The sequence below is a fragment of the Procambarus clarkii genome, chromosome 24 (genome assembly GCF_040958095.1).
Source record: "Procambarus clarkii isolate CNS0578487 chromosome 24, FALCON_Pclarkii_2.0, whole genome shotgun sequence".
Lineage (NCBI taxonomy): Eukaryota > Metazoa > Arthropoda > Malacostraca > Decapoda > Cambaridae > Procambarus > Procambarus clarkii.
Window position 1 is genome coordinate 18,212,450 of NC_091173.1, and position 72,089 is coordinate 18,284,538.

At 45.0% G+C, this 72,089-nt stretch overlaps 1 protein-coding gene across 1 annotated transcript; it reads right to left on the reverse strand.

Moving 5' to 3' along the window:
* Nucleotides 1–11,477: 11,477 nt before the first annotated feature.
* LOC123761580 (uncharacterized) lies at nucleotides 11,478–38,122 on the reverse strand. Its single transcript, XM_069330242.1, has 3 exons — nucleotides 38,029–38,122; nucleotides 35,197–35,419; nucleotides 11,478–12,111 (listed from the first exon to the last, which is right to left on the reverse strand). Exons 1-3 carry the CDS (start codon nucleotides 38,120–38,122, stop codon nucleotides 11,478–11,480), a joined length of 951 nt encoding a protein of 316 aa, XP_069186343.1.
* Nucleotides 38,123–72,089: the final 33,967 nt, after the last annotated feature.

Here is a 72,089-nt window from a genome sequence, read left to right on the forward strand (position 1 = left end):
TATACACAGATTACGGGCAATTCATGCCCGTGCCACCTCTTGGGTGGCTTAATCTTTGTCAATCAATACATAGAATCCTACGGGATCTCTTATCTTGAGATGATTTTGGGGCTTAGCGACCCGGCGGCCCGGTCCTCGACCAGGCCACCTTTTTGTTACACCACCCCCCCCAGGAAGCAGCCCGTATAGCAGCTCTCTAACTCCCAGATACCTACCTATTTACTGCTAGGTGAACAGAGGTATCTGGGTGCAAGAAACTCTGCCCATTTGCTTCCGCCTCCACCGGGAATCGAACTCGGAACCTGAGGACTACGAATCCCGAGCGCTGTCCGCTCGGCTGTGAGGCCCCTGTCAGGATATATATATGCCTGGGCCACCTATTGGGTGGCTTAATCTTCATCAATCAATCAATCTATTCAAAGAGTGATATAATTGTCGGGAAAGTCGACCAACTGGTGCTGAGATTAGCGGCTCCGTCTGTTCTTCAATTATATTATTTAGATGTGTTTTTGTGGTCCGCAAGGAGCACTGTGCACCTGGGCCAGGATTTACGCCACCACCTACGAAACCTTTACATCTTTCCTCCCTCTTCGCAGCTTTGTGGGGGGGGGGGGTTATTTCAACTGTTGTTGAGCTGCGAAGTACTTCGAGGTTGTCTATAATAATAATACCAACGTTAGGTTGTGAAGTTTCCAGCCTCGTAAAGTGTTTATTAATGTAATGTCAGATTTTCTCCAGTTTTGTAAAGCAGCGCTGCGATTGATGCCTCAGGCTGAGATCAGCGGCGTCTAGCAACAGCCTGCTTGACCAGACCACCTACCGGGCTGCGGGGATGTTGATCCTGAGAAGCAACGCAACCCGTTCTCGCACTTGCCTTCAGTCAATATTGGCTTATTTAATAAGTGCATATGTGACATACTAATTGATTGTGAATATTTTAGTTTACCTTGAAAAGCTTCATAAATTACAAAATTACAATTATTACTTAACCTATACCGTTGATAGGTTAAGTAATAATTGTAAATAAGAAGCAATAAGATGCTTATCTTAACATACTAAGAAGGTTAGGTGAGGTCGGTGTTTTCTATGAAGCTTTTCAAGGTAAACTAAAATATTCACAATCAATTAGTATGTCACATATGCACTTATTAAATAAGCCAATATTGACAGTAAGCAAGTGCGAGAACGGGTTGCGTTGCTTCTCAGGCAACGACAAACAACAACACACGTTGTGTGTTGTTCAGCCTGTAAGAGACTCGCGCCTCAGGTGCTCGATCGTAACTATATGGAGGATGGAGTCGGAACTAGGTACGATGGACCTGCGGGCCGCTCCAAGCAACAGCCTGGTGGACCAAACTCTCACAAGTCAAGCCTGGCATCGGGCTGGGCTTGGGGGAGTAGAACAACTCCCAGAACCCCATCAACCTGGTATCGATCCTTTAAACTGTACAGGTCTAGTATGACAGGGCTGGACGGTAGAGCGACGGTCTCGCTGCTTGCATCTTGGCGTTCAATCCCCGACCGTCCAAAGTGGTTGGGCACCATTCTTTCCCCCCCCCCCCCATCCCTCGTCCCATCTCAAATCCTTACCCTTATTTTTTCTAAGTTCGATATAGTCGTTCTGGCTTAGCGCAATCAGCTGATAATTACGTCACCTTTAAATGATAAAGCTGTTTCTGGGAAAGTTTTACTCGCAGTTAAAGTTTTACTTTACTTTGCTTTACTTTTTTACTTTACGTCGTCACTCGGTGTGACGTCATGTGTAAGTGGGTCAATAATCAACGTAAACAATTACGTCATTGTTCACGTAACATTTATTTATCATCATTGGATAAAGTTTGATCATATTTTGGCGTCAACCTAATAAATTTGTTTATTAAATATGTCATATTTTCAAATGTTGGAAAAAAAAACAATCCCATAAATTCCTGAAGTTATACTTTTAAAATTTTTAACTGATAAAAAATGATTTCTGCAGAATCTTATTTCAATGTATTGCTCAACATGATAATTAATGGTCTGGTGTGAGGAAAGTTGCAATAAGGGTAATTAGTCTTGTTGCAAGCCTCCTGAATAAATTAATTAAGCAGTGCACTAGAGATGTAGTTTTATTTAATATAATTTACTCTCAGGAAAACTGTTTTCTTTCAGTTTTCTTCTAACGTTCCTGACGGGACCAGTCTGAGAAAGTTGTACCTATTATTTATTTGGCTAGAAAATTATACAGTTTTAGTGTTTTATTTGTAAGAAAATTATACAGTTTTAGTGTTTTATTTGTAAGAAAATTATACAGTTTTAGTGTTTTATTTGTAAGAAAATTTTACAGTTTCAATGTTTTATTTGTAAGAAAATTTTACAGTTTCAATGTTTTATTTGTAAGAAAATTATAGTTTCAATGTTTTATTTGTAAAAAAATTATACAGTTTCAATGTTTTATTTGTAAGAAAATTATACAGTTTCAATGTTTTATTTGTAAGAAAATTATACAGTTTCAATGTTTTATTTGTAAGAAAATTATACAGTTTCAATGTTTTATTTGTAAGAAAATTATACAGTTTCAATGTTTTATTTGTAAGAAAATTATACAGTTTCAATGTTTTATTTGTAAGAAAATTATACAGTTTCAATGTTTTATTTGTAAGAAAATTATACAGTTTCAATGTTTTATTTGTAAGAAAATTATACAGTTTCAATGTTTTATTTGTAAGAAAATTATATACAGTTTCAATGTTTTATTTGTAAGAAATGTATATATTGACGAAGAGGCCGTTTGAGTTCAAGTACGTTTATTGAGACAATAAAATATATCTCAAAGAGACAGAAGTAGCTTAGGCTATTTCTACCCCCCCCCCCCCCATCCTCGGGTGAGGTTGAGAGATCCAGGCGAGCGCTGACCAGCGACTACCAACCACCAGCGTGGTGAATACCTCATAAACAGTTTCAAATAAATATGATCAAAGCCAGTAGGCTCGGGAACCTATGATCAACGTTGATTGACATTTGAGAGGCGGGACCAGAAAGTCTAAGCTCAACCCTCTCAAGCGCTATTAGGTGACTACGCACACACTGGACGCTAAAGCTGGCAAATAAATCCAATCTGAGCGTTAACTAACACAGTGACAATGTCGTTATATTATTTACTAAACGTGTTTGGATCCTAACTTTGGTAGCGTTGCCATCTGAAAACAAAAAAAAATGAATGGATTCATTTGTCATCTAATGGAATCCCACTCCATTTGCAGTCATGACTGGCATTTTGAAACTAATTGGCAATGTCGCTGAATATGAATATTCAAGAGGAGTGTGTGCTGGTTTTTGGACACTGGTCGCAATAAAAAGTCTCCTTCATAGCCGGACCATTGTGAATTATGTATTGTGATTGGGGATGTGTATGACTCCAGTCCTCCCCTCCCCCCTCCTTCTCCTGGCTGAGATGGGGTGTAGTGTGTGTGTGTGTACTCACCTAGTTGTGCTTGCGGGGGTTGAGCTCTGGCTCTTTGGTCCCACCTCTCAACCGTCAATCAACTGGTGTACAGGTTCCTGAGCCTACGGGGCTCTTATCATATCTACACTTGAAATTGTGTATGGAGTCAGCCTCCTCCACATCACTTCCTAATGCATTCCATTTGTCAACCACTCTGACACTAAAAATGTTCTTTCTAATATCTATGTGTGTGTATGTGTGTGTGTGTGTGTGTGTGTGTGTGTGTGTGTGTGTGTGTGTGTGTGTGTGTGTGTGTGTGTGTGTGTGTGTATGTGTGTGTGTGTACTCACCTATATGTACTCACCTATATGTGCTTGTAGGATCGAGCATTGACTCTTGGATCCCGCCTTTCTAGCTATTGGTTGTTTACAGCAATGACTCCTGTCCCATTTCCCTATCATACCTAGTTTTAAAAGTATGAATAGTATTTGCTTCCACAACCTGTTCCCCAAGTGCATTCCATTGTGTGTGTGTGTGTGTGTGTGTGTGTGTGTGTGTGTGTGTGTGTGAGTGAACAAGACCACCATCACATCAGGGGTGTCCCGCTGCACGCTCCAAAAGTAGGTAATTTGACGTTGGGGTGGACAAGGGTAAGGAAGATAAACATCTGTGACCGGCAACAGTCCGGGGGCATTTACCTTACCTCCCGCCTGGACAGTGCTCAGAATAAAGAGGTTACGGGTAGCATATTATCCACCCCCTCCCCCTCACGACCCGCTGTAGCATTCTATAAACAGCGTTACGAGGCGATCGCCAGCGCCTGAATATTTTCGGAAAGTTACGATCTTCCCCCGCGCCATTTTAAACATTTTGCGATAGTAAATTATCGGAGTTGTTCCTGTGTGCAGTGGCTCGGTGCTCTGTAAATTTTCACAGAGTCGAGCCACAAACCACAGCGCGTGGAAATATTAATATGAAATAAGTCAGACTTGTTCTGATGCTCTTCTCATCATGGGCTTCGAAAAGGGTCGAGGTTATTTTTTTTAATTCCGGTTTTTATAGGGTGGAATGGTACTTAGACACACACACACACACAGGGATCCAAGAGTCAATGCTCGATCCTGCAAGCACAAATAGGTGAGTACACACACACACACACACACAGCTCGACCAAAGAGCCAGAGCTCAACCCCCCTCCCCCCATAAACACAACTAGGTGAGTATACACACACACACGCGCGTCCTCGGTCGTTGACCTACACTTAAAAAACTGAGCTCTAAACAAATGATATATACTTAAGAATACTCCATATACTTTAAGAGAAAGAAAGCGGCAAACTTACTCAAGAATAACTCTTCGAACTCAAACGAAACTTCCTTCAAATAGACGAATATCATCTGTGTCTTTACATACCCGCTTGGGGACCGTCAGCCACCAACCCAGCCTAATGTTGAGGTAGTACTCTTTGTAACTATGTGCTCCATAGTCAAAACATTGACATACTAAGCAATTAGATAGTAGAACTTTGTACTAGTTCACCTTATAGAGTCCGAAAAAATGAAGCTAAAAAACAAACTTAAAAATTCCTAGGCCTAGTATAGCACATTTATATACCCTATTAGGCTTTAGATGTATTTAGGCCTAGGAAGGTTAGGTTAGGTTAGGTTGTCTTTGCAACATAAGTAGAGAATCGTTTTCCGGTTTGTCCCAATTCAATAGTACCGATTTATACTTTCTAATTGCTTTAGTACGTCGGTATTTGTTCTATGGTCCTCATCCTTCCTACAAGTACTACCAAAACAGGAGGTTGGGCTGCAGCCACAGTGATCTTAGTGTATTGGCAGGACGATAGCGTCTCTTTCAATGCGCCTGATACTGCACAAACAAAGCTCTGTCGAAGATAGAACTTTTGATAGAAGTATTTGAACAAACAAACCATCCTCGGGGATATATTTTCAACGTCATAGGTGGTTTAGTGCATCAGTTTACTGACGTTGGGAACGCTCGAGGGATGGCTGGTTGTCGTGGGTGTGTGGCGGGTGCCAAGGAAGGTAGAGTGGTAGTTGCAGCATGAGATTGTGGGAGTTGGGAGGGGGTAGTTTTTCTGTGTCAGATAAGAAACTGTTTATTGCCTCGTCTGGCGTGTCGGCCCCTAGGCCTCTCTCCCCCAGGCCTCTCTACCCTGGCCAGCCCCGCCGGCTTCCAGTTTATAAAAGTCTAATATTTCATGACTTAGATATTTTTTTTCGGTGGCAAGCGAATTTCTCCGAGGTAATATTCCCGGGTTGATAAAATGTGTTCCTTCCTGTTATATTTTTGGTGTATTTAGTTCGCTGAGTTTGTTTATTGCCTCGCTATTGTGTGTCTCTCTTACCAAGTTGATAGTTTCGTCTCGTGTGAAAAATCACCCGTTTCTTTGTCGCATATATTTAATTTTGTATTCATATCTTACAGGGCCAGGATACATCAAGCACGTGTGCTCCCCTAAACAGCTAAAGCTCAACCCTCCCCAGCAAGCACAACTAGGTGAGTACTTGCGAAACCTTGTACATCCTTCCTCGACCATGGCGGCTTGTTCTCTATAGTTGTCAGCCCTCGAAACTACACAACCAGGGGTTATTATTGTTATAGACAACCTCACAGCACTTCGGAGCTCATAAACTACCTCATGAATACAAACTGTAACCCGCTTTGGTCGAGGACAGATGTGTACAGGTTTGGTAAATAGTTAAGTGCAGGTGTGGCGGCCGTCGGCTATGATCAGTAATCTAGGGGCAGTTCTAGCACCTTTCCGCTTGTTGTATTCATCCGTCGCGGTCAGGAGAGTTTTAGTCTACATTTTCTGTAATATTTATTAGAGATGGAACATATATTATCACTGGACATAACATCCGGCTGGTGTGACGGCGAAGGAGTTATCACCTTTGTGTTTAAAAGGCTGTTTAAGACTTGATAATCGCTGCAGACGCTAGAAAGTCTGATCTGTCAACATTCAGTCGCTGCCGACGCCAGAAAGTCTGATCTGTCAACATTCAGTCGCTGCCGACGCCAGAAAGTCTGATCTGTCAACATTCAGTCGCTGCCGACGCCAGAAAGTCTGAAGATCTGTCAATATTCAGTCGCAGCGGACGCCAGAAAGTTTGAAGATCTGTCAACATTCAATCGCTGCAGACGTCAAAAAGTCTGAAGATCTGTCAACATTCAATCGCTGCGGACGCCAGAAAGTCTGATCTGTCAACATTCAGTCGCTGCCGACGCCAGAAAGTCTGAAGATCTGTCAACATTCAAATCGGTCTTTTGATTGCTGTGGCGTATCAGACTGAGCTCCATGCATCATAAAGGCAGCGCTGTGCACACACTAGTCTTTATATTTGCCACTCCGTAAAGAATGCAACCGGTGCACCCAACTAAAAACGTGCGAACCCAAGCAATCCACCTAACCTATCGAGGCCAGTGCATAGGAAACGGTCATTATTACGGTGCTTTAATTTTTATTCATGCGTCGCAATATTAACCGATCGGTCGACTCCGTTAATAATGCGACGTATTTGAGGCGAGGACGGCCACAAGGTGAAGAGGGATAGAGGCTATAGAACAGTCACGAGTACCGCAATGTTAGCTAAGCAATATTCCTCCAGATTGATGATTGATGAAGATTAAGCCACCCAAGAGTTGGCACGGGCATGAATAGCCCGTAAGCGGTCACTGAAGGTCAGGGGATCGGTTAATGATCCGTGAAGTGTCAAAAGGCGCGTTTCCTACCGTTGTTCGAGAATGCCAGAGACTTCCGTTCTCAGCGAGAGCTTTTATGATGGTCTGTCAGAATTGATTGAAGTTTGGCCTTCAGGAAAGATCAAAGGTTTTTGAATCCGGGTGGTGGTTGTGTCTTTTTTCCACTCAAGCTTTTAACCGAAAACTGGAATTAGGTTTATGATTTCTGGTTGAATTATGTCGGGGGCCTAATGATGGACTAATTTAAGCTATTGTGAGGAAATATTGTGGTCTTTGGATCTCTTTCGTCCAGGGACGAGAGTTCGATCCCGTTGTATGATCTCAATATCTTCTCAGAGATACATTCTTGTGATTTCTAGGTGCTTAAATGTTATTGATTTACTATTGACCTGCAGGGACCAAGTATGCCCGTATTAGGTAATAAGTATATAAAGTATAAGTAAGTCAGATAAAGTGGACGGTCATATTATATTTTATGTTTAGTATTAAGGAACACGTGAATTGCTTTCTCAATATTCAGGCACTTGTTCACAGGCTTGTGAAAAAGTGCTTGAATATGAGAATATGAACCCCCCCCCCCCCAGGGATCGTTTGCTCATGTCTAAACAATTTGTATTCTCTGTGTAGGTGAAGAGCAAGAGAATGTGTTGGTAAAGTATTCACATGATTAAGAGGTTATAACAAAGGTGTTGGTAGGTTATAGCAAAGGTGGGGGGGGGGTATCAGTAGGGTGATCGCTATTAACTCATAAATATATATAGGGGCGCCTCGTGTTTAGAAACGTGTTTCATAAGTCTAAAACTGTTTCAGAGTGAGGTATTGTAGGTGTGTGTGGTTGCTAGAGTGTTTGACCTATATATATAATAATAATAATGCAGGCGATGAGTCACAATTACGTGGCTGAAGTATGTTGACCAGACCACACACTAGAAGTTGAAGGGACGACGACGTTCGGAACGTCGGGACGGACGTTCCGAACGTTGGACGGACCGAAACGTCGTCGTCCCTTCAACTTCTAGTGTGTGGTCTGGTCAACATAATAATAATAATAATAATAATAATAAGAAATATTGGTAAATGATGTGTAACCTGGGGCATGCATGAAATACAAGGTAAGTTGCCCACGGTTGGAGGGCCAATCAGAGTGCCGCACGCTGATTTCTGTGCCGAACCCTCACTGATTTCTGTGTTTATGTAGCGTCCTGTCCCGGATGGCCAGGCTGCTGGAAGAGGAAGCAGGAGTGAGGAGCCTCCAGGGACACTGTATCCCATCACTGTACACTACCTCCTCGACGGAACATGAACGGTACAGACACGGAGGATAACATACCACAGGGTACACACTACGCACGGTACACACATATGGTACTCCATCAACTGGCACTCAATATTGGGAGAAAATTGCCCAAGAGGTCATCGTTGGAATCTAAAAACACAAACGAGTCGAAGTTTTGTTCTTCACAGAGGTCAAGAAATCGTCTTACCCTCTCTGGGTTGTCAGGTGGAATACACTCAGAGAGAGAGAGCACGGCAGCCGTCTCCATCCACGGCTTCCACAGCAGCAGCGACTAAGAACTCTTGACGGCAAGAGATCCATTGAGAACACTCACCAGGGGACAGTGAGGTAGGAGTCGGGGCTTGAAGAACTTGAAGAGTGGCTCCCCTTAGCCACTGATAGGTATATAATTGAGAGGTATTTGATAGGTAACTAAAAGAAAGCAAATACTGTACAAATATGCACCACATTTTATCTCATCTTCCTTCTTGCCCTATACCGACGGTCTCTCCCACTCTCGGATTCACGACCAAAATCACATTCACTCTAAAAAAAAATCGACCACTTACGGGCTATTCATGCCCGTGCCACCTCTTGGGCGGCTTAATCTTCATCAATCAACCAATCCATCACTCGGTAAGGGTCCACGGCGGACCAAACCGACCTCCCTCTCATTTCACACCCGTGTTAAATCACGCGGTACACACACCTTAGGAGACCGTCGCCGGACACCAGGTATAGTATAAGCCACTACCACAAAGCTACACACAGACATAATTTTTATTTCCTACAGGTTACACCATAACCACAAGGTGCCAGGCTGGTATGGTAACTCCAGCTGAATACACAACATTTTGTTAGTTGGCCGCGGCCAACTATCATCTCTCAAGCGGTGCATGTGACACACTCTACACCTAATTCTCCTAAATATCCTCACATAAAATCTTATCGTGTTTGATTTAGGGAAAAAACACAGAGCGTAAAAAGGTTATATTTCATCGCGGACGTCAGCGTTCGGAGAGCCCGAGCCTCATAAACACTGAGATGTTGGCGTTCACGGTTGTGTGTTTCTCCCTGGCCCCCACCCAGGCGTGGTGGGCACTCCTGCACCCCCACACCCTCCCACCCAGGCGTGGTGGGCACTCCTGCACCCCCAAACCCTCCCACCCAGGCGTGGTGGGCACTCCTGCACTGTTATGATTCCCCGAGAGAGCGAGAGAGAGAGAGAGATAATAAGTGTAGCAAGCACTAAGGACCTAGACACTAACGTGGTCACAATTAACAATATCGTCGTGATATTGTAATAGAGAACAAAATGAGCAGGCCACGTACTTGGCCGGTTGACCGAGGACTTACGTTTCAAGAATTCTTAATTTGACTTGAAATATTCCTAAGTTTCTCATTAGGAAGTTGAAAGGAGTAATTCAGTGATTGACGAAGCAAAATCTTGCGGTGGAATTCTTGCATTTTATCGCGCCCCAAAAATTCTCTGGGGCAACTCCTTTTTTTTTCCTGCAATTTAACAGCTGAACCTACCGTGGCTGGCTGACTGACTGGCTGGCTGGCTGGCTGGCTGGCTGGCTGGCTGGCTGGCTTTCTGGCTGGCTCCGTGTCCTTCTCCCCTTGTCTAAATTGATATCTAGCCACGACGGCAACTCTCTTCCCGGGAAGGCCACAGTCCACCCGGCACTGTGGCTGGAACACCACACTGCCCGGCACTGTGGCTGGAACACCACACTGCCCGGCACTGTGGCTGGAACACCACACTGCCCGGCACTGTGGCTGGAACACCACACTGCCCGGCACTGTGGCTGGAACACCACACTGCCCGGCACTGTGGCTGGAACACCACACTGCCCGGCACTGTGGCTGGAACACCACGAGTGAACATCATTGTCAATCTTGCTTTTGATATATCTGCAGAGAACGTGCAGGTGTCTTCGTTTCTCGACACAAGATAGAAGGTTCCCTGGTTCGAATCCCCAGTGGGATGGAAATGGTCTTAAAGGACTTAAAAGGCGCGTTTTAAGAGCCTCTATTCATCTAGCAAGAAATAGGCAACGGGTGTTAGGCAACTATTGTGGGGTTGCATCCTGGAAAGGGTCAGTAGCTATGCCCAATATTACAATATATATATTGGCATAATTCTTAAATGTGTCGGTCCAATCACTTGGACTGGTTGGTAGAGCGATATCATTACCTATTGCAGGTCGACGTTCGATGCCCGATGGTTCAATAAGTGGCTTGGCACCATTCCTTCCCTACGTACTTTCCCGGATCCTTCCCAAGTGCAATATAGTCGTTCTGGCTTGGCACTTTCATTAATTACCTTGCCTTAGTAAATGCATCGTGTATATTGCAAATACACATCTGCAACGCTTTTTTTATTATTTTACAATATTTCTTGCAAATCTCTTGTATTATTTTTCATATCAAGCCGTTTACAGTTTTAAGTAATTAAAAAAAAATCTTTTAACGCTGCATTTTCAAAGATAAGGATAAACATGAAGATGACAACCCATCCCATCTTCTGCCACCATTGCTCGAGATATTTATATTGCCGGTGTAAAACGTAAGGCTTTTATACGCCGTCCTGTGATTTATTCAGCAGCCTTTCCCTTATTTCCGTCCTCTTCTGCATGGCTTCTTCCCAATGTCCTCCCTGTTTTCAGGAGCCTCGCGTTTTCTCGCTTGAATATTTTTCCAAACTTTCTGAATCTCTCTTTTTCCTTCTATACCATAAAAGAGTGTTGTATAATGTATATAATTTACTTGTATAATTCTTCTACTTGAAATTAGGAGTTTCATTGGATTAAGGATTATTTTTTACCCAACATTTTAAAGAAATATATCGTGTAAAATACCTGAAAAAATATATGTGCGTTATTATTCTGCTTTCTAGTTGTTGGTCCTCATCCAACATACGCGAGAGATCTCTATATACACTGCCTGACGTGGCGGGGCTTCACAACATCTTTCCCAAATTATTTTCATTTCCAACAGCAGGTTATATATAGTATGACGGTGAGCTCCGAATATTGGCTTCACTGTGCAACAGTTGTTTTCCGGTCTCTGTGTGGAGGTTTCCGGTCCCTGTGTGGAGGTTTCCGGTTCCTGTGTGGAGGTTTCCGGTCCCTGTGTGGAGATTTCCGGTCCTTGTGTGGAGGTTTCCGGTTCCTGTGTAGAGGTTTCCGGTCCTTGTGTGGAGGTTTCCGGTCCCTGTGTGGAGGTTTCCGGTGCCTGTGTGGAGGTTTCCGGTCCTTGTGTGGAGGTTTCCGGTCCTTGTGTGGAGGTTTCCGGTCCCTGTGTGGAGGTTTCCGGTGCCTGTGTGGTTTCCGGTCCTTGTGTTTAGGTTTCCGGTCCCTGTGTGGAGGTTTCCGGTCCTTGTGTGGAGGTTTCCGGTCCCTGTGTGGAGGTTTCCGGTGCCTGTGTGGAGGTTTCCGGTCCTTGTGTGGAGGTTTCCGGTGCCTGTGTGGAGGTTTCCGGTCCTTGTGTGGAGGTTTCCGGTCCTTGTGTGGAGGTTTCCGGTTCCTGTGTGGAGGTTTCCGGTCCTTGTGTGGAGGTTTCTGGTCCCTGTGTGGAGGTTTCCGGTTCCTGTGTGGAGGTTTCCGGTCCCTGTGTGGAGGTTTCCGGTTCCTGTGTGGAGGTTTCCGGTCCCTGTGTGGAGGTTTCCGGTCCCTGCACAGAAACCCGTGGCGTCACCTTCACTCACACCCCTCCCAGTGGCGTCACTTTCACCAGTAGCGTCACCTTCCCACCCCCCCCCTCCCCCCTGTGGCGTCACCTGTCGGTCATCTTCAACATCCAATACTGGTATAATAACCGGGTAATACTGGGCGGCGTCTCCCGTGGCAGCTGTAATATTCCCAGAGAGCGACTGGGGTAATATATATTAATGAATATGTAATGTCTCCTGTGACTTCAGAGTATGGACAAGACGCCTCCAGAGCCCAACAAAGCGACAATAGTCATCACGGTACATATTAGCTCCTGGTGTAAACCTTCATCACGTCAAAATATATATATATATATATATATATATATATATATATATATATATATATATATATATATATATATATATATATATATACACGGGTTTACATATAGGCCGCGACACATGACCATTGGACGTGTGGTCACTGCGCTTATTGACCACATGTCAATAAGGGCATTGACCATCATCGTGTCTTGATTCACATTTGTTTCATCTAATGTGCGCTCAGTACTCAGGTAGTGTGTATTGAGTACACGGTTAAGGGAAGTCTAATGTTTGCGCTCATAGCCACGGCCTTGTATGGATTAGAAGCAATCGTAAAGATTGCTGCGAGATTGGCGGGCTTCAAGCAAGAGTTGTGTGAAGACAGAGGCCACAAACACCGAGCGGAAATCCCTCAGGAATGTATATTATTGGTAAGCATGTGTTGCTAGGAAGGACTTGGTGGCTGCCTTCTCGCGGGTGCCACCAGAAGGCCTTCCCCCTCCAACCAGAAGGCATCGCCTCGTACCAGAAGGCCTCCCCCTCCCACCAGAAAGCATCCCCTCCCACCAGAAAGCATTCCCATCCCACCAGAAAGCTTCCCCCTCCCACCAGAAGTCATCCCCCTCCCACCGGAAGGCATCCCCTCCCACCAGAAGGCCTCCCCTCCCACCAGAAGGCATCCCCTCCCACTAGAAGGCATCCCCCTCCCACCAGAAGGCATCCCCCTCCCACCAGAAGGCATTCCCCTTCCGTCGGAAGGCATCCCCCTCCCACCAGAAGAGACAACCAATCAGAGTAAGCTATTCCTACCCAGCTCTAGGCGTGATTTCCGGTATTGAAGTTAAGTTGTAAAAAATATTCTTTTATGCTGTCGAATTTTTTCCAATATTTTTTTGTTATTAAATTTCAGGTAAAGGTCAGCTTAGCTTTGAAACGCTAAATGAACATATGAAAATAATTTGACTCTTTCAGTTTGACAACTCTCTCTCTCGTAGTGGAAATGTCAATAACAATATATGTTACTGAGAGCAGTTCGATTTAACTGGAAACACGTTATTTGTTTACACACACACACACGCACACACACACACACACACACACACACACACACACACACACACACACACACACACACACACACACACACACACACACACACCTGTTGTGGGTGGCATCCTGGGGAATGGTCAAACACTGCATATATCCCAGGTATACTCCAGTTTCCCACAAACGCCGCAAGGCACAGCACGAGGGAAATAACCGGAAGGTTACACACGAAACTGCCGCAAAGGCAAAGAAACTTACCCCGCAAGACCACGGCAACGAGTGGGCCGGAAGGTCCCATATAGCACAAAGAAAGGGTTCACGCCCAAAGTCAAAGAAAGGGTTCACGCCCAATGTCAAAGAAAGGGTTCACGCCCAAAGTCAATGAAAGGGTTCTCGCCCAATGTCAAAGAAAGGGTTCACGCCCAAAGTCAATGAAAGGGTTCTCGCCCAAAGTCAAAGAGTGGATTCACGTCCAAACAGAGTAACCACACATAAACCTACGTACTCGGGGTCATAGAGTCACAGTGAAGAAGACAAGAAGCCAAACTGGCGTAAGGTAACAATTAACAGAGTACATCAAGGATCGGTCTGATCACGGGTTCTCATTTAAGTGAATGAATGACCCATTTACAGGAGTCACGTTCTATGTGTCGATGTCTGCAGACCGCGCACAATTAACGAGAAGAGATGAAACCGACGAGGATTGTAAGATTTTCCAAGATTATTGAGACAAGCTACAGAGTTGGCTTCTGAAGTTCAACACCAGCAACTGTAAGGTGATGGAAGTGGAAACAAGCGACAGGAGATCAAAAGAATTGTACATAATGAAGGCAAACTACCTCCCAGTACAGTCTACACAGCACCGCTCCTGTGCCAGGTAAGTCCACTACGGGCTCACCATAGCCCGTGCTACTTGTAACTATTTGTTCCAAGTAGCTGAATCTTAAACAACAACTACCTCCCAGTAACGACTAGCGAAACAGACCTGGGAGCGGACACAACGCCAAGCGTAACTCCGGTAGCACGTATAAATAGGATAACATTTGCAGCATACTAGCCAAAGTCTGAACATCATTCAGGAACCTTAATAAGTAAACATTTAATTATAGGTACACCACCTTCGTGAGACCAGTGTTAGAGTATGCCGCCCTATCGTCGAGCCCCCATGTTAAAAACAACAATAACATGAAACTCGGAAAGGTCAAGAAGTTTGTAACGAGGTTCGTGCCAGAACTGCAAGCGATGTAGTACAAAGAAAGAATGAAAGAACTAGACTTGACGTCGCTAAAAAAAAGAGAAAAAAAGAGAGAGGGGTGCATGATAGAGACATGTAAAACATTTAGGGAGATGGCATGTGAAAAAAAAGAGTAAATGTTCGCAGTGAATTGGAACACAAGAAGAGGGCATTGCGAGGAAGCTTGACCAAGAGATGGCTATAGCGAAGTTAGGAAGTTCTCTTTTAGCGTACGAGTTGTGGGAAATTGGAATGAACGGGAGGATGAGGAGGAGGAGGAGGAGGTTGTAGAAGAGAACTCCACTCATGATTTGAAAAGTTGATATGACAGAAATATGTCACGAGTCATTACATTCGACAGCTAAAAGGCGGGGGTACGAGAGCTAAAACTCGATTCTTTGGGTACAAATAGGTAATTATACACGTATTTTGTGTCTCAAGATAAGGAAATGTTATTACCCACGCTATTGTGGGTTATATATATATATATATATATATATATATATATATATATATATATATATATATATATATATATATATATATATATATTAGTATATTTTGGTAGCAGTCTTTCCTGTAGACATATATTATTAAATGTGACCGAAAAAGTAAGATTAATAATTCTAACACGAATTTTCTCAATTTTTCGTACATTTCTTTTCACTGTTGGTGGTAATTCAAAAATCAATTCTCCAAAAAATAAAAATGAATTTTGGAGAATTGATTTTTTAATTACCACCAACAGTTATTAATCTTACTTTTTCGGTCATATTTTATTTAATAATATATATATATATATATATATATATATATATATATATATATATATATATATATATATATATATGTATATATGTATATATGTATATATATATATATATATATATATATATATATATATATATATATATATATATATATATATATATATATATATATATATAATAAAAAAACACTGATCCAAGTATGCGGAAAAACCCACATGTGAAAAATAGAGAATGATTAACGAGTTTTCTGCTACATCGGTTTCATCAGAGCAAAGTAGAATGTTCATTCTACTTTGCTCTGATGAAGGCGATGTAGCCGAAAACGCGTTAAGCACTCCTTATTTTTCACATGTGGTTTTTCCGCATATATATATAAAGTAAGCATGTTTTCCTGCAGGATTGAGGTGTTAGCTCTTGGACCCCGGCATTCTAACTGTCGGTTGTCTAATGTACAGTCTCATGACCTATTTTCCCTCTTATCGTATCTACTGCAAATAGGCAAAACCATCAATAATCGCTGACCAATTTGGATGCAGATTAAACCACATTTGAACGCTTTAATTTGGGTCTTCTATTGCTGCTGAAGAAGATCCAAATGGGTTTGAGTTCTAGCAATATTTTTCCACCTTTCAAATGTGATTTATTCTGTACCTTCTAAATATTTTTCTCCCACACACACACCTCCCTAGGATGTAGCCCATATCAGCTATCTACTAGGTACCTATTTACTGCTAGGTGAACAGGTACATCAGGTGAAAGACGCTTTGCCTATGTGTGTCTCCTGAGCCCTTATCCGCGCGGGCGTTGTGTGTGTGTGTGTGTGTGTGTGTGTGTGTGTGTGTGTGTGTGTGTGTGTGTGTGTGTGTGTCATTCCAAGATTATTTTTCACAAATGTTTTCGCCAAAGCGTTATATAAGGAGCGGGAAGTTAGTGCGTGTTTAGTATTCAGGAGCGGCCGCCTCTTGCCTAAAGCAATAAAACCTGAGCGGAATTGGGTTAAAGAACGGTGAAGTTTTGTAACTTTCCCCAGACGAGGGTTAGACTAACACTGAGCTGCCGAGGATGACAAGCCAGGCTAGTTTGTTCAGGTTGTTCATCAGGTTCTTCCCGTTGTTCATTAGTGATGATGGGGGGGGGGGGTAACCCGACTGGCAACTTATAGGCGCATGCGTGCGTGCGCAAGCGCTTGTGTTGTGGTTTGTGAATCGGTATATCGAAGTCGCTCAACCCCCCCCCCCCCCAAATGGCCCAATTGCACTAGGTAGCCAGAGACCAGAAGTTCGTTTTCATTGACATAATTCACTTTATATGAGAGAACACGAACTCTAATTGTTCCAGATAAGGCCTTAATTGTCTTAATTGTTTTCTTAATTAAGGCTTAACGGGCCTTAATTGTTTTCGTAAGGTCTCACCTCACGTTCAATAGAGAACGTAAGGTGAGATCTTACAATACCCCACCACTAGGCGTCAGACCCAAATAATTAGTAAAAATTAACTTTGCAGAGTTGATTTTAAATCTTCCTACATCAGTGAAGAAAAAACATAAGGAATATATATATATATCAGAATATATAAACATAAGGAATATATATATATATATATATATATATATATATATATATATAGATATAGATATATATATATATATATATATATATATATATATATATATATATATATGTAGATGCAGAATGCTCACTAGTGAGTCCCAAGGCAAGGTTGATGAAGATTTTACCGCCTTAGAGTTTAAAAGGATTGTGAGCTGACGAACGGACTGCGTGTGAAGTGTTCTTATACTGTTATTAGTGATTTGTAGGAGAAAGAGGAGTACCACCGAGTACTCCTCTTTGTGTAGGTCATACAGGTGACGGTATGTGTGTGTATAATATATATATATATATATATATATATATATATATATATATATATATATATATATATATATATATATATATATATATATATATATACACTCACATACATACATATACATACATTTATCAATGACCCTATAGTTTTCTTCGTAAATACATAGTTTGGCTGTTTTTTCATGGCCAATTGGCCATGTTCGGTACGGTGTTTAAATGATAGCGCCGCTGCTGTGGTGGTGCAAGACATATTGCCGGTGACGGTATGTGTTGAGGATTTCTCCGGTTGCATTAGCAAATCCTCTGTGGCTGCATTAGCCAGCATATTGGGAGATCTCTCGGCCCAGGTACACGGGCACCACTAAGCCAGCCTTTGAGCAACTTCTGGTGATGTATTCACCTGGTGGGGAGGGGGGTCACCACTCTTGGTCTCGTCTTCCTGTTCATCTTGAACTCTGCTTAACAATGGTTCATCTATTGTGTATATGTGTGTGTGTGGTGTGTGGAAAAAAAAGTAGTTAGTAAGCAGTTGATTGACAGTTGAGAGGCGGGCCGAAAGAGCAGAGCTCAACCCCCGCAAGCACAACTAGGTGAATATATATATATATATATATATATATATATATATATATATATATATATATATATATATATATATATATATATATATTGGGGTGATATATCTCTGGTGCAATTGTAGGGACCCACAGCCTCGAAGAAGAAAATAATGAGTACTTAGAGAAGACCCTGTGGATTTTCCCTGAACACTTTAATCTTTTCTTCTCCCGCCACCCCCCTATTATTTTTGCTCGACTACTTAGGTGGTCGTGAGTTCGAGGCTCCTGTGGTACAAGTGAAGGGAATGTATAATTTGAACATACATTATATACTCAGGGAAAAAATTGTATAACTTGATAACTTAAATATAATTGTAGGGTATTAATTATTTAAAAATGCCAATAATAAACGCATTATGCCAGTGATGAAAGGTTGGTGGAAATCACATTAATCCTGCGCTGTCATTTTTTGTCAGGGTTGTGGTAATTAGTGGGGGAGGGTTTGGGGACCTGGTGGGCGGTGATGGGAGGTCTGGGAAGGTGGTAGAGATGAGAGAAAAGGATAAAACAGGAGGGGAAAGTAAGAGAGAGAGAGAGAGAGAGAGAGAGAGAGAGAGAGAGAGAGAGAGAGAGAGAGAGAGAGACCGAGAGAGAGAAAGAGAGAGCGAGAGAGAGGGGTGGTATATAGTAGACAAAGGGGGCGCGGGAAAGGGGTAGATTAAGACGAAACGAAACTTAAATAGGGAGAGAGGAGAGATTGGAATGAATGATAAAGGGGGAGTGGAGGGAGAGGGGGGCAAAGAAAGATACGTAGATAAGCTTGAGTGTGCACGACTCCCTCGCCAGAATGAATTTGCTGCGCCGACCAGTGCCACAGCACGCGAGAGTTGGTGGCACAGCAGGTGCCATCTCTGGAGCGAACTTCCTGGCACTGGGCACCACCACCACCTCCCGCTACATTACCCAGTAGTCGCTCCTCGCCGGATATGTGTATATTTGGCACCATTTTGGACTTGGGAGAGCCTCTTGGCTCGCTAGCGATTAGCATCCCCGGCCGAGCGAATGCCAAGCAGTTTACGTATCGTTTGTAGTCTGGGAAAACAGATAACCTGGAATTGCTTGTGTGTGTGTGTGTGTGTGTGTGTGTGTGTGTGTGTGTGTGTGTGTGTGTGTGTGTGTGTGTCTGTGTGTGTGTGTGTGTGTGTGTGTGTGTGTGTGTGTGTGTGTGTGTGTTTGTGTTTGTGTGTGTGTGTGTGTGTGTGTGTGTGTGTGTGTGTGTGTGTGTGTGTGTGTGTGTGTCTGTGTGTGTGCGTGTGTGTGTGTATTTTTTCGCTTTGCCGCGGTCCCATGCTGGCTTAGAGTGTAGACGTGTTCCATGGGTTCAAGTGCCTGGACTCCGGATCTTCCTAGGGTTGCCGTTTCGACATCACTGAGGTGCAAATTATACCGTTTCACACGCACGCACGCACGCACACACACACACACACACACACACACACACACACACACACACACACACACACACACACACACACACACACACACACACACACCCGACCTCCACCCACATTCCCACCCACTCCATAACACTGAATTTTTTTAACACAATGATGAAATAATTGAAAAATGAACAGTGAACAATAACAATGAACACTGAAAGAGTTTTTTCAGTGTCAGAGTAGTTAATAAATGGAATACACTAGGAAGTGAATAATGGAGGCTGACTCCATACACAGTTTCAAATGTAGATATGATAGAGCCCAGTAGGCTCAGGAACCTGTACACCAGTTGATTGACAGTTGAGAGGCGGGACCGAAGAGCCAGAGCTCAACTCCCTGCAAGCACAACTAGGTGAGTACTGAGATCTCTGGCAATAGGGGTGTTCAGGAAGAGCCTGAAGGTTTGGCACACGAACGCCGACGGAGTTACAAAGAAAGTAGAAGAAATTAAAGAAAGAGTAAGTGGATATGTCCCAGATTTGATTAGCAATTGTTGAAACAAAAATAAATGATATGATCTCTGATGCAATATTCCCAGGGGTGGGGGGGGGGGGGAATATTGCATCAGTTCACTACTGAGCCTGAACAGCTCCCATAGCTAGATAAGGAAGCAGCCCCCTGATGAGAAACTACTAAATATTGAGGTAACAACAGAGGAATTAAGAATACAACTAGCATCACTAGATGTAACTAAAGCTGCTGGGCCAAATAGAATATCACCGATGCATGTTAAAAAAAAAGCAGCAATATGGCTGGCGTTATATATGTGAGGTCAGTCGTAGAGGCTTGACATAGGTGAGGCCTCTTAAGACTAGAACAACCCCAGTTCCAGTCTTAGAGGCCTGGAAGAACTAAGGGCTGTTCCAGGCCCATCGTGGAACCCCCATCTAAAAAAACCCACATAAGGATGATCGAAAAGGTGCAGAAGTTTGCAACAAGACTCGTCCCAGAGCTGCGAAGGGATGAAATACGAAGACAGACTGAAGAAACTAAACCAGACGACGTTAGAAGGGGGGACATGATACAGACATATACAATACTAGTGGGATTGACAAGGTGGAAACAGAGTAAATGTTTACAATGAATAACGATAGAACAAGGGGACACGGATGGAAGCTTGAGACACAGATGTGTCATAGAGATGTTAGAATGTTTTATTTTAGCGTAAGGATAGTGAGTAAATGGAATGACCTAAAGGAGCAGGTTGTAGAGGCTAACTCCATGCATAACTTTAAATGCAGGTATAGTAGAGAAATATGCCAGAAGTCATTGCATTAGACAACCAAGGGCTAGAAAAGCGGGGTCCAAGAGGCAGAGCTCGATCGTGTAGGCACAAAGAGGTGAGTAGACGAAGTTGTATCGAACAGTGTACGAAAATTAATATCATCGTGCAGGCTGAGCCAAACTCACTTTATTATTCAAGGTATAATTAAATTTGTGCTGGATTTAACTCTATACCGATATGCTGGTTATTACTTTATATTAATGTAATTTAAAACTTTGATCCTAGTTACACTCCGCCCTTCCATCAGCACTTCTGTTGACCGCTTTCTTATTTAACACCAGTGATACTAGCACCAGTCATATATAACACCAGTGATACTAGCACCAGTCATATATAACACCAGTGATACTAGCACCAGTCATATATAACACCAGTTAAATAACTGAGCAGGTTGGCGGGTGAAGTAGGTGATGAAGGGAGTACATGATGACGTGGGAGGCTGGACATGGGGCTGCGGGCGGCGGCGAGGGGTTATGTAGTGGGGGGTGAAGCTCCCTTTATGACAGGTGGCGCTGTGAAGTCTCTCTCGCTTCTGTATCTCTAGTGCTCTGGACCCCCTCTCTATCGTGTCTCTTAGTGCTCTGGACCCCCTCTATCGTGTCTCTAGTGCTCTGGACCACCTCTCTATCGTGTCTCTTAGTGCTCTGGACCCCCTCTCTATCGTGTCTCTAGTGCTCTGGACCCCCTCTCTACCTTCATTTGCTGTATTGCTGACGAAACACTTACTTAAGGATCGGCTCTTATCGTTATTTTAGTGTTGTGATGTTTGTGTTGAGCATATCGCTGTGACACCCACCTCGCTCTCACCTGAGGGTCGTGCGTTAGTAGATCGTGGACAGAGATCGCTACGTTACTACACACCACTAATCAACACTGTTTTAAATGCTACTCTGAAGGTGATGACGAATACTCTTGATGGAAGATGTTCCAATCTGGTATTATGTAGAGGTGAAGGCTGGCTGTGGTGAGGTCTAGTCGAGGTTCTCAGTCTTCATCGTGGACTCATCCGCTCATCACACTAGTGAGGAATCTAGCTAATGCGATCCACTTTCTCTTATTTCCGCAAGTTGCATCGTTAGGAAGAGGAGACTCAGCCAGGAGCTTTATGATAATTATAGCGCCAGTTCCCGCCCAATATTTCCCACTTTACCATTTAACAGAATTTTAAGAATTCATTTATATACTAATAATTGTTCTTTTATTCCATTAATTCGTATTTTCCACCCCCATGTAGCCGGGACTGAAGTGTTATGGGTGAAGCTGAATACACTACTGGGATGTGTCAAAAGGCCATTAAGACTCCATCTGCCTGAAGAACGTTCGTGAATGAGTCCTCGTTGGCGCGACTTTTCCGTTCAGGCGACCGCTTCGTCGGGGAAGCCGTCGCTGGAGATCCACTACCTAGCACATGCTGCCTTCTCATCTTCCCTCAAGCAGAGAGTGTTCACATTTTAGCTCGGTGGTCGTGTCAGGGGGCCCACTGGCGGTAGTCTGGGGACACCGGGCGAGTCCCCCGCCACCGGGGGACTCGCCCGGTGGCGGCGCTAGCTAGGAACGCCGCTACCATGCACACATACACGACAGGAAGAAATAGATGGAATTCGTCAAAATTACGGCGCTTTTCCTCTCGCTTAAATAAGTCGCATTTGTGACGGATCGGCCTGTTCGGTTATGCCCGCGACCTGTTGGGTGTGTGAGGAGCGTCCAGGGCGGACTATACGCTTCACCAGAGTAATATGTATCGAGGGTTGTAGACGGTTATCGAGCTGCTGGTGGCGTGGTATTTGCTACTCTCGTAAACCTGGAGGTTATTGGAGCTCGCAGAACTCTCCGCTTTAGTTACAGAATTATACACTCTGGCTACGTTATGGAGGATGGTGGTGGTTGGGGGGGGGGGTCCGGTGTTGTTGGTGGGAGGGGGGAGGAGGAGGTGCTTGAAATCGAACAGCATTATTGGTTAACAGGTAGTTTGTTGCTCCTCGATCCTCCCCCCCCCCCCCCCCCACCATTCTCTCTCTCTCTCTCTCTCTCTCTCTCTCTCTCTCTCTCTCTCTCTCTCTCTCTCTCTCTCTCTCTCTCTCTCTCTCTCTCTCTCTCTCTCTCTCTCACAAAATTGTCATTGGGATCTATTACATTTGAGGAGCTGCATAAGATTCACAAACTTCAAGATTTCATTGCATTATTTTCCTATTCATATTATTTTCTACCACAGACGTAGCCATACATTTACAATGCTAACTAGCATATATACGTTTTCTTGTCTTCCACGGAGAGAAGAAAATGAAAAAATTTTGGTTTTCATATATGTATTTTTTATATTATATAAGAAAAGATTTGCTTTATATATAAACCAAATATATAGTATATATATATTTATTTATATTTAGTATAATAAGTATAATACACTCTATAATTATTCACTTCTTTTTCTTCACCTCGAAAAACGAACATGACTTTTGGAGAATTCCTCTTCCAACTAAACCCTGATGCAAGAGCACCAGTTGAAGGGATAGAAGCCCTAAACCAGAAAATAGTTAATACAGAATATATGCTGTCATTTTATAAAATGACATATATATAAGAAAACCTGCTGCCAGTATACAATATATATATATATATATATATATATATATATATATATATATATATATATATATATATATATATATATATATATATATCACCTCATTATGTCCGGTCGTGATGGTCAAGTGGATTAAGGCGTCTTGTACATACCAGTTGCGTTGCTCCTGGGAGTATGGGTTCGAGTCACTTCTGGGGTGTGAGTTTTCAGTTGCATATTGTCCTGGGGACCATTCAGGCTTGTTCACATTTGTGTTCCTCACGTGTGCCCCAAAGAATGAGGTGATTTGGTAAAATGCTATGCCCAAGATTACTATCCGAGTGCCGGCGGTGGGGTGGTTCAAATAGCCTCGGCTATCACCTCATTATGTCCGGTCGTGATGGTCAAGTGGATTAAGGCGTCTTGTACATACCAGTTGCGTTGCTCCTGGGAGTATGGGTTCGAGTCACTTCTGGGGTGTGAGTTTTCAGTTGCATATTGTCCTGGGGACCATTCAGGCTTGTTCGCATATATATATATATATATATATATATATATATATATATACATATATATATATATATATATATATATATATATATATATATATACATATATATATATATATATATATATATATATATATATATATATATAATTATTATTATACATAAATGTATGTTTCTGGTAAATGAGAGAATTAACGATGGGGAAAACTTGCCAACAATAGTGAGCCATTTCATGCTTGACGCGAAATAATTGTTTCCCGCCGTGAATCATGGCACCATATTTGGCTCATCAGGTTTTGACTGATAACATTGGCAAGCGCCACGAATTAGTTATCCCATTTGTTGCTTTCACCGGCGATGAACCCGGTGTGTTTTCAGTTAGGAATTTCTAGGATATTAAATCCAGTTGATTGTAGCCTACTGTTTATATAGTATATATATATATATATATATATATATATATATATATATATATATATATATATATATATATATATATATATATATATATACTACCGAAGGTATGTTCTGGTATATACTACCTAAAGTATTTGCCGGTATATACAAACTAAAGGTATGTGTTTTGATATATCAGAAGGTAGTTATCTTCCCCTCTCCTCCCTACCCCTCCTCCCCTTTTTTTTTATCTGCCCTTTTCTCCAAGAAAGAGTCAATTGAATCTTTATAGCTTGCTCTTGTACTCTTTTAGCTTGTATATATTTTTCGATTTTCGTAACGAGTTAGTGAAGATAACTTCATTCCCTGCCATTTGCTGGAGGTAAACTCTTAAGAGCCACTTATTAGGATATTATGGAAGTTTGTCCAGGTCTTCTATTGCTTAAATATTCCCATATCCACTGTAGAATATTCTAAATTCTCCACTTACTGTATGTGTTGAGATCTTGACCCGTCCCTTGGCCTTTTTCTTATTAAAACCCAGGCGCCGTATCCTTCGTGTGTCTGTGTTGTATCGCAAATATTCTGTGAAACAACTAACAGAAAATCTCATTCTGTCCACGTTGGGACTCAATTTAATCACCACAGATCAATACCCGACTAATTTTGATATGTCAGGAGTTCAACGTAAATGAGAGATGCGGCGGGTTTAGTAGTTAAGGCTGCAGTGTAACAGGTTATCTGCGTGGTGGTGATGTTCCCTGGGGGCAGGTTGTCCCTGCCTCCAGGGACCAGGGACAGGACCAGGGTTGTTCCTGCCCCTCAGGCTGTGGGGCAGGAACGTCCTCTGACCGGGAAGGGAAATACATGCAGGAAGTTGCCTGCTTATCAAGTCATGACTCGGCATTTGAGTATTCAATGAACTTGATTAACTTTAACGGGTTTCAATGCTACACTTGAACCAGCATGTGTGTGTGTGTACTCAGCTATTTGTGTCTGCAGGATCGAACATTGACTCTTGGATCCCGCCTTTCGAGCGTCGGTTGTTTACAGTAATGACTACGGTCCTATTTCCCGATCATACCTAGTTTTAAAATTATGAATAGTATTTGCTTCCACAACCTGTTCCTTAAGTGCATTCCATTTTCCCACTACTCTCACGCTAAAAGAAAACTTCCAAACATCCCTGTGACTCATCTGAGTTTCCAGCTTCCACCCATGTCCCCTCGTTCTGTTACTATTCCGTGTGAACATTTCGTCTATGTCCACTCTGTCAATCCCCCTGAGTATTTTATACGTTCCTATCATGTCCTTCCTCTCCCTTCTTTTTCCTAGTGTCGTAAGGCACAGTTCCCTCAGGCGCTCCTCATACCCCATCCCTCGTAACTCTGGGACGAGTCTCGTTGCAAACCTCTGAACCTTTTCCAGTTTCCTTATATGCTTCTTCAGATGGGGATTCCATGATGAGGCGGCATACTCTAAGACTGGCCTCACGTAGGCAGTATAAAGCACCCTAAATGCCTCCTTACTTAGGTTTCTGAATGATGTTCTAACTTTCGCCAGTGTAGGGTACGCTGTTGTCGTTATCCTATTTACATGGGCTTCAGGAGATAGATTAGGTGTTACGTCCACGCCCAGGTCTCTTGCGTCGTCATAGGTAGGCAGGTCCCCTTCATTGTGTACTGTCCCTTTGGTCTCCTGTCACCTAGTCCCATTTCCATAACTTTACATTTGCTCGTGTTAAACTCCAGTAGCTATTTCTATGACCATCTCTGCAACTTGTTCAGGTCCTCTTGGAGGATCTTGCAATCCTCATCTGTCACAACTCTTCTCATCAACTTTGTGTCATCCGCGAACATCGACATGTAGGACTCTACGCCTGTAAACATGTCATTAACAGGATGTAACAAACATGTCGTGTGTGTGTGTGTGTGTATATGCTATTTGTGTCCGCAGAATCGAGCGTTTGGCTATTGGACCCCGCATTTCAAACCAATCTATTCTTCCTCTATTATATCTACTACATATATTTCTATCACACACGCAGGCGCGCACACATCCCCAGGAAGCAGCCAGTAGCAGCTGTCTAACTCCCAGGTACCTATTTACTGCTAGGTGAACAGAGGCATCAGGGTGAAATAAACTGGCCATCTGTTTCCGTCTCCGTCGGGAATTGAACCCGGACCATTAGGACTACGACCCTCAAACGCTGTCCACTCAGCCACGACCCCAAACGCTGTCCACTCAGTCGCGAGACCGCCTATGTGTGTGTGCGTGCGTGTGCGTGCGTGAACAATTATAAAATCCTAATATAATAAGGCTCTGAAGGTTTCGAACCTGGGCCTCCAAAGCAGAAGTTCAGTAGTCTATCCTTCTCGACTCTAATTCACTTCTTTGAAAGATGTCTTTAAATCTGGTATTGTGTATTAGTTCATACATACACATAACTACATTAACCCACCATGACATACACCAAGCACTTCACACACACACACACACACACACACACACACTCACACACACACACACACACACACACACACACACACACACACACACACACATAGATATGATAGAGCCCAGTAGGCTCAGGAATCTGTACACCAGTTGATTGACAGTTGAGAAGCGGGACCAAAGAGCCAGAGCTCAACCCCCGGAAGCACAAATAGATGAGTACACACACACACACACACACACACACACACACACACACACACACACACACACACACACACACACACACACACACACACACACACACACACCTAAAGCACTCAGAATCCTACGACGTGAGAATCCGGAACTCATGCTCGGCGTGGCGGAATTTAAGTCGCTGCACCGTAACAAATTTGAATTTGTTTTTGTACCAAGCCTGGTCGAGGACCGGGCCGCGGGAACGTTGAGCCTCGAAACCATCGCAAGGTAACCCAAGTTGTGTTACTTTCTGATTGCTTATGCCTCCAAGGTATAGAAAATGTCTACTGTTCGCCCTCAAACTTTGCTTTGACCTTTGTCTAAACAACTTGTCCTCTTAAAAATAACGTCGCTTTTGGCCGTTTACCAGTATGGCCGAAAGTGGACGTAATTTGAAAAACAAAAAAAAAATTAAAATAAATTTTGGGATTTTTTTTTCAACAACAGTAAGTTAAAGGTCCTCTGATAGGTTAGGTGGGCAGGAAATTCTCATAAAGTTTCAAAACGTTATGAAAACCGTTAATTGAAAGTTTCCTCTCCTAACCTTACCGAGTAAGCCGGACGACTCAAACAGAAAACGGGACAGTACGTCAGTTTTGTGAGTCGATTTCATTTGGTCTAAGACGTCTTGAAGGTACCTTAAAGCTACCGACTTTTACCAATACAAATAATAATATAATTATTAAACAAATATTGGGAAGAACACGGTACAATGGTTGAATGTTTATTTTTATGTTTATATCAAATGCATATTGAAGCCATTAGTACGCTGAGCACATCAGCCATGTGTCACACCTCTAGATAGAGAGTCGGCAGGTTACAATATCCTCAAAGGCGTCTTCCCTCAGCTGTCTTGAGGCTCAGTTCCAAGCTGAGGGGAACAAGTCATTGTCAATACTGTGGAGGCACAATCACTCGGGGAAAACCCCACTTGCATCCAGAAACAAAAAACTGTTACTTTTGTAATTACCGAAGTGCGTTCCTAAAATGACAAAAAGTCGTATTTCTCCGTTTTCTTTATCATAAAGTCTGTTAGGACAGTTTCTAACGGTACGGTGACCACAGTTTGTGGAGCTGTGGTCACCCAGGCGACCTTGCTGTGGTCTTGCTCTTGGAAGGGGGGGGGGAGAGGCTGCCTCGCTGAGAACCTTCATTTCCGGCTGGATTAATCAAAATTTTTTGTGTTATTTCAGCTTGTATAATGAGCTTTAGAAGCCGGTGTGTCGCTGGGGTGTGGAGGGATTTGGGACGCACACGCACGCGCGCGCGCGCGCACACACACACACACACACACACACACACACACACACACACACACACACACACACACACACACAGACAGTGTGTGTATGGGGTATGGTCAGTCGGGTGGGCATGCTGTGGGGTATGGTCAGCCGGGCTGGGCATGCCGTGGGGTATGGTCAGCCGGGTGGGCATGCCGTGGGGGTATGGTCAGCCAGGCTGGGCATGCCGTGGGGTATGGTCAGCCGGGCTGGGCATGCCGTGGGGTATGGTCAGCCGGGCTGGGCATGCCGTGGGGTATGGTCTGCCGGGTGGGCATGCCGTGGGGTATGGTCAGCCGGGCTGGGCATGCCGTGGGATATGGTCAGCCGGGCTGGGCATGCCGTGGGGTATGGTCAGCCGGGTGGGCATGCCGTGGGGTATGGTCAGCCGGGCTGGGCATGCCGTGGGGTATGGTCAGCCGGGCTGGGCATGCCGTGGGGTATGGTCTGCCGGGTGGGCATGCCGTGGGGTATGGTCAGCCGGGCTGGGCATGCCGTGGGGTATGGTATACAGGATGGTTCCACTAAACCTTGATTTCAGATTGTTCGGACCATATATGTTGTTTATTTAGGGTGTACTAACTTGCGCTGTGGTATGCTCGGCTAGGTTAGGTTAAATTAAGTTAGTATGGATAAGGATTTTGTAGGTTTCGGTAAGGTTAGGTTTGGGTAGGGTTAGGTTTCGCTAAGGTTAGGTTTCGGTAAGCTTAGGTTAGGTTTGAGTGAGGTTAGGTTAGGGTTTAATAACCGTTGACGAACCGTTACTGCATCCGCTATCACAGGGATGTAAACTTGTCATATTTACCATTGCATCATTATAATTTCAATAATGATATTCAAGCCTGAAGTGAATAAAACATTTTCATATGAATTTACATACTCGCAGAATTCTGGGACCCTTTTCTCTACCTGTGGCTCTTTGTGTCTAGCTCCTGGCACTAGGTTCTGGTCCATCGGCAAAGAGACAACAAAGCATATTTTCACACTATAGTCCTTCGGGGATCAAACTCAGACCCGTAGAATGCTTGCTGTTAAGAGCCGTGACGAAGACAAACTTGTTCTCTCACCCGAGTTTAGCGCCTTCACTGGAGCACTATGGCTGTGTGAGTGTGATGATCCTCTGGCTTCCATCATGGTGGTGTTCCATGGAAGGGTTTACAAGGATAATACAGGTTAGGTTAGGTTAGGCTGGACTAATTGAGTTGGATAAAGTTAGGCTAGGCTCAGGTTTGGCTAGATGAAGCTTGTCTAAGCTCTGCTAGGATTGGTGTTCCATCAACGGGTTACTATTTTCCCTCATTTTCTCAAGAAAATAAACAGGAATTGGCCCATGTATCCCGCCAGAGGAAATAATCATTTATTACGTATATGATACCCCCTTGTCGTTCTTTTATCACCCCCGTAATGAATATACATATATGAACCAACCTCAAACATATGAAAGAAATTAAATTGCCGATGTTTAGGTCCGTCCTGGACTCTCTTTATCACGCCGTGGTGACTTGATAAGGGTCCAGCACGGACCGAAACGTGGTGATAAGTTTCCAACAAGGACCGAAACGTGGTGGACGACTGGTGTTTCAAGAACACCGTGTACAGTCACACTTCCGCAGTGGTATTATCCACTTGTTTGAAAAGTGTGCTCAAATTAGTGAACAACGGTGTCTGCTGTCAGTGAACAACGGTGTTTGTGTGCAGTATCTGAACAACGGTGTGTGTCGTCATTGTATAACGGTGTATCTCCACAGAATTCATGAAAGTCTCCCCAACACAACTGTGAAGAGAGAGAGAGAGAGAGAGAGAGAGAGAGAGAGAGAGAGAGAGAGAGAGAGAGAGAGAGAGAGAGAGTGAGTTGCCAATCTGGGGTCCGGGCCAGCGTGGCCTCCCTCAGTTACTATGGACGAAGCTTTTATGGTAACAAATTAGTTTTCCACAAACTCATCATTGGACTCTTAGACGCCGGCCTAAACTCCTTTTTCTTTTCTTCACGCAAATGAAAAGACGTGTAGGTGTTTATCTTCGGGTCGACCGCAGCTCCTCGCCACATGGCTGGTTTATATTGATGTTATATTTTGGGGTTAGCAGCGTGTCTTTACTGGTTATTTTTTGGTTATTTTTTGGTTTGACTTCATTCACCGCTGGGTTGTCTTGACTGCATTGGCTGCTGAGTTGTCTTGACTGCTTGGCTGCCTTGACTGCAGGTTTGTCTTGGCTGCCTTGACTGCAGGTTTGTCTTGGCTGCCTTGACTGCTGGGTACACTAGGTACACATGAATATATATATATATATATATATATATATATATATATATATATATATATATATATATATATATATATATATATATATATATATATATATATATACTTTGCATCACGCGAGCAGAGGTCCTAGTCAGATACAGAGGTCTGGCACACTGCCACAGCTTTGTTCCGATCGGTTCCGAGACCCTCGGTTCGTGGGGAAAATGTGCATTGAAGTTTCTGAAGGAAATAGGCCACAAATTGATCGTGGCACAAAGAGAGCGAAAAGCTTCTTGTTCCAGCGCCTCAGTGTCGCAATTCAGAGGGAAAATGCCTGTTGCATCTTGGGCACGAGTCCAACTTCGGAGGAATTCGAAGAGGTGTTTGACTTTCAACACTGAGCGAAACTGTGACATTTATTGATGTATCCCGTTGGTGGGTTTTTAATTTCACTTGTAATGGTTGTGTGTGTGTGTGTGTGTATATATATATATATATATATATATATATATATATATATATATATATATATATATATATATATATATATATATATATATATATATATATATATTATATAGGAACTGCCTCGTATGGACCAATATTCCTTCTGTAGTCTTCTTAATTCCTATTTTCTCACTGGTCTTTTCCCTTCCCTGGATAAATCTCTTACCTACCTAGGCATGTGGGTTCTATTCCTGACTGCTGTGGCATTTCAGCCATTACCTCCTAATGTTTCCTCTTACACTGTGGCCTTCTGTCTCATATCCGGCATGTACTCGTGAAGAGCTGGGCCTCCTTCCAACAGGTCCGCCCTACTCTGGTTCTCCCTTTTGTATTGGAATGTATTTTGCGGCGCGATGCCAGATGTGTTCTATCGTGACACGAAGACGAATTTTCCACATCCCTTTTCCTCACGGTATTCCCGTTATTTAGGTAATAGTAAATATGTCACGGAGGACGGTACTGTATGTTGATCAGAAATGAAATAAATTCTTCCTGGATGTGCCAGTCTAGTAATAGATGTTGTGCAGTGAATGCTGGGTATTGTTACCTGCCTGTTGTTCAACGTCATGTTATCTCCCTCTCTCTTTGCGTTCTACATAAATGCAACATGTGCTCTTAACTCTTTGGCAGTTCTCCCCAGTATAAGGAGACGTTGAAGAGGTAATCTCAAGTCTTAAGTAAGTTTTGTGATTATGTCTTAATCCACGAGGAGATTCTCGTGGTACTGGCGTCTCGGCCGCTATTAGCTCCTCCAGATGTGTCCGTGTATCTGGTGGTGTTCCCTTCTTGTTCAGCGAGGCATTCTTGAGGTGGTGGCGGCCTTGTATGAGCGGGAGAAGCTCGGGTTACTGTTTGAAAACTTCTCGTTAAGGTCTTCAAACTGTTACCCGAGCTGCTCGAGGTTAGTGGGGAGTGTGTGTGTGTGTGTGTGTGTGTGTGTGTGTGTGTGTGTGTGTGTGTGTGTGTGTGTGTGTGTGTGTGTGTGTGTGTACAAATAAACCTACCTGCCTAAATGAACTTTATCAGAAACATTTATTTTATTGATAGATACATTCAACACCTATGATATACATGTGTATATTTTGAACGAAAACGTAACTTAGCGACTTCACCAGCCTAATCACGTCGTCTTATATTGAATAATATCTTGACACTGTTCAACGAAATTTTGGGCCCTGGGTAATGTGTTATTTTCAGGTTACGTAGGCCTCCGGCGTATAGAAAACGGAATGATTCCCTTCAAAGTTTGCATTGACTTTTGCCTAAGACAGTTTAGGGGAAGACGTCTTGGAGATATTTGAAGGCAACGACTCCTTAATTAGAGCTGTGACATCAATAAGTGACAGACAAGTTTTAAACAGTGTTTTACAGTTATTTATATTGTGTATCATTGTAACATTGTCGATAAACTTGAGTTTATTTATGAATGTGCAAATGTTTAACAACAGCCTTCATTCCAAAGACATCTTAAAGTTGTCTTAAGGCAAAGGCCAAAGCAAAATTGAGAATGAATAATACCCATTTTCTATATTTTGACATCATAAGCTATTATATAAAATAACATGATATAGAAAAAGTTTTCTTACAGATAGATTTAAAAAAAAATCCTCTTTAGCAAGCCTAACCTGTCCAGCTAGACTCTGCCTAAAATAAATCACGACATTGGATGAAGCAATATGGCGGAGAAAGGTACAAGAGGCAGTTAGATAAAGTAGCGAGAAGATTGGAAAAGTAAAGAGGCAATATGGAAGATAAAGAAGTTAGGAAGATAATAAGATAATGATAATGACAGGAGAAGGTGAGACGGATGAAGAGGTGACCTAGGCGAGCAGATCCACCAGTCTGGCGCGAGCCGTGGTCGGGGACGCACGCGCCACCGCCGCTCTTGCTCCTTCCTCACTGTCTATCAGCCAATATCCCCGACAACTCTCACATCTCCTCCATCTCATGGACTAGATTGTATTACCGTACAAACGACCGATAAACCCAACACGTCACAATGTAAATCTTGCGGACATTCGACGTGTTTTTGAACTTGAAATAACTTTTTTGTTTTCAAATCAAAAAGTGTTTTACGCAGATTTCTAAAGCTGTGTATAATTTGAATATTGTCAATAAACTTGGGTTTGTTTATGAATGTGTTAATATTCTAAAACACAACTCACATCATCGCTAAGTGGAGAAACCATGAACGTTGTGTGGGAGAGACTATGAACATCTGCAAGGTGCTGAGTATTGTCCTAGCAACAGTGGAGGAAAGACCATAGGATACTTTGGAGAGCCTTGAGGAGTGGTTGTGCAGGGCGTTCCTGACCTTGGGTGGTGGGGGAGAGGAGGCGTCACTCAAGGGTACTCCAGGTGTGGCACTTGAGTGCCTGCGGTGAGTGCCTACAACACAGTTATTTTATGTCAGTGGAGCAGCTAGGATGAAAAGTTTGTGTGTTTACTATTTATATATAATTTATATATATACTATTTATATGTTCTATTTGTATTTACTATTTGTGCCTGCAGGATCGACCTATTAGCTCTGGGACCCCGCCTTTCTAACCAATCTATTTTTTTCCTCTATTATATATACTATGTCTATTTTTCTCCAACATACACACACAGACAGGCAGCAGCCCGTAGCATATGTCTACCTCCGAGGTAGCTATTTTGTGCTAGGTGAACAGGTGCATGAGGGTGAAAGAAACTGCCTGTTTGTTTCCGTCTCCGAAACAAAATTTTATTATTAAATTTCGAAACAAAAGCTTATTATGTTGATTCGATATTTTTCGTAATTAGTCATCAAAGAAGAAATGTTAAGTTTTCATGCATGAATATTCCGTTTATATTAAAATATAACAAATATAATCAACTAATGTACTGTATTACCTGCCCGAGCATTATTTCTGTTTAAGTCTCCCAATATTATAGTAATGAAACCTGGGTTGCCAATCCCGTAGAGTACGTCGCGGGAGCGTGAGTACTCGCTCACGTTTATGCTCGCTGGTTGGTCACGAAGCTACTGTGGTGGCTTCGATAACTCCTCCTGACGCTGATAGGCTTTAAGAAACTCTTGGTATTAACCTATCGACGCATGTGCATGGTAAACGTCAGAGTTACTGTGCGTTTCTTTAGTTCCTTGACGTTCTGTATATAAGTTTTATATAATCTATATAAATAAAAATGGAAATGTTCATTTGTTCAAAATCGCTAATCTCCGAAAGTTCTTCACCGATTGCTTTGAAATTTTGACACAACGTTCCAATCGCATCCGAGCGGGATTTTATATAAATACTATATAGATGTCACGTCTGTGACGGGAAAAAAACATACTTTTTTGAAAAACTGTGTTTTTCATGTGAGGGAAATCTTTGAAACCTTATTACCGATTGCTTTTAAATTTTGACACAACGTTGTATTCGAATAGGCGCGTGTTTTTATATACCTACTATATACATGCCTCACCTGTAACAGAAAAAACATTTTTTTTTTTTAAACAGCGCCGTCTGTTGAACGTAAGAGCAACACACGCGCTAATCTCCGAAAGTTCTTCACCGATTGCTTTGAATTTTTACACAATGTTCCATTCGAATACCCGCATTTTTTATGTACCTACTATGTAGATGGCACACCTGTGACAGATAAAAAACATGTTTTTTTTTTAAACAGCGCCATATGTTGCACGTAATAGCAATACATGCTATAATAAATATGTTGCAATTCCATTTCAATGTTTCCGATTGCATTGATAAATTTAATTTAAATTGATTTTGATTTATTTTCATTTTCATTTAATTATTTTGTGTGACAGTGCGTTGGAATTGAGCTGTGTTGTTTACCATACCGTTTATTTCGTGAATATAGATTCTTTTTATTTTTTATTTTTTCATTTTGTTTTTTTTAACAGTTTTACTTATTTTTCTGATGGGAACATCAGATCATTTGGGAACGTATCGGAAGAGGGAGTAGGGTATGTTGGGGAGTACGAGGGGACAGGGAGTTGGTTATGGTGGGGAGGACAAGGGGAGAGAGGAGTGGGGAATGGTGGAGAAGACCAAAGGACGGGGGGAATGGTGGGGAGGCCGAGGGGATGGGGGGAGCAGGAGATGATGGGGGGACGGGGAAATGGTGGGGAAGATGAGGGGACGGAGGAATGGGGAATGGTTGGAAGGACGAGGGGACAGGGGAGGGGGGAATGGTGGGAGGGGGGGACAGGGAAGGGTTGCTGTGGCTTGAGCCACAGCAACACGTGGCCGGGTACAGCTAGTAATATAGAAATATTATTGCTTAGTTCCTGAACCTATTATTTGCCTCAAATATTTTCCCCGTATCACGCACTGACAGGTAAAGGGTCCATTACTGCCCTTAAGCTGAGCACGGGGTCCATTACCACCTACAGGCTGGGCACGAGGTCCATTACCACCTACAGGCTGGGCACGGGGTCCATTACCACCTACAGGCTGGGCACGGGGTCCATTACCACCTACAGGCTGGCCACGAGGTCCATTACCATCTACAGGCTGGGCATGGAGTCCATTACCACCAACAGGTTCGGCACGGACTGGAAAAAGTAAAAATCTTGAAGTTGTAGATGTAGATAGTGCGCTCGTAGTCCATCATGTTCTGGAGTAGTTACTTGAAGTATTCTTCCAGGTGTTGTTATATAACTGGATATCTTGCTGATATCCACCGGCGCCCTTTGTCACTTCTCTGGTTGGTTCCCACCTGCTCGGTTATCGTTTGTCGTTCTGGGCCACGACTCATCAAGATTTACCTGTCTACTTACGAAACCTCTATATCTTTTTATCGATTATGGCGTCTTTGTATTAAACGGTTTACGATCATGGAAATATCGCATCCCACACCGCACTCTATCCCTGACTGACTCATCTCATTAGTCTTGCATCGTCTGCAAACATTGATATGAAGGAGGCAATTAATATTCTTTGACATAGAAACAGGATGGGTCCTAGAGCCTACCCTTGTTGTTGTACTCCACGAGTAATCTCTCTCTCTCTCTCTCTCTCTCTCTCTCTCTCTCTCTCTCTCTCTCTCTCTCTCTCTCTCTCTCTCTCTCTCTCTCTCTCTCTCTCTCTCTCTCTCTCCACTTTGAGGTCTCTAATCTCACTCTAACCCTTGGCTTCCTCCTTGAAAGATACTCGTTACTCGAAGGACTCCTCAGATATGCAAGCCTGCTTTTCTAGTTTGAGTAGGAGGCATTCATGCGGAAATGTTTCTAGAGAGGAATTAAATAAAATGATAAGTGAGCTGCGCAGTGCTTCAGTTACCTCTTTCAAGTGTGTGTGTGTGTGTGTGTGTGTGTGTGTGTGTATGTATGTGTGTGGGCCCACGCGCGTGCATTCACTGTGTATTTGTATATGCGTTAGAGACGAAGAAATAGAGAGAGTAAATAAAATATCCTGTGGGAGTGTGTGGTGCGTGTGCCTGGGCAGTCCAGAGGTGCGGGCTCGACCCCATTGTATCGCCTCAGTGTGTCTCCTTTGTGCAGACACTCAGCAGGGAGAGAAGAAGGCCCTGGACACGGGGGTGTGTGTTGAGGGCCGGCGTCGGGGGGGGGGCTGATACAAGACATGCTTCGGTACTCTCTGCTCCATCCTGCCTCGCCATGATCTTCCCTCCATCAAGACCATTTCTTTTTCTACCTTGCATGAGGACGCCTGATATATTTCTTCCTTGCATTAGTAAGCCTGATATCCTTCTCTCCCCCTTGCATGAGGACGCCTGATATATTTCTTCCTTGCATTAGTAAGCCTGATATCCTTCTCTCCCCCTTGCATGAGGACGCCTGATATATTTCTTCCTTGCATTAGTAAGCCTGATATCTTTCTCTCCCCCTTGCATGAAGACGCCTGATATCTTATATTTGTCTTGCATAAGGACGCCTGATATCTTTGTCTCTCCCTTGCATCAGGACGCCTGATATCTTTGTCTCTCCCTTGCATAAGGACGCCTGATATCTTTCCCTCTCCCTCACATAAGAACACCTGATATCTTTCCCTCTTCCTCGCATAAGAACACCTGATATCTTTCCCTCTTCCTCGCATAAGAACACCCGATATCTTTCCCTCTTCTTCACATAAGAACGTCTGATAATATGTTAGCAAAAGCTTTTAAACACTCGCGTTGATACGAGGCCAGAGGGGGGTCAGAATTACCCAGTCCGGGGGCGTTCGTTGCTGATGCGTGCGTCTGGCCCTTTAAAGTGCACGTCTCAGGCGACGTTCGTGTGCGTCATCTTCGGGCAGGTGTCACTCTAAACGTTATCGTAAACGTTCAGTCCTCGAACGTTATCGTAGCGGAACGTTTTTTTTTCCTCTGTCCTCTGTGTGGGTCAATGTGAAGGTGGGTAGTGTGTGTGTGTGTGTGTGTGTGTGTGTGTGTGTGTGTGGGTGGGTGGTTGTAAAGTTGGTGGCTGTTTAAGGCGCTGTTGATCTTGTGTTTACTTGACTTGGTTTGAGTTGTTCCCGTGTGTGGTGCAGCTCTCTGGCGGGGCTATGCAGAGTGGGACATGTGTGTGTGATGTACACACACAGCTGTGGCTTGCTGCCTGCACACAGCTGTGGCTTGCTGCCTGCACACAGCTGTGGCTTGCTGCCTGCACACAGCTGTGGCTTGCTGCCTGCACACAGCTGTGGCTTGCTGCCTGCACACAGCTGTGGCTTGCTGCCTGCACACAGCTGTGGCTTGCTGCCTGCACACAGCTGTGGCTTGCTGCCTGCACACAGCTGTGGCTTGTTGCCTGCACACAGCTGTGGCTTGCTGCCTGCACACAGCTGTGGCTTGCTGCTTGCACACAGCTCTGGCTTACACACACCTCTGGCTTAAACACAGCTCTTGCTTTCACACACCTCTGGCTTACACACACCTCTGGCTTACACACAGAACTTTACAAGAACTTGGAACGGTTACAGGAGCTTAAAACAGGTACAAGACCTTGTAATGCAGTACAGAGGGAACTAACACGTTTACTAAAGTCTTACTCGAAGTTAATTAGAAAGAAAGTTAAGTGGAAATTGATATGCAAATTTTAGTAATTAAAGGAAATGGCGCTTTGAGTTTTACGGAAATCTGTCGGAAGTCTAGAGAGTTTTAGAAGGAAAATGGGAGGGGTGCTAATCGATGCAATAACATGGGTGTTGACTTAATTACCATGGGAGGGGGCGTTGATCATTAACATGGACGGGGCTTTGGGTCTGTTCATGAGATGGGCGCCGTGGGCGGGATGGCCGCTGTGGGTGGGCATCCCACCGTGGGTGTGTTGCCCACCGTGGGTGATATAGCCTCCATTGGAGAGATATGTGATGAATTTCGTTCATACGGTCCGCCATTCCTGGCTTTTGTTGTCCAGAGGTGAATGTTAGCACACACACACATTGGCCCACTGCACAACCACTAGACACGATAGATAGCGAGAAAGGAAAGCCGGACCGAATCAGTGACTCACCCGTGACGCAGGACAAGGATTTACCTTGATAAGACGACAGCCGCGTGTGTGGGGCTGGTCTCCCTGAGTCTAAGGGCGCCCCAGCGGGATTTGGGGAGGGCGGGTGACGGGTGACCGAGGTCGGTCTGCCTGGAGAGGAAGGGAGAGAGGTGCTCACTTGGGAAAGAGAGGCGAGGAAGGACAGTTCTCTCGTCTCTGGAGAAGGGTTGAAGTGGGTGCTCTTCTTTATCGGGAACCTGACGTTCGAGCGAAGTCCCTTGCTAAGTTTCATTTACGAGATGGAGAGTGAAAGTAAACTGGCTTTCCTGTAACAGTCTCCGAAAGGAGTGGTGGCTTTCACGCTACAGTCTACACTAAGGAAAGCTACATAGCAATGTTCTTTAATGCTAGTAATGAGTGGCCTGGTTGGTACACGCCAAGTGTCACCCGTGGGCACTCTCACAGCTCCAGTTGCATGCTGGTTGACGAGGAACTCGGTAGAGTTAGACAAGTTTCAGTTAATAAACGATACGCTAAAGAATATGTCGAAGATATCATTAAAAGCCATGTGAACCGCCGTGCAACCTCTGATAAAACAAGCAACATTATAGTATCGGTTTCACCTGTTAAACTATTATACAGCAACATCTCTTCCACGGGTCTCAGAACGGAGGAGAGAGTCAGGAAAGACACTATTGGCGGAAACGTGACTCCTTCCGACATCAACCAGAAGATAGAGCTGCCAGTCTACTACCAGAGCAAGAAAACCGCCAACTTGGTCATGAAGAACTCTCCCGACACCAGACGAAACGCCTTGAAAGAGACGAATGTTGTGTATGCCTTCACAGGCCTATTAAAGACTGTCAGCCTCAACGATCTCGGTATATAGGCAAGACAACAACATCTAATTGAAGACGCTAGACAGTCCACAAACAACAAGGACCTATCAAATAATATAACATTTCTACACACAATTAGATCATCACCAAAGATATTCTTTCCAATAACAACGAAAGTACCGACAGATACAACGATAGAAGATTTGACATTGGCAAAGCACTACATATCAAACACACTAAACCAACTATCAACATCCAGCTCACACTTACATACTTTCCAACACCCTCAGGACAAGACAGAATATCCAGTACAAGCTGCACCAGCAACATAAGAACTTCAAGAATAACCAAACTGCAGAAGGTCCTTGATGACCAGACCACACACTAGAAATTGAAGGGACGACGACGTTTCGGTCCGTCCTGGACAACATACTTCAGCCACGTTATTGTGACTCATCGCCTGCAGAAGGTCCATTGTCCCATTCCACCTACTTCACCTCTCCCTTGTTTGGTAATAATGTATGACTGTCCCAGCTAATTTGTTCCAACTTCACCTTTGCCATTGAAAATGTTGATAGGGTGAACGGAACGCATCTGTTAACGTCTTGGTTATTAAACTCCAAAATGAGCAATGGAGAGTTATGTTTTCAAATTCCTTCTCAAATAAAGAACATAAATGTAGAGAAGATCCGAGCTAGAGTCATTGATCTCGCCATTTTTTGTCATACTCGGTAACATTATATATATATATTTATATTCATACATCTGCATGTATATAAACCACATGAATGTATGTATACAATGTGTGCACCCAAGAGATGAAGGTAAAAATATAATATCCACTGATGGCAGAATATGAAATTGTATATAAATGTAATTAATATTTATGCCAGCGTTTCTGTGTGTCAGGTGCAGAAGAACATCAGAGGATTTTTTAAACATGCCATTCGTAGTGAGAACGTCAAAGCCTTACGGACAATGTTAATTAATATGTATTATACAATCTCCTTTGTAGCCAGAGGGACGCTCCCGAGCAAGGCAAACCTGCAAATATTTTAATCAATGCGAATTGAAAGTTGCGCATATTTTCCACGCCAATCTGGACCACTTTTATTTGCATTTATATATAAATTCACAAACGCCTTTACGAATACTTGTAGAAAAGTTCAATTCCCTCGAAGAGAAAGCTGAGGGGAAGCCTCATTTGCATACGTTTCTTCAACAGCTAAATAGAAGTGTGTGAAGTGCGTATCTTTTTCACAAGGAACCCCCGTGGAAATAACGCGAACAAGATGGAAAAACTTTGTCTCCAGAGGCCGGGGTAGTGATGAAGGGTTTCCCCGCCGCCCACGACTGCAAAGGAACAGTTGGGAGAGAGTGATAAAAAACAGTGTTTATTTTTGTACCTTGGGTCACCACCTGCTCGACAGTGTTTTAAATGCCATTTGCTGTATGCAAAGTTCGCCTTGTGTCTTTTCATTGGATTCTTTTTCACTAACCGTTTGAGCGGCATTTTTCGCTTTCTTTCTCGTGTCTGACTCACTTCCCTCCCTTCCCTCACTCCCTCTTCCTCTTTTCCTCTCCTGTCACCTGACCCTCTCTCCCTCACGTTCCCTCCGTTACTCCACTCACCTTCCCCTCCACAGACAGACACACACACACGCACGCACACACACACACACACACACACACACACACACACACACACACACACACACACACACACACACACACACACACACACACACACACAAACGCACACACAAACGCACACACACACGTATGTGGGCCCCAGAGGCCCTCATCAAAAGAATATCATCAGCGGCATATGCTAGGTTGGCCAACATAAGAACTGCCTTTAGATACTTGTGTAAGGAATCGTTCAGGACCCTGTGTACCACTTATGTCAGACCAATCATGGAATATGCAGCTCCAGCCTGGAGTCCATACCTAGTTAAACACAAGACAAAGTTAGAGAAGATTCAGTGGTATGCCACCAGGCTCGTCCCGGAACTGAGAGGAATGAGCTACGAGGAAAGGCTAAAGGAGTTGAACCTCACGTCCCTGGAAAACAGAAGATTGCTGCTGTAGTTCAGCGCCTGAATTGTAGATGGCGCCGAGGTCCGTCACACTAGATATGATAGGGAAATAGGACCGGAGTCATTGCTGTAAACAACCGATTGCTAGAAAAGCGGGATCCAAGAGTCCATGCTCGATCCTGCAAGCAGAAATAAATAAGTACAAATAGGGGAGTACACACACACACACACACACACACACACACACACACACACACACACACACACACACACACACACACACACACACCGAAGATGTTCTTCAGATGCCGAAGAAATATAAGAAAATTCACTTTCGTAAACAGAGTAGTAGACGGTTGGAACAAGTTAGGGGAGAAGGTGGTGGAGGCCAAGACCGTCAGTAGTTTCAAAGCGTTATATGACAAAGAGTGCTGGGAAGACGGGACACCACAAGCGTAGCTCTCATCTTGTAACTACACTTGGGTAATTACACACACACACACACACACACACACACACACACACACCTCCTTCATACCTTGCTAAAAAGTATAACTCATTATTAACATTAGCCTAATATAAAACAAATGTTTAAATTACAGGACAAATAATAGCAATAATTATGGTAATATTAACCTGAGGCGCGTCAGGCAGCAGCGCTTAGTGGTGGTGGGAGGGGGGGGGCGTCTAGAGGTGGGGGGGGAGAGGAGGGGTGACGAGTGTAAAGTGAGGGGTCAGGTGACCTGGGGCGGGGTAAAAGGTTATTGAGGGGGGGGCGGGACGGGGCGGACCTTGGGGCGGTAGATGGGGGGGGGGCGGACCTTGGGGCGGTAGATGGGGGGGGAGCGCTGAGGTAGAGTGTATGGTGACATGAGAGGGGGGGGGGTAAAGTAGGCCAGGCAGGCAGACCATCAACACGTGTCACCTAATTTCATTATGATGTAATTTGTCCGAAAAATAATTATGAAACACATTTTTCAGCATTATCATATTTTACACAAATCTGTCACGACAAGTTTTTAATATAGAAAATGGGGTGAGAATGTGATTACCAAGCGGGCAGGAATGGCCTTCAAACATTTCGTTAATATTTACCGTGTCGGCTGATGAAAGCAGTTGTTACATTACATAAAAAGTCAGCAGACAGGTCCATAAATCACTGGACGTAGCAAATCTGTACTCTAAGACAGTTTTTTTTTTTTCTACCACAGACGTGGCCACACATTTACAATACTAATCAGCATATATACATTTCCTTCTGTCCTCCATGGACAGGGTTATAAAGATGTGTTAAACATATAGTTCAGAGGTTTATTGAACATGTCCGTCTGCCTGTGCACAGTTGGAGGCCACACGGGTTGGGGGGTTAGCCTCACCCAAACTGGCAGAGGGACTGGTCTGGGGTTCGGGATGAACATAAGCTGGTCACAATCGCTAGAATTTAATAGGGAACATCACCCTCGGGTCATTCAAACACCCGCCAAATTTTTGGCAATGTCCGCCAGCTACACAACTAAATATTTTCAAAACAAACTTTTCAATGCCATTTTTTTTCTTATAGTAATATACACCATTATTTACTGATCTCGGGAACATTAACATTCACTTCCTGCTGTCAATAATTTGACCAAAGTTGCATAAAACAGGTCATTCTGGCTCAGCTTCAAGGGTTTCACAAGCCACTGTTCATGGCCAGAGTAAGGGGTGACTATTCTCCTCCTCCTCCTGTGTTGTTCTTGTTAAAGTTTCGCTACCTCGAACAAAAAGTTCCATGTAGCACGGGCTATGGTGAGCCCGTATATGTATTTCACACCACTAAACATCTCACTGGCGACCACTCGCACATTACACAATTATATTTTAAAAAACAGACAAACACACAGATCAAGAGACACACACACACACACACACACACACACACACACACACACACACACACACACACACACACACACACACACACACAGTACCCTTGCGGGATACACAATGAAAGTACACACAATGTATACAATGAAAGTAGTTTCAAAGCATTATACGACAAAGAGTACTGGGAAGACAGGACACCACGAGCGTAGCTCTCATCCTGTAACTACACTTAGGTAACTACTCTTAGGTAGCTTCACGAGATATAGCGTAGGATAACGTGTAGAGTCCTCCAAGGATCGGTCCTAGACTCCTTGATGTTTGTGTCACTTAAATAATTACAAGAGTAGAGCCCAACGTGTTAATACTTGTAGATGATGCAAAATTAATGACAATAGTCGAGACTTAAAGAAGTCTTCAGAATACTCGATGAAGGCCTAGACATGCTCTAGTATCGGTCCGAGAACTGGCTACGGGAGTTCAATACCAGTAAGTGCAACGTGATCTAAGTGGAGGCTAGGAGCGTACACAATGAAAGGCGAACCATCTCACTGAATTAAGAGAGGAAAAAAAGCCTGAGATTAGACATAACTTCAGACACGTTTAAATAACGTCAGGGCCATAATCTAGACGCGATAATCCGAGCAACTTTCAGAACCCTCAATAAGGAGACTTTCAAAGCAAGGTACACCACCTACGTAAGAGCAGTCGTAGAGTATGCAGGCACGACATGGAGTCCCGCGCCTCAAAAAATACGCACAATGCAACTTGGAAAGGTATCCAAGGTGTTCCAGTGAGGCTCGTCTCGTAGCTACCTGGAATGAGGCACGAAGAAATGTTGACGGAATCTGGAGTGATCTGTCGGAGGTGAGGTAAAATGAGCATGCATGAGGAATTAACACTTTCGTCTTGAGAGGTTGTATTCTTTAGCTGAAGTTCGATCCAAGAGGGACAAATACAGGACGAGGAATCGAGCTATTAGCTCTTGGACCCCTGCCTTTCTAACCAATCTATTTTTCCTCTATTATATCTACTTCATATATTTCTAACACACACATATCCAGGAAGCAGCCTGTAGCAGCTGTCTAACTCCCAGCCGATCTATTTACCTCTAGGTGAACAGAGAATTAGGGGTGAAAGAAACTCTCCCCATTTGTTTTCGCCTCCGCCGGGGATCGAACCCAGGCCACTAAGACTACGACTCCCGAGCGCTGTTCACTCAACCGCTAGGATCCTGTGTGGGTGTGGGTGTGTATTCATGTGCGTGTGTGTGCACAGTATGGCGGATTATCACAATCATTAGTATCCCCTGCACTGCGGGGTGTCATCAGTCAGACGGAAACACGGTACCAACATGACCCATCTATCATCACTGGAAAGGCCGGCTGGTTGCTGGCTCTGGGGAGGTGAGCCGGCTGGTTGCTGGCTCTGGTGAGGTGAGCCGGCTGGTTGCTGGCTTTGGTGAGGTGAGCCGGCTGGTTGCTGGCTTTGGTGAGGTGAGCCGGCTGGTTGCTGGCTCCGGTGAGGTGGGCCGGCTGGTTGCTGGCTCTGGTGAGGTGGGCCGGCTGGTTGCTGGCTCCGGTGAGGTGGGCCGGCTGGTTGCTGGCTCTGGTGAGGTGGGCCGGCTGGTTGCTGGCTCTGGTGAGGTGGGCCGGCTGGTTGCTGGCTCTGGTGAGGTGGGCCGGATAGTTGAATGATTATCTACCAAGCAAGAAGGCAAGCAAGCAAGTAGCCAGCCGGCCAACTGACTGACAAACTGTAATATAGAAATTTCGTGGTTTTATATTCTGTATTATGAAGCAGTTTAGTACACAAGTTTAGTCTAGTCAGCGCTTTGGCACGCAGGAATTTAATGAAGTCTCTTCAGCTTCGAACACAGGTTGAGAAAATTATAAAATGTGACTCAACCCGACTATAGTAGTCGTTATATTAGTTATATTTTGTAGTTACACTTGACGAAAACAGTTTCAAGGATTGGCTCGCTGTGGATAGGCTAGGATAGGCTACAATGGATATGCCAACGTCCAACCATCCTCAGGCTAGGCTCGCTAGCCTGAGGATGCTAGGCTTTAGGCTCGTCCAAGCTGCGCCAATCCCAAAGACACATTCATCAATTTAAAAGTACTGTTTAGTCTAATACGGTATTCTCCTTAATATAATTTACAATTATCATATACAGTATCATAATTTTGTGTAGTTAGAAATGGGGTTGGTAAAGTTTGGCATTTTGGTTTTGTTCGTAATTTAGAGAGGGTGCGATTCGGCGACAGGAAGAGAACGAAACACTGTTCGGAAAAGTTCGAATCTTGTTATCAGCCCGTCCTCATAAACAATTGTCAAATGCTCGTAAATTCAGCCGGTAAACCCACACTCTTTATGAAGAGAAAACACTTCAACACACACGAATACGCATGTGTTCGTAACCACACCATTCTTAGGCTATCCTCGTGTCAACTGTGTTGACTGACCTCCAAACATTTCATTTTGATCATACTGTGTTACCATGACCTAGCATATTGATATGTAATGATAATTTTGTGCATAGCAAGACCTAGGATAGGTTCGATTAATTGTATAAATATATTTATGTGCTACCACTTAACAACCGCAATATATTCCAGTTTAAATCTAGAATACACTATAAATAGTTTATTTGAAAATTTCTGAACATGCATAACTATATTGAGTATTCTAAGTGTTGTCAAAATTGGACAGGAATCAAACATTTTATTTATTTTTCTGGTAATAAAGCATCACGTAAGAGAACCTTCGTCCATTTTTCTATCCGATTTCACTAGGATTTTGTTAAGTCTGTGCTCCCGCTTCTGTGTGGGTTTCTGTGCTACAGCTGTTGGTTCTATATGTCATCGTTGAGATATGGAATTGGATTTGAGGAGGCAGTGACGGCTTGTGGAGATAGTTTGGGCATTTGGGGCCAAATATATTTGCATATCTCTAACGAGCTCCTGCCGTGATGGCCGCTCCTGTCACGGTGAGGGCGGCAACACTGTGCACCAGTAATGCCAACTCTGGGAATAAGCCATGACTGTCACCTGACACAGCCACCCGGGCGAGAGGCTGCCTTTCCCAAAATTGTATAAAGGGATATGTGGACAAATCTCTTCACAGAAAACGACGGAAGAAGGGGGTGACTAGGTAATAGTTAGAAGGGGGCCCCACAGTAAGTTTACTTTATTTTGTTCTCTAATTGTGTGTCCGGTAATCGAGCTCCAGCTCCGGGTTCCTCTTTTTAGATATCGGTTGTGTGGTTCAATGACTCCTTGTTGTGTGTGTGTGTGTGTGTGTGTGTGTGTGTGTGTGTGTGTGTGTGTATGTATGTGTGCGCGCACACACACACACACACGCACACGCACGCATAGACGATAACCTCCGCCAAATGTCGCAATTTCTCTTTCGTTTGAGCTCATTTGTAGCTGATAAACGTTGTGGGTTGCTCTGAATGCGGTGCAGATGAAGCCACGAAAACAGCTTGTAATCTGACCTTGAGTAGCAGCTCAGTAAGAGGAAGTTAACTTACACAGTACAAGTGGTGTTGTCTACAATGCAGGGGCTGTCTCTCGTTCATATTCTGGAGAAATGTGTGTGGGGGGCAAGGCGAGGAACAAGGGGAGGGGGGGGGGGGGGGGAAAGGGTGGAAGGAGGATCAGGTGGATGTGAGGAAGGTGAGTGTGGTGAGGGGGGGGGGAGGCTGAGTGGCTGGGATTGTTGGAGAAACCAACAATTCTCGTCGTCCTAGCCACTTCCTCGATGACGAGGAAGTGGCTAGGAGGACGAGGAATAGCTAGGATGACAACCCGTCTTCCGTTCTATTGCCAAATATTTCTTAAAGTAATCGACCAATCCGTTGAAAAAGTACGATTCGTCAGTACAAATTAAAGCACCGAAATATTCCCGTTGTCACTGTATCGGCCTCGATAGGTAAGGTGGGTTGCTTGAAGACATCATTGATGCTCACGACCATTGGGAGCGCTCACAAGTGCTTAACAACTTAACAAGTGGATCAATATATATATATATATATATATATATATATATATATATATATATATATATATATATATGGAACTGCTGGTATGTTTAGTGGGCCTCTGCATGCAGTAACTCCTGGCGACGGCCGACCCTACCGTGGCCAGCTGCCGTCTGTGGTATGGTCCCCTCTGGCAGGATGTTGGGGGAGGAGGAGGTGGTAGTGTTGCTGGAAGGTTGTGGGGGGAAGGTTACTGTTGAGAGATTGTTGCCTGTTGTATAATAATGTTCTCTGGAAGGTAGCATGGGGGGGGGGGGGGAACATTAATGTTTCTCTAGAAAGCCAATAAGAGAAACATTGTTCATAGTGAAGAACAGCAGACGGAGGCGACATTGGTGAACACCTGGAGACATAAACAACATACAGATGGGACAAAAAGGAACAAGGCTAGTATTCATCAAAGTCATCAAAGGTCAACCGTGTGTATAAACCCACGGTGTAGTTGTCATTGTGTATTGAAGTTTTCTATGTCGGTGCCGCCAATCTTCGTTTTAGCGTGCGAGGCTGACGGTACACTACCTCAGTCCTTGGAGGCCTGGTCGACGACCGGGCCGCGAGGACGCTAATCCCCGGAAGCACCTCAAGGTAACCACCTCAAGGTAAGATAGTCAGTCTACCATCCTAGGAGACACGACTCGCAACAAAGTTTTTGAGTCTTGCAATATTTTGAATTCATGTCCAACACATATATGAAATGATGAAATGGAGTGGTGAACCATATATGTTATGCCATCATATCCTGCTTCACAAAAGTCACCCCATCAAACGGTATGAGCACCAGGATATTGCAGGATAGCAATATTGGTATTTCACGGCCTATACCAACACCAAAATGTACACACACACTTGTGCGTGTGTGCAAGACGTGAACATCTTGCCGCACCAAACAGGTTCACACTGGCACAAATATTCGTGGTTTATAATGATTTTTGAACACGTGTTTTGAACACGTGTTTTGTTCCCCTCCCCCTCATCCAGATTTTGTATAGGGGGGGAGGGGGAAGGCTTTAGCTCTCTGGCTTCGCCTGTAAATCTTTAGTAGACTCGTGAATATATTTCTAGACATATTGGGCTGTCATATTAACAGTTTTAAGCTCCAGGTGGTGTCGTCCTCAACTTAAGTTACCGTATTCTATTTGTTCATTTCTCTGGCAGTTACGCTTTATCTTTGTAATGTTTGTATATCATTTTCATACTTAGTTCCCACTTGCATTCCTCCCTGTTCGTCTATGATTGTTTATCTCACGTGTTTTCTCCATCGATTTCGCTTCTTAACTGTAATATCTGTTTTTACTTCTATCACATCTCTCTTCGTTTAGTCTATTCCCTCTTTGTCTTCCTCTTTTCTTAGCTTTTTCATGTGTTCGCTTTCTGTATTCTTTCCTCCTCTCTCCACTCTCCTCTCCTCCCCTCCTCTCCCCTCTCCTCCTCTCTCCTCTTCTCATCTCTCCTCTTCTCATCTCTCCTCTTCTCATCTCTCCTCTTCTCATCTCTCCTCTTGCGTTTCGTATATCGTCTTTATCACGGCGAATGAAGGCAACATGTGCCAGAGATGTCAGAGACGTGTTGTTGCAGACGTCCTCTTGCAACCCCCTCTCCCCCCTTCTCCCCCCCCCCACTTTTGCCACTTTTTGTTAGGCATAAACCCCAAAACACTTTTGTATTTTTGCGTTTATCACTTTTTTTAACGGGTTCTGTGCACTTCTCGTCATATTGGAACGAGTTATGTTACTTTGTTATGTAACTGTGCGGGGATTTGGGCAAAGTGTGACAAAACCATGTTTCACTAATTTGCATATTTTGGGTATCAAAAGTCGTGATTTAAAAAATCAAATGTGTGCAATCACCCTGAATTCCACTAGAAAATAACGCTCAAGAGTCATATTTCCGATAGGCATCGCATTTCGTTAAACTGTAGGGGGATTTTTGGCAAAATATGACCAATTACGAGGGGCGAGTTTATTGGGCAGCGCCACTCATCCTGTGAGTAGACACACCTCCATAGCAGCATGTACAACACCCTCCCCCTCCCCTCAATACGAAGAAAACCCGCTAGGTTGTTCATCCTGTCACTTGTACCCAGACACAGCTGGGACTTGCTTAACTGTCTCCAGTGAACAGCTTCTCAAACAAGAGGATTATCATTTGTCAACCGTTAAAATCTTACGTTATCTTGCAGGTACAAAATGGGGGAATCTTTTAAGAACAGTATCAATATTTGACAAATGGTATTTTCCTCACTCAAACAATGTGGGGTTTATTATTCTACACATATTTCTAATGACTCTTAGCTGTTCACATTCTCTCAGGTAGTGGTCAAGGCGGTGTCCGTCACTCTCACCACAGATTCTACAACTTCGCTGCTCAAATATTATTTCCGTCCCGAATCTCCATCGATATTTGTATCCAAGACGGATTCCTTTGTTTCCTTCCTTCGGAATGTTACGCAGTTTGGGTATGGGGAGATTTTCCCCAGTTTAGTTGCCAAGCAGGATCAAAAATGGATCTAAGATCCATTTTTGATAGATCAATTAAAGGGCGATTTGAGTAGGATCATTAGAACACATTTGTCTCACTAATTCATTGTAAATATTTACTATCTTATGCTGTTATAATCCATGTGTGGGCCTGTTGGTGGGTATGGATAGGAGCTGCATCGTATGGGCCAATAGGCCTTCAGTATTTCTTGTGCGGCTCATATTTGTGTCCACCTAATTCCCATTCATTTGTTATTGTACCTCACCTCACTCCACCATTCTCTCCTGCCTATTTATGTCCAATACTTGACCTCTAAAATCACTCCTTCTGACGATGTATTAATATGCGAAAGTACTTAAGGAAATTCATGTTTCAATTTTCCTCCGTGGTCTGACATTGTCACATTTTTAATCACGTGTTTATTTTCGTGATTTACACACACACACACACACACACACACACACACACACACACACACACACACACACACAAAGGAGAAGTGGGTGCCATTTTTAGTTTAAAAAAGTTTATACTCTTTCTTATGTAGTGCTTCGCATTACTTCGGAGATTACCTCTCACAAATGAGACAAATTAAATCATTGCCAATTTGGGCTGCAGGAAGGATATCCACTGCCCTTGTGGGCGACGCCTCGCTGCAGCCGTCCTCTCCAAATAGTGGAAATAAGGGCAAGAGTTACTCGTGTGTGTATTGGATAAATCTGATTCACTTTGTCATTCTCCCTTGATGTTCGTCCTTCAGGTGGTCCTCGCTCTAATTCCCGTCACTCTGTCTCCCTCACTTCCCTTTCATCTCTCTTTCTATTTGCTGTAACCCCCCTCATCTCTCTCTCTCTCTCTCTCTCTCTCTCTCTCTCTCTCTCTCTCTCTCTCTCTCTCTCTCTCTCTCTCTCTCTCTCTCTCTCTCTCTCTCTCTCTCCTTATTTTCCCTTTCCTCTTACATTCTCCTCTCCCCTGCTCGTTTAAACGAAGGATAGGGTTCATTACAAAGGATATTGATGTTCCTATTGAAACTGCCAGCTTAGAGCTGTTATCCTACATCAGCTTATCTGAAGCCTGACCCTAGATACTCGTCTAATGATGAGCTTATTTAAATCCATGTAAGGAACACAATGAGTCAGTAGCCCTCTGTGTGCAGGAGCATTCGTATCGTCGGTTGACTTGATATCCTGCGTGTGTAGGTGGTGAACCAGCAATTTCCACTTGTGGGTCACCCGTTCGCTCATGGTGTGATGTTCTTGACAAAATGTATTGCCAGCATGAGGGTGTTGATGGCTGGGGCGCCTGTTGTTACCTGTGCCGACTTTTGGTAGGGTCAGGTGGGTCAATATTCTCTGATGAGAATATTGACTTCACACGGTACAACATCTCGGTGGTGTTGTAGGCTCTGATCTTGTGACCAGTCCAGTCACAATGGGTCAAGACTTGAGGTATCAACCTGTCCTCTCATCTGATAACTCTCATTTTGCCCGTTATGGTAACCAACGTTACATATACAGCCTACAATGGAAAGTAAAGGCTTACATATATCTACATTTCCTCTGCATCGGAGTGATAGATTAGGTGGGTTGCTTGGGTTCGTCTCCTGCTTGTTAGGTTAGGAGGTTGGAGTCTATATAGCGTGGCAAGTTAAGCGAGTGGCCTGAAAGATACTCAGCCACTCCAGGACCACTCAAGACGGGAGCCGTGTGCAATTCTTTGCAACCACTCGTGTCAAGAAGGTATAAGATGCACCATCGGGCTGTAATGTTCTTGGCCGCCTTGTTTTGTTTCTCAGTGGGTTGAGCGCGTGCCTTTTCGTGGTCATTGGAGAATCAAACTACATTCTCAATATATCAACTTTATCACTGAACACTAGGGTTTTGGCTACTGATTTGTATGGCTATCACACACACACATACACAATCACGCCGTCTTATCATCTTCCCCACAAATGTGGCCTATCATTGCCTTCCTCAGGTAGGCATGGCTGAAAGTTGGGTATTAATGAGCCTCGTAGAAGTTGGTATTTCTACTTTTTCACGTGATATCCAGACCACATATCACAAACATGAAGAAAGGACGATGGTTCGGTCCGTCCTTGACCATTATTAAGTCGAGTAATTGTTTTCCACATGTGAAGGTTAGGTTACAGTCATCTTCTTTGAGGTTGTCTCGAGATGATTTCGGGAATTAGCGTCCCCGCGGCCCGGTCCTCGAAAAAGCCTCCTTTTGTTACAACCCCCCCCCCCCCCCCACCCCAAGGAGCAGCCCGTAGCAGCTGTCTAACTCCCAGGTCCCTATTTACTGCTACGTAACAGGGGCATCAGGGCGAAAGAAACTTTTTGCCCATTTGTTTCCGCCTCCGCCGAGAATTGAACCCGGAACCTCAGGACTACGAATCCGAAGCGCTGTCTACTCAGCTGTTAGGCATCATCAGCATAGGCCTGAGCTTTGAGGAATGATTGGTAACAGATCATTAAAGTAGACCTTCCACAGCAAAGAGCCAACCAACGGAACAGCTACAGCTTGTCGCCAGCCGTGGTTCGACTCCGGCGAAGAAAAGTTCCCGCAACAACAGTGGTCGCTTCTCAGGGTGCTGTGCATATTCATAGGTGCTGTGCTCGTTCCTGGGCGCTGTGCTGGAGACGCAGATCTTTCCCGTCTCGCAGCAAATGCAGCAATTTCCAAGTTTCACTACTGAAACCACTCAGACTCCGGTGTTCAGTAAACACACATGACCCGGGAATCTCTCACGAGAGGCAATAACAGTGGGACAACGTCGCCTCCACTTGCTTCTATAGGTTATATCATTCACTCAATGAAAGAAATGCGATTAAAAGAGAGAGAGAGAGAGAAAAAAAAGGTCGAGTTTCGTTGCTAAATGAGTGCGCGAATTTGGTTTTTGGCAGACGCGGGTCAGAACGGCGTGTGTGTGTGTGTGTGTGTGTGTGTGTGTGTGTGTGTGTGTGTGTGTGTGTTTGGTTACTTGTTCATGTGAAGTTAGTCTCATTTTAGCGCTAAACTTGTGTAAGGTTTGACAGGCGTGAGGGAAGTTGATCGGGGATAGTGGTTGTGGTGGTGGCAGGGGTGAAGGTGGGGTGGTTCTTGTTGGTTGTGGTGATTGTGGTGAGGCTTAGGTGGGGGGGGGGGGTTGTGTAGATGCTTCTAATAATTGGAGCGTGCGCACGTGACTGTACGCCACCACGCGCGCAGTCATCTACTCCAGGCTATAATAGGGTAGTTTGGGCACCATTGTACGTAGTTAGCTCACCGTCTTTGACTGTGTGGCTGTGATAATCTTCCCGCCACACACCGTTGAAAAGTCGACGTATTAGTTCAAGTGAAAGCAGTGATATAGTGACGTTTTCTGTGCCCGGGGCTCATTGGGTTAGGTGGGCTGATTGGGTTCGCACGTTCCCCGGTTAGGTTAAACGGTTGCATTATTTTACGGAGTGGCAAGTGAAGAGGACGGGCAGGTGGTACATGAAGCAGGTGGTGCTGACAGCTGGCGGTCGTCTCAGTGTCACGTCCGCTTGAATGTCGATTTCAATCAGCGTGTTTAATTACTTGCACAAGACGTTTGATAAAAATCACAGATGTTGTTGGAGTTATTGGCCCTGAGGCAGTGCGGCGAGGGAGAGGGCAGACGGGGACTTGAGGAGGAGAGAGAAGGAGAAAGAGGAGGAGAGAGAAGGAGAGAGAGGAGGAGAGAGAGGGAGAGAGAGGAGGAGAGAGAAGGAGAGAGAGGAGGAGAGAGAAGGAGAGAGAGGAGGAGAGAGAGGGAGAGAGAGAGAAGGAGACAACAACTTTTCTTCACATGTCTCATTCAATAATCAAAGAGGAAAACTCACTCGCCACGGCCTGTGCGATACACCAGACACAATAGTTGCCAAAATCTGAACACACTCTCCTGACTGAACACACTCCACTCTGACTGAACACACTCCACCCTGACTGAACACACTCCACCCTGACTGAACACACTCCTCCCTGACTGAACACACTCCTCCCTGACTGAACACACTCCACCCTGACTGAACACACTCCTCCCTGACTGAACACACTCCACCCTGACTGAACACACTCCTCCCTGACTGAACACACTCCTCCCTGACTGAACACACTCCTCCCTGACTGAACACACTCCACCCTGACTGAACACACTCCTCCCTGACTGAACACACTCCACCCTGACTGAACACACTCCTCCCTGACTGAACACACTCCACCCTGACTGAACACACTCCTCCCTGACTGAACACACTCCTCCCTGACTGAACACACTCCACCCTGACTGAACACACTCCTCCCTGACTGAACACACTCCACCCTGACTGAACACACTCCTCCCTGACTGAACACACTCCTCCCTGACTGAACACACTCCTCCCTGACTGAACACACTCCACCCTGACTGAACACACTCCTCCCTGACTGAACACACTCCACCCTGACTGAACACACTCCTCCCTGACTGAACACACTCCTCCCTGACTGAACACACTCCTCCCTGACTGAACACACTCCACCCTGACTGAACACACTCCTCCCTGACTGAACACACTCCTCCCTGACTGAACACACTCCACCCAAGCACTGCTGGAGGTGCGATTTGAATATAGCAACAAAGAAATAAACAATGTTCTTATCGTCAGATGATTTCGGGGCTTTAGTGTCCCCGCGGCCCGGTCCTCGACCAGGCCTCCATCCCCAGGAAGCAGCCCGTGGCAGCTGACTAACATCCAGGTACCTATTTTACTGCTAGGTAACAGGGGCATAGGATGAAAGAAACTCTGCCCATTGTTTCTCGCCGGCGCCCGAGGATCGAACCCGGGACCACAGGATCACAAGACCAGCGTGCTGTCCGCTCGGCCGACCGGCTGTCCCTCCATGGCTGGAACTGACCACAGTTCCAGTTCTGTTCTGTTCTGTTCAGTTCTGTTTTAGTTCAATGTTCAGTGATTTGTTCACGGGCTCGTTAATGGCAGGGGGAACAAATACTGAAGAGCGTCCGGAACCTCGCCTCCTAATTGCCTTGTTTGTGCTCCTTCGTTATCAAGCGACTCATTGGAGCTGGTTATTAGTATTCGTGCTCGTTCGCTTATATGTATATTTTTATAATACTGAATGAAAAGATAAAAAGCTTGTACATGTATGTATGTGTTTATAAACACACACACACACACACACACACACACACACACACACACACACACACACACACACACACACACACACACACACACACACACACCCGCAGGTGTTTGAATCATTTTCCTACACCTGAAGGGCTCTCGTCAGTGCTTCCTGAAAAAAAGGTGATATTCCGATGGAAATGAAAGCTTAGCGTCCAGTACAGTCAGGGACTCGCTAGGTCTCTTTGCCCTCACTCCTTCAAGTTCCCCTTTACAAAGGTGTAATTGTAGGGGTCGTGAGGTGCCACTGTGGTGAAGCAACACTATGTTAGTATCACTGTGGTGAAGCACCACGATGTTAGTATTACTGTGGTGAAGCACTATGATGCCAGACTGAAACACCATGATGGGATTACCATTGTTATTAATCCCCAGGGAGCTAGACCAAGGTGTATCCCGAATGGTTAGCATGATGGACAAAGCTGTTGTGGGGTGGCAGCACATCGTGTGAGGAAGCACTGTTCCACACGGCTGTTGTGGGGTGGAGACAAGCACTAGGCCAGGCCTCAGTACTAACACCTGGGGAAATCAGGGGCCCGGGTGTCAGGCTCTCATTATGTAGATCAAAAGGTTGAGAGTGGTATTATGTTCTTTGTCCGGGGCCTCTTCTCTTGTCCCACTTCGCCTAACCTTCCTTCCTCACACCTCTAACCCCCTCTTCTTCTTCTTCTTCTCTCTCTTTCCTATCTGTCCTTCCTTCCGTTCTCGCTCTCCCTTACTGTCTCTTTCTTAGCCTTCCTCTTGTCACCTCCGAGACCCTGTCCACTCTTACGAATTTCCTTACCCCCCTCCTCTGTCGTCTCCCTTACCCGTCCCTTATCCTTCCCTTACCCCGTCCCTTATCCTTCCCTTACACCCATTGTTACCGTCTGTGCACGCAATCTTGCCTCATACCTTACACCCTGTCACCAGTGGAGTGCCTTTGGGCGGTCAGTGTCTGGAGATGGCGGAGGATAAGTTCACCATTGTGGCAATAATGTTGCCACTGGTACACTTGCCGTCTGGAGTCCGCCCGTCGCCTGGTCCGTTGTGTTGCCACTCTGGCATACTTACCCATCTGGAGTCCGTCCGTCCTGTGGTCCGTTCTTGCAATATCTGCAATCTGAAACTCGCATTCATATATGGAAATCAAGTCAATGTAAACAAATTCTTGCAAATTTCTCGCTGAATATTTTTGTGGGCACCAACACGTAACTCCACACCCGCTATATATATATACTTTGTTTCTCAAACTTCGAGCTTGGCCTTGTATACTTACAGTCAGTCTCGTACACGGGACCTATGTACCGTGTACCTGTCCCTCGTGCCTGCCACGGGTACGGTATCTAATGCTCCGCGGTACGATGCACTCCTCAGAATGTACCGTATTGCAGTACGGTACATTCCGTGGGGGCTTGTGCTGCCCATTGTTTATTGGAAGCTTTCGCGAGCTCGGTATTTGACACTTGAGGAAGTTAATTTATTGTTCCTTATGAGTGGTACTAAGGTGCACCTGTTACTAAGGTGCACCTGTCACTAAGGTGCACCTGTTACTAAGGTGCACCTGTGACTAAGGTGCACCTGTTACTAAGGTGCACCTGTGACTAAGGTGCACCTGTTACTAAGGTGCACCTGTTACTAAGGTGCACCTGTGTTGTGACAACCTAGATAACTACGAGAGAAAACAGGAAGGATAACCAATAAAACTAAAGCATTTACTTACAGGAAAAACAATGATCTAAGAGAATGCGAGTCTTGACTGTCCTAAAGAAAATAGAACAAGAAAACAAAACACGGAAGTCTGGCGCGTCTAAGAATTTAAGACCAACAGCAAACAGGACTGCAACAGCTCTGTGGAAATATTTATGTGCTATCGAAGCAATAAAATACAGCTTTTCACAAAGCGTGATATATATATATATGTAGTCTAGAAAATATATTTGTTCTTAATTCTATGCAGTTTCAACATTTAATTACGAGTCTATTCCACTTGCTTTCAGTCCTAAGTCAGAAATCGCTCTGACGAAACACGATTGATTGATTGATGAAGATTAAGCCACCCAAGAGGTGGCATGGGCATGAATAGCCCACAATCTAGGAAAGAAGCTCATCCCTGGCCTTCGACGGGGCCCCTGGAGGGTCTCGTCACAGGCTCTGGCAGAGTGATCTGTAACGCTCTCGACTCTAATCACCATAGAAAACCTTTGTGCAGACTATAGAGCACGCAGAACTCAAGGGGGGGAAACTCCCCTAACTTTTAACCAATTGTAACGTGACGATTTAAATTTAAACCGAATCTGCCGGGACCAATCAGGGAAGCCGGCTTTCAACACCCAGGCGACGACCGTTATCGTCATTGTGTATAACATATACACGCCGCCTCTCCCCGTGTATAACATATACACGCCGCCTCTCCCCGTGTATAGAATGGTTGGCGTTTCACTGAAAATTCAGCACGTTTCGCATCAGACAATTAGTGTTGTCAAATCAAATTTATCACAACAATCAGCGGCGATACTCGTGCTGCGCGTATCCCATACACATACATAAATATATACATACATATACACGCATGCATAAATATATACATACGTAAATGAATACATACACCGCTACACACACACACACACACACACACACACACACACACACGCACACACAGTTTTAGAAACTCTTAGAACGGCCTTTAGAAACTTGTGCAGGAAATCATTTAGAATCTTGTATACCCACATATGTCAGACCAATCCTGGAGTATGCAGCTCCAGCATGGAGTCCATATCTCGTCAAGCACAAGACTAAATTGGAGAAGGTTCAGAGTTGTGCCACCAGACTATAGAACCCGAGTTGAGGGATATGAGCTACGAGGAGAGACTACGGGAACTAACCCTCACGTCACTGGCAGAAGAGACAGAAGAGTTAGGGGAGACATGGTCACCACATACAAGATTCGTGAGACGAAGACTCCCACCCCAGGCTGGCTCAACCTTCACACAGCCCCCCCCCCCCACTAGGGGAAAAAAATTGCAGATCCTCCTACCTTGAGGTGCTTCCGGGGCTTAGCGTCCCCGCGGCCCGGTCGTCGACCAGGCCTCCTAAAGTGGCAAGATATCACGCCGCAGCTCCTTCAACCTCACGCATTCCATCAACGATCCTAATAGCTACGTAGCGCGACTGATTCTTATCCGAATCAGATTAGAACGTAGCAACTGGACCCAATTGTTACAGACACGAGCCAGCTGGCGGGGTGCCGGCTGGAGTTGTTATGTGGACGTGTTGAGGGAGTTGATATCACGCCGCTAGCGACACGCAGACACACACATACTAAAAGATTTTACTACGTTCATCAAGCAAAGATTAGGGATAAGACTGGACCACTGAAAATTAAGATTGGCCAATTAACTGATAATGACAAAAGAAATGAGAGGTATTAAATGCGTTCTTTGTATTTCCTTGACAACTTAATATTTAACTTAAATGTTCTAAGTAGGTAGTGAAATGAACAAGTTGATAAGTGGCTGAAAGGTAGCAATTAAATAAATATTATATTTATGGTTCAATAAGTTCTCTAAGACTCAATGAAGTATTTGCCAATCACCTTAAAGAACGTAAAACTGAGCTTAGCGAGCACCTGTCTTGTATATTTAGTTAATCTTTCGAGTCAAGTCAAAATGGGTCCATATACATTGTTTTGGTTCAGATATGACGAGCCTTCTTTCATGTTAATTTTGTAATGGTACAAAGCCTCTATTCTGGACTCCAGTGTTACCTTGGGAAGGTTCCACTGTATACATGTTTAATGTTCGATGCTTACAGTGATCTGTATTGGTGAGTCAGTGTGATACATAGAGATCTGTGTTGATGGGTCTGTGTGATATATAAAAATATGTATTTGTGAGACATTGTGACAGGTCCACTCTACTCCTATGCAGAGTTATTCATGACACGTAACTATCGTGTTGTATTTTGTCCCTAAGTAGTCATTAGGGATTTCTAACAGCCCACTTAGATTTATAAATGTGAGATATATGCTAATGTACGATAATTTGCGAGCAGTGCGGGTCCTGTGGAACTTAAATAGTGGCAATAATGTTAAACAAAATGTGTCAACTCAATTGCTTTCGTGAACACGATTAAATTTGCATAAAATACTTCAGAGTAAAACGTGAGAGAAAAATTTGCTTCGAGTCAATGAGAAATTATAAGTGTGGAACAGCTGATAGATTCAATTTTATGTGTTTGTAATTAAGGTAATTACATTATCGGGCCAGGATTCGAATTATGTTCAAAATATATTTATCCCTCGAGATTTCGACGCTCGGAAGGGGTTTACACACACACACACACACACACACACACACACACACACACACACACACACACACACACACACACACACACACACACACACACACACACACGCGCGCGCGCGCACGTGAGGTTAGCGCTACGCCAACCCGTCCTCACACCAGGCTGTTTAAAGCAGCGGCCGTCCTCCTCAGACGTATTCATCAATTTTAACATACTGTGTATTAAAAATTGGTTTGTTCTCATATATAAATTGATATTATTATACATAAAAATTCCTTGGATAATTAGGCGAAGGTTAAATTAGGTGCACCCGATTGGTTAAGTGATTCCATCCACCCGCCAAACCCCAGCTGTTTATGAATGAAAAACGGTTTACACACGACTCACAACTGGTTTCGTTCGAACACTTCCGGAACAAGTGCTTCACTGACGAATTTTATTCGAACCACAACGCTGTAAATGCTTCACCCACGTACTTCAAACACAAATAATCGCCAACAGAACCTAAATACCTAACCTAACCTAACCTATGCCTATATATGCACAATACGAACAAAAGAATATTGTGTTATGCACAATATATTTAAAGTACGTGGGTGAAGCATTTACAGCGTTGTGGTTCGAACAAAATTCGTCAGTGCAGCACTTGTTCCGGAAGTGTTCGAACGAAACCAGTTGTGAGTCGTGTGTAAACCGTTTTTTATTCATAAACAGCTGGGGTTTGGCGGGTGGATGGAATGGACTTTGGGTCTTTGTTTGGAGGACGGGCTGGCTGTTATAACGAGCTTGGATCTTTGTGCGTGAAGACGGGTTCGACCAACAGCAAATAGTAAACACCCGCGCACACGCACGCACACAGTTGCAGAAGAGGACAAAGTCATTGATCAAGCAGCAGGTTCAGGAGCAGACCTCACAACAAAGGAGAATACCATAAGAGCATAAAATACAGTTTCATCTTGTATTGGGTGTCGTGGCCTTCTAGCCATTGTTTACAGCATCAAGCTGCACCCACAGCGGGACGAGAGATACATTGTTTAACAATCACATTATATTTTTTAATTAAGCTTTAATGCAGGAATTTGGTATAAGCATTTTAGAGTGGAACATGACGACGGAGACCATAATGGCTGCAGGGAAAAGCTGACACTGAACATAATTGTTGGATTTTCATTGTTGTAAACCTTATTGTTGTTGTTATTGCAGAGTGCAAGATGGCGGTGAACGTGGTGATCCCGCTGCTCATCCCCCTGGAGGAGAACCTTCACAACAGTAAGTGTTGCACTGTGTTGAGGGGGGTTTTGTCATGTTGCAGCCGTCAGTAGTTGGCAATATTCCTTTTCAAGGCAGGCAAGAGAGATGAGCTAGGAAAGGTGCAGAGAGGGAAATTTAAATATTTACAATCGTGTCTTTCATTTCCCATAGGAAGAGTTCAGGAAATTTGTTAAGAGCACTTGAGTGAAGTGACATTTATCCGAGCCTGTTGAACTCTGGTGTCCCAGGTGACCCCTGGGATGGTGTCCCTAAGCCTAAACACAACATTGGGATACATTTGGCTCCTACAAGAAAGCTAGGCGCTGCTCAGTAGTACCAAAGATAACAAATACTATAAACACTGACACGATGTTGGTCTGACAGTTTTCATAAGCTGTTATCCTGCTGCATGGGTAACAGCTTCTCCTCCATACCGACCTGCCCTGGTTTTGCGCCCTGGAGAAGACACTTCATCCTCGACAACCCGAGCAGCAACTCCATAGTCTCCCGGGACTGCTGTAAACACTTGCCTCAGGTAAATTTTGTCGTGACTGATAACAGGTTTTTATCTCTTATATCATGGACAATGCCACCGTACTGTCGCCTGATACATGTTTATGACTCTTTGTTTTGTCTTTATGGCTTTGAAGGAGCGAGCTGTTGTTGTTGTTAAAAGGATTGTGGTTACTTAGGAGAAACGTTCATCGTTGCACGAGTCTGTCATTGCACGAGTCTGTCATTGCAGGCGATGTTTTCTGTGAAGGAATTCTTAGCCCGGATGTATCGCGTGCTTTCCCCTCACCTGGCATGCAAATGTGTCTTGGCTTCGTGGAAACAAAGCGACATTTGGGTTAAATGGTATTGCATTAGGTAGGGAGGGGCGTGAGTCTGTGTAGCAGTGGCTGCAGGCTTGGTACACACTCGTCCCGGTCCTCAAACATTCTGGGTCGAATCTCACTGGTATGCACCAACCTTTAAAATGTTACATATATATCTTTTTCTCTCTCTCTCTCTCTCTCTCTCTCTCTCTCTCTCTCTCTCTCTCTCTCTCTCTCTCTCTCTCTCTCTCTCTCTCTCTCTCTCTCTCTCTCTCTCTCTCTCTCTCTCTGTCTCTCTCTCTCTCCATATTCACTAATTCCTCTTACTTGCCGGTTTAATTTCAATTCTTAAAACTTTACATGTCAATATTGAAAACTTTTTAATTTACATACAGTATTCATTTCACTACTGACGACTTGGGAGAATTGGCGAGTTGGTGCCGGGTGGAGAGAATTGAGATGAGGAGGGGGGAGGGATAGAGAGAATTGGAGATAGGTAGGGGAAGATTTGGGGAGTGTTGGGGGGATAGTTTACGAGAGATGAAGGCGAATTGGGAAGTGGTGGTTGGACAGTTGCAAGAGACGGTCCATTGAGAATGTGAAGTTACAAAGATCAAGAGGAAAACATTGGTGTATGCCAGAGTATGGCGGAAGACGTGAACATAGGTTGGTGTGTACTTCACAGTACACGCCAACATAGAGACGTGTGAACTTCGTCATTAACAGCGAGGATGGAGAGAATTTAGATCTCTGAGACGAGGTCGGGTAAAAGGGGAGGGGCCGAGGTCGGGTAAGGGAAAGGGGCCGAGGTCGGGTAAGGGAAAGGGGCCGAGGTCGGTTAAGGGGGAGGGGACGAGGTCGGGTAAGGGAAAGGGGCCGAGGTCGGTTAAGGGGGAGGGGCCGAGGTCGGGTAAGAGAAAGGGGCCGAGGTCGGGTAAAGGAGGAGGGGCCGAGGTCGGGTAAAGGAGGAGGGGCCGAGGTCGGGTAAGAGGACCAAGGCATGATACCACTAGAGTCGCGGAGCACAACTGGTGCGGGATGGTAATGTTGAATTGAGTGTTTGACTAACTTGGTCAAAACAAGAACTTCTGAAGGCGGGGAAGTGTGTGTTGAAGAAGTCGGAAATTGTATGCAAATTTCAGAAGCCGAAGTGTGTTTATCTTAGAAGAAGCCAGTGTTGTAAGGCACGTGTGTGACGCAGGGGTGGGAGGGGGGCAGCGTGTGACGCCAGGAATATGAGCTATACGCAGGAGAGGGAGGTGACGCAGAGGGTTCAGGAATTGAGTTCGAGGTGAGGTATCTTGGGTCGCTGGCACCCTCGGCAACTGGCGCCCTCACCACGCTACTGATGAGGCTCGCGGACTAATTCACCTAGATTAAGGCTTAATTTGGATACGTAATTTTGTGTGTTACAGAGACAGAGTATATGTTATTACAGTATGAACGAGTTGAGTCCAGCTAGAGAGAGAGAGAATAATTCGATCACTCAACTGTCACAACAACCGTTCCTTTCTATCAAATTAATTCAAACCAAACTGTCTCCCCCTCGCTCTTATTTTCTTTAACGTCAGCACCCGTTTGGACCTGGAAAAGCCGCGCTCTCAACCTTCTCTTAGTGAGCGCTGAGTCACTCTAGGAACCCCAGGGGGGGGGGGGGCGCCCCTCCCCTGGTCATCCTCCCCTCCCACAGCCACTCCTAGTATCATCCATGACTCCTGATCCGCAAGTGATGATATAATTCCCCCCCCCCCTTGATATGGGGTTTACAGGCCCCCCCGAACCTTTTTTTATTTTTCGCGGGCGGCCATGTTGACCCGCCGGTGATGTGGACGCTCAGCCCCAAAAGCAAATTGAAAACATGAAAGTCCTTTTTTTTTTTTTAATTTTTATTTGGTTGTTCTTTTATGTGTTTATTTATTTATATATTTGTAAACAGTCGTAAAAAAGTTGTGTGTTTGTTAGAGATCAAGGGGTTTCGGGAATGAATTTCTGATTTTATTTGTTCTGTTGTGTGTACTGCGCAGTGGACTGGAATACTGATCTCTTTGGTGGGCTGTGAGGAGCTTATTTCATCAGGTGGTGTTTGTGTGTGTGTGTGTGTGTGTGTGTGTGTGTGTGTGTGTGTGTGTGTGTGTGTGTGTGTGTGTGTGTGTGTGTGTGTGCGCGTGTGCGTGTGCGTGTGTGTGTGTGTGTGTGTGTGTGTGTGTGTGTGTGTGTGTGTGTGTGCGTGTGTGTGTGTGTGTGCGTGTGTTGAATATTAATAACTCCACCTGTTGTAGAGTGATGGATACTCGCTATCCTGCCGACTCTACTGCTGATCTGCGCTGGGTACTAGCCATCGTGGTGAGGACAAGGAGATGGTTTAAACACGAGCAAGACAAAGAGCCGAGATGAAGGGCGGGAAGGTCTTGCTTCCCAGAGTACATCAAGAGCCTCATTGTGAAGATGTGGTGAGTTACCTCGCCTTGATCTGTTGCTCTTGCTGCACGGGAGGGTGCGTGCCGTGGGCCGTTGATGGTGCCAGGAGAGAAGGATGCCATTGCCTGTTGCTGACAGGGAAGAGTGCCATGTTGGTGCCGGGAGGGTCCCGTATTCCAGGGGAGGACCAATCAAGTGGTTGCACAAGCTATTTACGCCAAAATTGCACCCGCCCTCACGGTCGGGCGTTCGTGGGGAGCGGGTGGGCGTTCGTGGAGTGCATGGGCGGGTTTGGGCTGGTGGTGGGGCGAGGGGGAGCCAGCACGTTGTCTGCTCTCCCGCTCCGAGGGAGGAAAAAAGGTGATTTGTTCACCTGGCAGGAACGTGAGGAATGGCTTCATAAAACTGATGAAATATTGAATTGTAAATAATGGCGCAGGCGTCCTGGACCACTGCCACGAGGTGAGGTGTGTGTGTGTGTGTGTGTGTGTGTGTGTGTGTGTGTGTGTGTGTGTGTGTGTGTGTGTGTGTGTGTGTGTGTGTGTGTGTGTGAACTGCCCGTGTTTGTTGCGCGTCTGCTGATTTGTAGGTCCATGTGTTTGTAGTTTTGTGTGTGTGTTGTTCCGTGTGTGTTTGTAGTTCCGTGTGTGTGTGTGCGCGCGCGCGCCGGCCAACCATACCATCGTGAGAAAACTGTCAATCTAATTATTCCTCGAATAATTTCTTCTTGTGGAATTTGATTATTTTGAGAAATAAATTATGTAGAAAATGTTTGAAAAAACTCAAAATTAAAGTCAACTCAAAAGCTTTAAAACTAAAGTCTTGTATATAAGTCACCGGAGGCAAATCCTCAGCAGTTTCAAGACCAACTAATGACAATTGAACACTACTTGGAAAACCTCACAAATCCAGCCCCGAACATCATCCTGCTTAGGGACTTTAATCTACGGCACCTGAAATGGAAGCACCTGGCTAATACAGTAATATCAGAAAGAATACCAGGAAGTAGCCTTAAATGAACAGGCACATGCAAATGACCTGCTGCGGATGTGGGAGAACACAGCAAACCTTCAATCAGATGTAAATCAGGTTTTTCAATGGGCTACAGAGAATAATATGGTATTTAGTGAAGATAAGTTCCAGCTACGGAAAAAATGAAAATATAAAAACAGAAACCACGTACAAAACGCATTCAAATCATAACATAAAACGAAAAAGCAATGTAAAGGATTTGGGTGTACTCATGTCGGAAGACCTTACTTTTAAAGAGCACAATAAAGTAGCCGTCACAACTGCAAGAAATATGACAGGTTGGATAAAAAGAACTTTTCACACTAGAGATGCTATACCAATGATTATACTCTTCAAGACGCTAGTGCTCTCTAGAGTGGCATACTGTTGTACAATGACAGCCCTTTTCAAAGCTGGAGAAATTGCTGACCTGGAGAGCGTGCATAGATCCTTTACTGCTAGAATCCACTCAGTAAAACACCTAATCTATTGGGACTGACTAAAATGCCTAAAATCTGTATTCTCTTGAGCACAGGTGGGAGAGATCATAATTTACACGTGGAAAATAATAGAGGGGCCTTCAGAGGTGCAGGTTTGTGTGCAGGCCCAAACCTGCACACAGAAATAACAGCACATGAGACCAGAAGGCATGGCAGGATATGCAGAATACACCCGTTGAGAAACAGAGGTGCAACAGGTACTCTGAGAGAGAACTCTACCAACATCAGAGGCCCGAGACTGTTCAACACGCTTCCACTACACATAAGGGGCATAACTGGCAGACCCCTCACAGTGTTCCAGAGAGAACTCAATAAGCACCTCCAAAGGATACCAGATCAACCAGTCTGTGGCTCATACGTCAGGCTGCGAGCACCCGCGTCCAACAGCTTGGTTGACCAATCCAGCAACGAGGAGGCCTGGTCGAGGGGGGAGAGAGAGAGAGAGAGGTGAGGGTTGGTGTCAGTGAGGGTGAGGGAGACGTCCTTGGCTCAACCCTCTCATTGTTCTCCTGGTGATTCCTTCTGGGTAGTTCTCCCTCGGCAACCAGTCTTGCTCGCCAGTGAGCGTGTCAGCGAGCTCGTTCCATCTATCCACAAAAATCCTGCAACAACATTGGTCTTACATCTCGTACCCTGTCAACTGGGAGCAAGTTAGGGCGGGAGAGATACACAGGGACAGAGAGAGAGACAGACAACAAGACAGTTTTTTCCCCCCCTCCCCTCGACCAGCCAGTCGGTTGTATGTTGTATAGTAACAGCTCAATGGGTTGTATGTTGTATAGCGACACCACCCTGGCCTGTATACTGACACTCATGGTTTGTTTTGTTCCATTATTTGAAGGTAATCAGTGTTTACGAGAAGAGAGTTGTGTGTGTGTGTGTGTGTGTGTGTTTGGTTACAGCACTACAGTCGTATTATGTGGGGAAGCCCTCAGTTATGTGGGGAAGTTCTCGGTTATGTGGGGAAGCCCTCAGTTACGTGGGGAAGCCTTCAGTTATGTGGGGAATACTGAGTTATATGGGAAGCCCTAAATTACTGCGGACAGTAGAGGGCCCCATACCCATCGTCCCCATACTTTTGGACGGTAGTGGAAAAAGGTTACAGAGGTTCAGGAACTGAACCCCAAAATTCCTTTAGCTAAACAAGTTACAATCTGACAAGCTAGTTACACAAGTAGTAGAATATTCAAAACATCGACTCGCGTTTTTCGGAGATTTGTCAACTAACGTCTTAAAAAGTTCATCGTTATAAGCAGCTGTTCATTCTTTAAAGGTAGCTGTTGTAACGTAATGGACATTAAATATTGATGAAATGAGATGTTTGGTACTTGAGGTTTAAGGTTTGATACGTGACAGTAGATCCTACAAGGTTACACCCTCAGTGTGTAACAGTGTGTAGCCCTAGTGTAAGCCGGGCCGGACTGTCTCCACACGGGTCGGACTCTCTCCACACGGGCCGGACCGTCCGCAGTGGTCTCAGAGTCCTGCACCCTCGCATCCGCAGGTAAACGTACAGACCCTGGTGGCTATAGAGGTAGCAGACTCAACTCGCCCCCTACGAGCGTTTTGCTTTGGGTTCGAGTCCTAGCTTGGGAGGATTACCTGGGCGCCACTCCTTAAGTATGCGTTCATGTTCATCCAGTGGTAATTGGTCATCTGGTTGTTAACGGATTGGCGGGTGGGGTTCCAGGTTGAAACTATTAGTGTAAGACTTACCACGAGCTATGGGGAGGGGGAAGGCTCTCAAGCTGTAAACAGGAGCCAGAAGTCCTGTACCCGCCTGTGGTAAAAATATAAAAATAGTCCTTCAGAATACAATAACGTTCTTCCATGGCAACTTGAGGGCTACAAATTGGCAGAGTCCCACATGCAGCGGCACGCCTACACTGTGCCGGTATGCTCCTTCATAACTAACGGAACACAGACACCCACACTACCACTCAGCGCCCCCCACACTACCACTCAGCGCCCCCCACACTACCACTCAGCGCCCCCCACACTACCACTCAGCGCCCCCCACACTACCACTCAGCGCCCCCCACACTACCACTCAGCGCCCCCCACACTACCACTCAGCGCCCCCCCCCCCCTGGGGAAATGCCGCCCCTGTGGCTAGGGAATACGGCCACAGTAAACACCACTCATTGAACTGCCTGAAATCCACTCCTGGAGAAAAGCTCTCTCTCCCATCCCTCCTTCCATCCCATTCCCTCCCCCTCTCTCCTCTTCCTAACCCCCCCCCCCTGTTCGTCCCCTACCACCCTCTTTTGTCCCATCCTCCCTTCCACCCCTTCACTATCCCCTTCTCTTCCACCTCCCTTCCCCCCACAATCCACTCACCTGAATAAGTTTGCTCTGAGAGACCTCAACAACTTGAGGTTCTCGTGACAATGGCATCGTGTCAGCGGAAAATTGCTCGCTTTCTCTGATTCAGGTTCGAATCTCGAGCGATGAGATTATTTATTGTGAGTGGAATTTTGAACCCTTTTTGATAAATCGTACATAATTTCAGTACAACTGTTGCCTTCTTAACAAACGTGATCTTAGATATTTTTTTAGCCCCATTAGACTCTCTTTTCTTTCTCATATGTTGCTTTCTCTTTTATCTCTTTTCCTGTTCCAGTTATCTTTATTCCTAATACCTCCTGTGGTACACTTCAACCTTTTCACTTTTCACCTCACATTCTTGCCTTGTATATTGACATTCTCATCCACTCTTTGCTTACGGGCTCGCCGTAGTCCGTGCTACATGGACATGCCGTTCTGGGTAGCTAAATCTATAACAACAACAACAACAACAACCACTCTTTGCTCGTCGTGATAATGTTGCAAGGACGGAGGGAAAACATTTTATACTGCCATTAGACATAGATTGAATATTCGCTTTGGACAAAATCAAGATAAGATACTATTACGATAACTTGACGCAGTGGATATAAAATTGGTTCAATTTTGTATTTAATTTTGATTTTTGATTTTTGTTTTAAATTATTGTTTATTTCTTCTATTTACATTTACAGGAGTCAAACTTTTACCAGTTGGAGGTCTTCCCATTTTCTATTTTGTCAAAGAAAAAAAATTCACGCAAATTGAAAAACTAATAATTTCACGGAGGTTGCTCTCTTAAGTACCATCTCTACTCACATGTCTAGTTAATGCTAGTTGAACAGTCGCATTAGGTGAAAGAAAATTTACCCATGCACCTCCAAAGGATACCTGATCAACCAGGCTGTGATTCGTACGTCAGGCTGCGAGCAGCCGCGTCCGACAGCCTGGTTGACCAGTCCAGCAACGAGGAGGCAACCGGGCTGCGGGGAAGCTAAGCCCCGAAAACACCTCAAGGTTACCTCCATTTCTGTCTGGCACGGGAATCGAACCAGGGATCCCTGATTGAATATTGACGGTACCCTGTAGACAGGCGGTTGTTATGGGGCTGTATCCTGTCGAATCTTGATATAAGCTTAAAGTATATATATATATATATTCACAGGCTTCCTCTCCCCGGCAAAACGAATTACTATACAAGTGTTTTCTAATATATAAGTGTTATCTATTCTGTTTCGTTTTCTATAACACTGCCGTGCTGCACTACAGAAAATGGATATTTCCTTATATTAAAGGTAGACTATGTTATAACTCATTTTTTTCAAACTTGTCAATTGGCTCATATTGAATGGGTGTTTTCCTTTCCCGTTCTTTAAATATGTAACAACGAAGAGTATAGAAATAGTGATCTGTCACAATAACGCTACAAAACGCTTCGTTACCCACTTCTTTTGAAAGGGTGCAGGCGTTTGGAAGGTATTAGACATATACCAACGCACCGACACCTTCAATCAGTGTTTGGTTATAGACTTGGTCTCGCCACGTTACGTTAGGTTTACACTTCGGTTAAACACCCTAAGAACCTTTGCAAATGTCGCCGAATTATTTCCATTAAGTTGAGATCGAATACACGTGTCAGATTACACAGATAATATGGATTCAGGAGAGTAGCATCTCCCTTTTTGCGGTGACCTGTTAAGTCCCGCAGGAGTAGCGTGAATCGCTACGCATCTTATAAATGTGTTGTCAAACCTATGACCATACTGCGCTCTACCCATATCCAAAACATTCACTCGTTTACTGGTCACAAAGACCCATTTTTGCTTTAGTTTCTGAGTTTACCGGAAAGCTGCCAGCTATCTATCGGCCACGACGGGAACAGGAAGACGGCGGCTTGTCAGAGGTAAACCCCCCCCCCATTTTTCGTAATAATTTTTCTTTTTCAGTAATTTTGAAGTATAGTGTTGTGTTAACATGTTGTGCATCGGCAGGTAGGTGGCTCCACCCGCTGAGGCCATGAATGTTCATTTATTTTTCATGCGATGGTCATCTTGTGGGTGGTAGTGGACCCCATACCCATCCTGTGGGTGGTAGTGGACCCCATACCCATCCTGTGGGTGGTAGTGGACCCCATACCCATCCTGTGGGTGGTAGTGGACCGCATACCCATCCTGTGGGTGGTAGTGGACCCCATACCCATCCTGTGGGTGGTAGTGGACCCCATACCCATCCTGTGGGTGGTAGTGGACCCAATACCCATCCTGTGGGAGGTAGTGGACCCCATACCCATCCTGTGGGTGGTAGTGGACCCCATACCCATCCTGTGGGTGGTAGTGGACCCCATACCCATCCTGTGGGTGGTAGTGGACCCCATACCCATCCTGTGGGTGGTAGTGGACCCCATACCCATCCTGTGGGTGGTAGTGGACCCCATCCTGTGGGTGGTAGTGGACCCCATACCCATCCTGTGGGTGGTAGTGGACCCCATACCCATCCTGTGGGTGGTAGTGGACCCCATCCTGTGGGTGGTAGTGGACCCCATACCCATCCTGTGGGTGGTAGTGGACCCCATACCCATCCTGTGGGTGGTAGTGGACCCCATACCCATCCTGTGGGTGGTAGTGGACCCCATACCCATCCTGTGGGTGGTAGTGGACACCATACCCATCCTGTGGGTGGTAGTGGACCCCATACCCATCCTGTGGGTGGTAGTGGACCCCATACCCATCCTGTGGGTGGAAGTGGACCCCATACCCATCCTGTGGGTGGTAGTGGACCCCATACCCATCCTGTGGGTGGAAGTGGACCCCATACCCATCCTGTGGGTGGTAGTGGACCCCATACCCATCCTGTGGGTGGTAGTGGACCCCATACCCATCCTGTGGGTGGTAGTGGACCCCATACCCATCCTGTGGGTGGAAGTGGACCCCATACCCATCCTGTGGGTGGTAGTGGACCCCATACCCATCCTGTGGGTGGTAGTGGACCCCATACCCATCCTGTGGGTGGTAGTGGACCCCATACCCATCCTGTGGGTGGTAGTGGACCCCATACCCATCCTGTGGGTGGTAGTGGACCCCATACTGTGGGTGGTAGTGGACCCCATACCCATCCTGTGGGTGGTAGTGGACCCCATACCCATCCTGTGGGTGGTATTGGACCCCATACTGTGGGTGGTAGTGGACCCCATACCCATCCTGTGGGTGGTAGTGGACCCCATACCCATCCTGTGGGTGGTAGTGGACCCCATACCCATCCTGTGGGTGGTAGTGGACCCCATACTGTGGGTGGTAGTGGACCCCATACCCATCCTGTGGGTGGTAGTGGACCCCATACCCATCCTGTGGGTGGAAGTGGACACCATACCCATCCTGTGGGTGGTAGTGGACCCCATACCCATCCTGTGGGTGGTAGTGGACCCCATACCCATCCTGTGGGTGGTAGTGGACCCCATACCCATCCTGTGGGTGGTAGTGGACCCCATACCCATCCTGTGGGTGGTAGTGGACATCGTACTCATCGTGAGGGTGGTAGTGGACCCCATACCCATCCTGTGGGTGGTAGTGGACCCCATCCTGTGGGTGGTAGTGGACCCCATACTGTGGGTGGTAGTGGACCCCATCCTGTGGGTGGTAGTGGACCCCATACTGTGGGTGGTAGTGGACCCCATACTGTGGGTGGTAGTGGACCCCATACTGTGGGTGGTAGTGGACCCCATACTGTGGGTGGTAGTGGACCCCATACTGTGGGTGGTAGTGGACCCCATACTGTGGGTGGTAGTGGACCCCATACTGTGGGTGGTAGTGGACCCCATACTGTGGGTGGTAGTGGACCCCATACTGTGGGTGGTAGTGGACCCCATACTGTGGGTGGTAGTGGACCCCATACTGTGGGTGGTAGTGGACCCCATACTGTGGGTGGTAGTGGACCCCATACTGTGGGTGGTAGTGGACCCCATACTGTGGGTGGTAGTGGACCCCATACTGTGGGTGGTAGTGGACCCCATACTGTGGGTGGTAGTGGACCCCATACTGTGGGTGGTAGTGGACCCCATACTGTGGGTGGTAGTGGACCCCATCCTGTTTTTTTTTTATTATTATTTTCTACCACAGACGTGGCCTCGTGGCCACAAATAAAGTTCCTGTATACATTTATGTATCCGTCCATGTACTCTTATTTTTTTAATTTTAGTTGTATTTTTGTTTATTTGCTTGTATGTGTGAACACTTTGCAGTGATGACCGTGTTCAGGATAATCAGCAAGGGGCGGTCATCTGAAAAAGTAATCATCGCAATTGCTTTCATTAACCGAATGACGACATATATTACGCCGAAATACGTTCACACCCCCCATTTCCCCCCCCCCCCGTCCCCCCCCCCCACACTACTCGTCACCTATCACCCCACTACTCCTAATCCATCCCCAGGGTCCACCGCCCCCGCCCACCCCCCCCCCCCCCCCCCTCCTTTTTTTTTTAACTCTGTGCGCCCAATAAAATTCCCATTAGTTCAGCAGTAACTGCGGAAATTGCACCTCAAGCGTCTGTACACAGCTCTTGTGCAAACTGTGTTCCACAAGGGGTATACTGTATACCCAGAGTGTACCCCTTCCCCTCCCCCCCCCCCCCCCACCCTCATATCTAGGCGTGTATACACTTGAGAGTTTCATTTAGCTCTAGGCAATGTTAGGACGAAGGTATACATGCTGGATGGTGA

What these genes read in the sequence shown, in the direction of transcription:
- LOC123761580 (XM_069330242.1), bottom strand. Translation starts at nt 38,122, where the DNA reads ATGCCCACCCACAGCGGCCATCCCGCCCACGGCGCCCATCTCATGAAC. An exon ending in GATCAACGCCCCCTCCCATG is followed by an intron (nt 35,420 to 38,028) that starts GTAATTAAGTCA and finishes TACTTTTTCCAG; the next exon opens with TCCGTGCCGAACCTGTTGGT. An exon ending in AATGGACCCTTTACCTGTCA is followed by an intron (nt 12,112 to 35,196) that starts GTGCGTGATACG and finishes GTTTCTGTGCAG; the next exon opens with GGACCGGAAACCTCCACACA.